Source organism: Hibiscus syriacus, unplaced genomic scaffold (assembly GCF_006381635.1).
Source record: "Hibiscus syriacus cultivar Baekdansim isolate YM2019G1 unplaced genomic scaffold, ASM638163v2 tig00111794_pilon, whole genome shotgun sequence".
In the NCBI taxonomy this organism is placed as follows: Eukaryota; Viridiplantae; Streptophyta; class Magnoliopsida; order Malvales; family Malvaceae; genus Hibiscus; species Hibiscus syriacus.
In genome coordinates, this window is record NW_024063180.1 from 717,901 (window position 1) to 789,989 (window position 72,089).

The 72,089-nt window shown below is 34.0% G+C and overlaps 3 protein-coding genes and 1 pseudogene across 3 annotated transcripts; 2 read left to right on the top strand and 2 right to left on the bottom strand.

Annotated features, from left to right (window-relative positions):
- Positions 1-19,160: 19,160 nt before the first annotated feature.
- Positions 19,161-32,622, bottom strand: LOC120170808 (annotated as a pseudogene).
- Positions 32,623-33,979: 1,357 nt separating this feature from the next.
- Positions 33,980-36,322, top strand: LOC120170800 (DNA-binding protein DDB_G0278111-like). The gene is made up of 7 exons (XM_039178669.1): positions 33,980-34,083; positions 34,320-34,385; positions 34,503-34,552; positions 34,669-34,733; positions 35,618-35,709; positions 35,845-35,916; positions 36,021-36,322. The coding sequence occupies exons 1-7, from the start codon at positions 34,081-34,083 to the stop codon at positions 36,057-36,059; spliced, it is 387 nt and encodes a 128-aa protein (XP_039034600.1). The 5' UTR covers positions 33,980-34,080; the 3' UTR covers positions 36,060-36,322.
- A 13,672-nt stretch (positions 36,323-49,994) lies between these two features.
- Positions 49,995-51,310, top strand: LOC120170804 (WRKY transcription factor 28-like). The gene is made up of 3 exons (XM_039178671.1): positions 49,995-50,475; positions 50,571-50,717; positions 50,933-51,310. Exons 1-3 carry the CDS (start codon positions 50,075-50,077, stop codon positions 51,276-51,278), a joined length of 894 nt encoding a protein of 297 aa, XP_039034602.1. The 5' UTR covers positions 49,995-50,074; the 3' UTR covers positions 51,279-51,310.
- Positions 51,311-51,853: 543 nt separating this feature from the next.
- LOC120170833 (glucan endo-1,3-beta-glucosidase-like) lies at positions 51,854-52,664 on the bottom strand. Its single transcript, XM_039178690.1, has 4 exons — positions 52,601-52,664; positions 52,427-52,455; positions 52,000-52,252; positions 51,854-51,879 (listed from the first exon to the last, which is right to left on the bottom strand). The coding sequence occupies exons 1-4, from the start codon at positions 52,662-52,664 to the stop codon at positions 51,854-51,856; spliced, it is 372 nt and encodes a 123-aa protein (XP_039034621.1).
- Positions 52,665-72,089: the final 19,425 nt, after the last annotated feature.

Below are 72,089 nucleotides of genomic sequence, written 5' to 3' on the forward strand. Positions count from 1 at the left end.
AAAGTGATAAGTTGAGTATCGTCTCCACAGGGAATTGGGGAAATCAAATAGGTTTGTCAAGGCACTTTACTTTGTCACCTAAGTAAAGTTAGTTATGGTATGTACAAATGATAATGCTGTGGCAAAATGAGATGGATGTTGTGAAATGGAATAGTGGTATGGTAGCAAATGGATATGTTGCGGCAAATTAAAATGACGCATGCAAACAAATGGAAATGTCAAGGCAAAATAAAAATGAAAATACTAGATTTAATATATATAGGACTTTAGCTTTCTCACACGACAAGCTGTTATGGGAATGAGTGGTAGGAGTCACTAGGAAAATCTAAGTATATTTCTCTGAATGGTATTTCTTCTATGCCTAACCTACTCGACAGAGTCTACAGAGGTGCCCTATGCTATCTCTAGTAAGGGACTCAACAGATTAAAGATGCCCTGGCAAATCCGATTGGCGTAAACCCCTGCAGTGATCCTATTGGTTTAGATAACAGGATATGTCTCGGCAATACCTTTTTGCGACAGCATTAACATCTAACCTATCATTTTTGTACAGCTCCTTTTAGTCGAATAAAATCCTAGTCTTATCTCTAAGGTGGATTAGACCTAGTTACTACCTAGAACCCCTGTTTATGTAATTCCTCCCTAGCATCTCTCGAAGACTAAAGATAAATTGCCAAGGCATTTTCTCGAACCCTCAAGCTCTCCTAAGAAAAGACTACTCTCGTAGCTCCTACAACCTTAAGGCATTAAGTTTCACAAACAAAATAGAATAAAGCAGAGAAAATCAACCATTCATTGCAATAAAAACTTAAACATTCAAGCGAACTCCCACCAAATAGGATTAGTTCATGGTGGGGTTCGAAATAAACAAGCACAAAGCAAGTTTCATTCGTTCCTTACAACCCAACAACAAAATATGAAAGCAAGAACTAAAGGGATGAGAAAAAGCCTTCAATGTGCACTGCCAAATGCCTTTCTCATCCACCAAGAACTGCTCCTAGCGAACTAGCTCCTCTCGGATGCTTAGAACGCCACTCTCTTCGGCTTGTCAAGGAGAAATGCCATGGCAAGTAGGATTGACGGAGAAAGATGAGACCTTCTCTCTCTAACTTTTTAAGCTCAAATCTGGGTGGAACCAAAGTCCTCTTCCATGTGACTTCATCCTCTATTTATAGGGGAAAACAAATCCTAGTACTTGATATTAACTTTCCTAAGAAACCCCAAAAACCATAGTTAAGTGCTTGGGAGTCGAGCAAGACAGGATATGATGCAACCTGGGTAGCTGGCTGATGGACCGACAAAATCCCGTTGCAGACGCCCAAGGACAGACAGGATTTGCAGGGTCAAGCGGTGTCATCAGTAGAACCGGAGAAAGTAGCACCGATCCCTCCAGGCAGATCTTCGAGGTGCATTTCTCGAGAAGAGGTCTCGGGGAGTCGGATACAGCTGGCTTCAAAAATATCATCTCGCAATGTGAGCACTTTTGAAATGCCGACTGAACTCGACAAATTCATTTTGCTCAGCCATATACTTATGTCACGGCATTTTCTTTCCTCTTTTCCTTGCTTTCAAAACCTGCACATCATCAGACAAGTACCTTTCCCATAAAACAACACCGTAGTAAAAATAAAATCTCGAAAAAAACTGAATTCCACCACATGCAACTAAATGCTTCTAAATGCATCTAAATGGCCCTAAATGAGCTATTAAACACTCAATAACTTAAGTGAAAAGGTCCCAAAATATGACCTTTTACAGAGTTATCACACCCCCAAACTTAAGCTATTGCTTGTCCTTAAGTAATGGATAGTAATAAGAAAAAAAAATATCATGACAAGTTCAGAAGCCAAATAGTTTCATGGAATAAAATTTCATCCCTCAGCACATATGGTTTCAACATGCTAGACTAGGTTTGAGAATTCAAGTATTGTCCCATAGAACAAGATTCTTTGTGTGGTGTGTGCGTGTTTGTATCCAGTCCATTCTTAACAAACTTAAAAATTTCTACACAAGCTTTCTTAAGTTGCCATGACATTTTCCAAATCAGCTCCCATCTTGTCTTTCTTTTCTTTTATTAGTTCTGCTACTAGGGGAGTCAGTCTACCACTCTACCATCCCATACTCTAGGTGAAAGGGAGCATACATTCCACCCCGAGCTACTCATGTAGAGTCATCTCGTGACATCTTTCATTAACTATATGCCGTGGCATAGCGGAGTGTCCCTCTACAGATATGCCGAGGCATTTATTCACATCTTCATTTCATAATTTTTTTAGCATAAACGGGGCTTTCAACAGTTAAAGTTTTATGCCACGACATTTTAAGAATTCTCTTATAAAAAATTTCTAAGTTTCTCAAGTATAGAAAACATACAATCATGTATTCAAGAATTTCAGAGAAACAAGTCCTAGGGTTGGTTATATCATTCTCAACCAGTCATGCACATTCTATCTTAGCCATCACATTCATCATCATCGGGCATCCTTAACTAATTCAAGAAAACTATTCAGGCAATTACTAATGTCAGGCAATTACTAATGTCATGGCATATGTATTTTACTACTACTATCATGCAGTGATACGAGAACCCTACTTCCCCCAAACTCGAGAGAAGCATTATCCCCAATGCTTACTAAAACTAAGGAAAATGAAACTACATGCTATGAATGCAATGCAGATACAAGGTACATTGGTTTTACGTGGGTGGTGGTGCAGCAGTTGCGCGACGAGTGCGCTTTCTTAGTTTTGCGGGGCTAGAATGTTAGAGTCGGACACAGGTGCGGCTGGAGGAGTGCTGGGTCCTTCTGGAACAGCTGGGAGCGGAGGCTCCCGATGCTGAGATGCCTTCCTAAGGTGACGTCAGCTCCTACGCAAAAGAGATTATTGTGGCATCTCGAATTGTGACTCTTCGGTTGACTCGTGGGTTGTGGTACCTCAGGGTGTTCTTCTTCCATTGGTGCAGCAGGTTGTGGAATATCAGGTTGCTCTGCCGCCAAGGGTTCAACAAATTGTGATGGTTTTGGGATATTAGCGAGTTGGAGGTTGGCTTCTCGGTCTGCATCAGGTGACACAACATGGACTGGATCAGGGTCAACATACTCTTCTGCTTCAGCGGTCTGGTGATTATCTCTATTGGATGAGTGCTGATAATCAGTTAGAATGGGGCGGGGTACTTCTACAGATGCCTCGACATCCTCATTTGGTGGCACCAGTGATTCAAAGAAAACAGGGATAGTAAAGTTTGTGTGTGGTAGAAACTCCATCAAGGCATTGGTGAGAAACACATCTCGACGCTTAGCATAGGCAAAATATGTCATCAGTTTATCGGACAGCTGGCCGACATGCTCTTGAGTGCGCTGGACTGCCTGCTCCAGGGCGTTTGAAGTTGCCCTGGTATGTGGAAATGGTGTAGTGCGAGATGTGGTTGCCTCTTTTTCCTTCCCTTTGGCTTCCTTCTAACCTAACAACAGAGGGATTTTCGATTTGGTAATGCCAACAATACCCAATAAAAGCTCATCAAACAATTCTTCAAGAACCTTCTTTTTACGGCATAAAGCGGTGATGAGATTTGGAAATACCAGGGAACTTGCAGGTCGCATCAGGCACAGATGAACCTGGCCAAAATAATTTTCCCTACATCGATGGCTCACCGAATATGATGGAATGTAGCAAGAGCATCCGCTGGCAGGACACAGTGGTGTTGTGGGAAGTGGGTAAGAGTTTGTGCTTCATGAAATGATTCCACAACTTCACTTGTGGAAGTAGCCTCTCCCGGTCCACGGTCTTGCGGCTCATTTGCTGACCATTCCATTGCATGTCGGGAAGATAGAGGTATTCTAGGATGCCTCAGTAAGTTTCGTTGTCAGTTTCTTGAGCGAAACTAACATGGTAGTCTTCAGTAATCTACAATTTAAAATAGCGATTAATGGCAGAAGGAGTAAAACGAATAGAAATACCGCGAACCACCACGACATGCTGATTTGGCTCGGTGATGTTTGAATAAAACTCCTTCACTATAGTTGTATTGACGGCGACATGATGCTTGACAATTTTTGCCACTTATGTTGGGTGACCACATCAAGCACTTCGCTCCCCAAATCGGCATCCTCCTCCTCGGGAAAGATAAACCCCAACTCAAAAAAGACTCATCGATTCTTGATAGTTTGGAAACGATCGCGGGCAGCATCATCAATAAAATGAGGCGGCGAGGGTGGTGGAGGGGGTCTTGATCGGACCATTGTTCAAAGAAAAAACAAAGAAAAGTTGAAAAAGTTTGGAACTTGGCGATGGTTGTGACGGTTTCGGCAAAGGAGGGGAGAAGAAGATGAAAGAAAAAGAAGAAAAATTAAAGTGAAACAAAAGAAGAAGATAAAAACAAAAGAGAGATTTTGTGGGGTATAAAAGTGGATATGGTGGGGTCTAGGCCGGAATAAAACAAAAAGAAAGAGTAGAAATTTTAAGCTTAAGTGAAAATGAAAAGTGAAAAAGTTTCTCTCCTTTTACTATTCAAGTTTTCCGCCTAAAATTTGCATAATCTTCCTCCACACACTTCACGTGCTCTCCATGTGGGTTAATCCTTACAAAAAATAAAATAAAACTAATTAATTAAAAAATAATAAAAACTAAAAGAATAGTAAAATAAAAATTATTTATGTTCAGGAGTAAATTTAAAATGTCATGGCATCCTTAAGATGTCGGACCAGTGTCGACATCGTGCAAGAGCAACGCCGACTTGTCACGCGCAAGTGGGATTCCTTGGTAAGCCTTCAGGCGCTGGCCATTGACTTTAAAAATGGATTCATCGTCCATGTTCTTGATATCAACAGCGCCATATGGGTAAACATGGTGAACTTCAAAAGGTCCCGACCATCGTGATTTTAGTTTACCAGAGAAGAGTTTGAGCCTTGAGTTGAAAAGCAACACTTTCTGGCCCACATGAAAATGCCGTAGAAAAAGATTTTTGTCATGCCGCTTTTTAGTCTTTTCGTTGGAGAGCTTGGCATTTTCATATGCTTGCACTCTAAACTCCTCCATTTCATTCAAGTCGAGCAATCGTTTCTTCCCAGCAAGTTGTGCGTCGAAGTTTAATTTCTTGATTGCCCAGTATGTCTTGTGTTCTAACTCAACTGGGAGGTGGCAGGCTTTTCTATATACCATCTTAAAAGGTGACATTCCCAGAGGCATTTTGAAAGTCGTCCTATAGGCCCATAATGCTTCATCGAGCTTGGGGAACCAATCTTTCCTTTGAGGGTTCACCACTTTCTCAAGGATTTCTTGACTTCTCGATTGGACACTTCAGCTTGCCCATTGTTGCGGGTGATATGCTGTGGCAATCTTATGTCGCACTCCATACTTCTGCAATTCCTTGGTAATTAATCTATTATCGAAGTGGGTGCCTTCATCACTGATGATGGCTCTCGGTACTCCAAATCGAGTGAATATGTTATTGTGAAGGAACTTGAGCACCGTCTTCGAATCGTTCCTCGGCGTAGCAATTGCCTAAACCCACTTCGAAACGTAATCCACAACAAGCATAATATATAAATCCCCAAAAGAAGATGAGAATGATCCTATGAAATCAATACCCCAAACATCGAAAAGTTCTATCTTCAGAATATTTTGCAGCGGTATTTCATGTCGTCTGGAAATGTTTTCAGTGCGCTGGCATCGGTCGCACGCCTTGTAAAATTTGTGGGCATCTTTAAATAGCGATGGCCAATAGAAGCCTGATTAGAGGACCTTTTCAGTAGTCCTCAAACCTCCAAAATACCCTCCACAAGTTGATGTGTGGCAATGGTATAAGATATTGCATTGCTCCTCTTCGGTGACACACCGTCTTATCATTTGACCGGCACATTGCTTGAATAAGTACGGCTCATCCCAAAAATAGAACTTGGCATCATGCAGAAACTTCTTCTTGCCCTGGCTGTTTAGTTCATAAGGAAAAACACCACTAACAAGAAAATTAACGAGGTCAGCGTACGACGGAATTGTCGTGGCATATAAAATTTTCTCGTCAGGGAATTTTTCTTTAATATAAAAAATGTCATGGCATTATGAAATGTTCTCTAGCCTAGATAAGTGGTCTCCAACCTGATTTTCACTACCTTTCCTATCAACTACCTCTAAGTCAAATTCTTGCAATAGTAATATCCATCTAATCAGTCTAGGCTTGACATCTTTCTTGTTCACTAAATATTTTATCGCTGAATGATCAGTGTGAACTATAACTTTGGTGCCTATCAAGTATGGCCTAAACTTGTCAAATGCAAATACCACGACAAGTAATTATTTCTCTGTGGTCGTGTAATTTAACTGTGCATCATTTAAGGTACGGCTAGAATAATAAATCACATGAAAAATTTTACCTCTACGTTGCCCAAGCACAGCTCCCACAACAAAATCACTTGCGTCGCACATTAACTCGAACGGTGACGTCCAGTCTGGGAGAACTACGATCGGAGTAGATATAATTCTTTGCTTCAGCTCTTTGAATGCTCCATGGCATTGTTGATCGAACACAAATGGTTGGTTCTGTTGCAGCAGGGTACACAAGGGCTTGGATATTACGGAGAAGTCCTTGATGAATCTTCGTTAAAATCCAGCATGTCCAAGGAAACTCCGAATGCCTTTGACAGAGTTTAGTGGGGGAAGTTTCTCGATCACCTCGATCTTGGCCTTATCAACCTCAATTCCCTTTGCAGAAATCTTGTGGCCTATAACAATGCCTTCTGTTACCATGAAGTGGCATTTTTCCCAATTTAGTACGAGGTCGGCCTCTTCGCATCGCTTCAGCACCTTTGCCAAATTGCCGAGGCATTTTTGAAAGTCGTCACCAGAAACAGAAAAATCATCCATGAAAATTTCAAGATAATCCTCAACCATGTTAGCGAATATGGCTTGCATGTAGCATTGAAAAGTTGTCGGGGCATTACAGAGTCCAAAAGGCATTCTTCGGAAAGCATAAGTGCCATACGGGCACGTGAACGTGGTCTTCTCTTGGTCCTCTAGTGCGATGGCAATCTGGTTATACCCCGAGTAACCATCCAAGAAACAATAAAATGCCTTGCCAGCAAGTCGATCCAGCATTTGATCGATGAATGACAAAGGGAAGTGATCCTTATTGGTGGCCTTGTTAAGCTTACGGTAGTCCATGCAAATTCGCCACCCGATGACCGTACGAGTATGTATCAACTCATTCTCTTCACTTGTCACCACGGTCATGCCTCCTTTCTTGGGCACACATTGAACAGGACTCACCCACGAACTATCCGAAATGGGGTAAATTACTCCAGCATCAAGCCATTTGAGAATCTCCTTCATCACAACTTGCTTCACGATTGGGTTCAGTCTACGTTGCAGCTCTATGGATTTGCCATGGCATTCTTCCAACAAGATTTTGTGCATGCAGATGGTTGGACTTATTCCCTTCAGATCTGCCATTGTCCACCCTAACGCTTTCTTATGCTGTTACAAAACACTTAACAAACTCGTTTCTTGGTTAGGAGTAAGAGAAGAAGAAATAATCACAGGAAAAATTTCATCACTACCCAAATAAACATATTTAAGTTGCTGTGGCAAATTCTTAAGTTCTAGGGTAGGAGCATGCTGTAATGAGGGCTTGGGAGGAACAAAATCTTCAAAGTGCAAAGGTTCAAAATGTGTACCTGGGCTAGCCTTGAGAAAGCTAGCCTGTTGTTCCTTGGATGAAACTTCATTAGGATCTTCAGCCTTTAAGTCTTCAAGTAGCCCAACATCAGGTCCCAGCTGAATGAAATTGTCCTTGCAAAATTTATCTAATGCTATTGTTATTACTGTATCTACTTCAAAAATGCTCTGGCATTCTTCAGAATCATCCATGTACTTGAGAGATTATAAGATATTCACAGTGACTTATTGATCGGTGGCTCGCATGGTTAGCTCACCCCTCTCACAATCGATGAGAATTCGATTGGTAGCTAGGAAAGGTCTCCCCAAGATGATGGGTGCTGTGGCGTCGACCTCACAGTCCAAAATCAGAAAATCGACAGAAAAAATGAACTTGTCGACCCGTACGATGACATCTTCAATTCGCCCCTCTGGCCAAACGTGCGAACGATCGACTAATTGCAGGATGACCGAGGTGGGTCTTGCATTTCCTATCCCAAGCTTGACGAATATTGACTTACGCATCAAGTTCACACTTGAACCAAGGTCACATAATATTCCCAAAAAAATTGTCTCCTATCGAACATGGGATGATGAAGCTGCCTGGATCATGTCTCTTTGGTGGCAGCTTACTTAAGGAAGAGAAAAATTCTTTTGTCGTGACAATTGTTTCATACTGCTCAACCTTTCTCTTTTTGGTAACAATCTCTTTGAGGAATTTGGCATATGTTCCATAGCCTCTAGAAAAGGAACATTGATTTGCAGTTGACTCAGAATGTCAACGAACTTCTTAAACTAGATATCTTCGTTATGCTTCTTCAGTCTTTGCAGAAAAAGGGGTGGGGGTCTGGCTTCCTGTACTGACGGGGTGCGAATCGAAGTTGCCTTGGCATTTTTATTTGCCCCCTCAGTTTCTTTACTTGACAAATCTTCAGCCTTTTCCTCTTCCACTGGTGCTTCTTCTTGCACTTCTGGATCAGCTTGCTTGGTTATAAGGGGTGAATCATTCTTCGGTCTTCCCCCAAACTTATCTTCAACATTAATTTGAGTACCACTTTGGATATTTAGCACACTGCAGTTCTCCTTTCCATGAGGTTTGGTGACTTCAGTGTCACTCGGTAATTGTCCTGGTTTGCATTCTTGTAATGCTGTGGCAATTTGACCAACTTGACTCTCCAACGCTCTCATCGACGAACTATGGATTTGAAGCAGAGCTCATTGATTTTTGATGGAGGTTGCGTGGTCTTGCAGCATTGTCTTTGTTGTCGTAATAAACTCTTGCATTGTGGCCTCCAAAGAACTTGTATTTGATAAAGATGGTCCACCCTTGTTAGAATTATGCCATGGCATATTCGATTGATAACCCTGGGAGTCATTGAAATTCTGTGATCAAGCTGGCTGATGGGTATTGTTGGATCCTTGATTTCCCCATGAAAAGTTTGGATGCTGACGCCATCTAGGATTATACGTGTTGGAATAGGGGTTATTGTTACCTCGATTAAAATTACCCACAAAGTTGATGGATTCCTGATTGGTTGAATAGTCACTCTTATTGTGATTGTCGTGGCATAATAAAAAAGCTGAATGGGTTGCCTTCACTTCTCTCACCTCACTTGGCCTTTGCAAAATTTTCAGCATGTTGGTGATAGCAGCAAGTTAGGCGGACACGTTTTCTTTAGAATCTGGCTCAAAAGCTCCGTGTGACTTGCGCCCAACTCCAAGCCTTGTGGATGAAAACTGATAATCATTAGTGGCAATCTTATCCAGAATGTCAAATGCCTCTGCTAGTGATTTGTCAAGTAACGTCCCATTTGTCGAGGCATCTAGCATCATCCTCGTGGGTGCGTTTACTCCATTATAGAACATCACCACTTGTGTCCAATCTTGAAAACCATGGTTTGAGCACTTACGAAGCAATGCCTTATATCGATGCCAACATTCATATATCGACTCGTCATCAGCCTGACGAAAGGAAGCAATGTCGTTCCTTAGTTGGGTGATCATATTTGGAGGATTATACAACAGAAATTGTTTTTGCATAGATTAGTCCACGACTCCATTGAACCCACTGGAATGCCATTCAACTACGCCCTTGCTCGATCACGCAGGGAGTACGAAAATAACTTTAATTTGAAAACATCTTCGTGCACCCCTTGTTGGCGGAAAAAATCACACACCTCTAAGAAATTACGAATATGCTGCCTGGCATCTTCATTTGGCAAACCCCCAAACTGTCCTATGAAGTTCAGCATATTGAACATGACAGGTTTGAGCTCGAAGTGGGCTGCCTGAATATATGGGGCCACAATTCCAGGATTTAAATTCTCTAAGATCAGATTTAGGTGATCACGAATGGCACGAGGTCTAGCTGCGTTTCCAACATTTAAATTTGCCCCGACATTCTAATCCTCCTCATGACTAATACCTTGATTTCCGAGTTGGTACATGTTTACACGTTGAGCGTGTCTTCGTTGCCTAAAAAACCTCTCGATTTCAGGATTAATCGGTTCTAATGGATCTTCAGGGTTGCTTCGGGTCATGTACCTAGAAAAATAAATGAAGAAAAATTAAGGACAATAACAAAAAAAATAAAGCTAACTAAAAAGAAAATATGAAAAAGTAAAATAAAAATGCTATGACAAATCAATTTAACTTCCAGTTGCCAACTCCCCGGCAACGGCGCCAAAAACTTGTCTGCTCTTTGTGAGTACTATAAATGAGTGCGGATATGTGTGCAAGTATACACAATCGAACAAGTAATAAAGTGATAAAGTGAGTATCGTCTCCACAGGGAATTGGGGAAATCAAATAGGTTTGTCAAGGCACTTTACTTTGTCACCTAAGTAAAGTTAGTTATGGTAGGTACAAATGATAATGCTGTGGCAAAATGAGATGGATGTTTTGGAAATGAAATAGTGGTATGGTAGCAAATGGATATGTTGCGGCAAATTAAATTGACGCATGCAAACAAATGGAAATGTCAAGGCAAAATAAAAATGCAAATACTAGATTTAATATATATAGGACTTTAGATTTCTCACACGACAAGCTGCTATGAGAATGAGTGGTATGAGTCACTAGGAAAATCTAAGTCTATTTCTCTGAATGATATTTCTTCTATGCCTAGCTGCCTGACAGAGTCTACAGAGGTGCCCTATACTATCTCTAGTAAGGGACTTGAAAGATTAAAGATGCCCTGGCAAATCTGATTGGCGTAAACCCCTACAGTGATCCTATTGGTTCAGATAATAGGATATGTCTAGGCAATACCTTTTTGCGGCAGTATTAACATCTAACCTATCGTTTTTGTACAGCTCCTTTTAGTCGAATGAAATCCTAGCCTTATCTCTAAGGTGGATTAGGCCTAGTTACTACCTAGAACCCCTTGTTTATGTAATTCCTCCCTAGTTTCCCTTGAAGACTAAAGATAAATTGCCAAGGCATTCTCTCGAACCCTCAGGCTCTCCTAAGGAAAGGCTACTCTTGTAGCTCCTACAACTTTAAGGCATTAAGTTTCACAAACAAAACAGAATAAAGTAGAGAAAATTAACCATTCATTGCAATAAAAACTTAAACATTCAAGTGAACTCCCACCAAATAGGATTAGTTCATGGTGGGGTTAGAAATAACAAGAACAAAGCAAGTTTCATTCGTTCCTTACAACCCAACAACAAAATATGAAAGCAATAACTAAAGGGAGGAGAAAAAGCCTTCAACGTGCACTACCAAATACCTTTCTCATCCACCAAGAACTACTCTTAGCGAACTAGCTCCTCTCGGATGCTTAGAACGCCACTCCCTTTGGCTTGTCAAGGAGAAAAGCCACGACAAGTAGGATTGACGGAGAAAGATGAGACCTTCTCTCTAACTTTTTAAGCTCAAATCTGGGTGGAACCAAAGTCTTCTTCCATGTGGCTTTATCCTCTATTTATAGGGGAAAACAAATCCTAGGACTTGATATTAACTTTCCTAGAAAACCCCAAAAACTGAATTCCATCACATGCAACTAAATACTTCTAAATGCATCTACATGGTCCTAAATGAGCTATTAAACACTCAATAACTTAAGTGAAAAGGTCCCAAAATGTGACCTTTTACGGAGTTATCACTAATACTTTAGACTTCTTAATCATTCTTATGACAAGTCAAATTTATCAATAAATTTCAAAAACCTATTCATACTAACAATTCATTTTTACACTCTTATCACAATTCCTTTACTAATTCTCTCTTTTTGTTATTTTGATCTTATATAAGCTTTCCTTAAGCTTATATAACACCAAAAAAACAAAAAAAACCAACTTAGAAATCCAAGAAATCAACAGCTACAATTCAACTTACCTTTGAAATGAGACTAACGGGAAGAAGAAAAACAATAGAGAATAGGCTTCCAGATAACTCTCCCCAAATCCACATGCTTATCCCTTAATAAAGATGACAAAAATCCTTTAAGCTAAAAATACCATAATACCCTTCATTCCTTCCATAATTTACTAATCAATCTTATTCAATTAATTTCCAAATAAATCCCTGAACTTTTCAAAATTAGACCCAAAGTTCTAAAATCTTACAATTTAGTCACTACCTGGTTTTTGGGATGTTACAAATCTCACCCCTTTTAGAAAATTCTTCCTCGAATTTTCACTTGCCAATGAGATGGAACAATCCTTTATAATACTCAACAAATTAAGATTACTCTTACTACAAACTTGATATCATATACATTCCTCATTCGAAGTTAATACATATAACATTGATAGTTGCCATTACTTGCACAAAGTCTATTTATATATTTTTCTTACTAATAACCATCTAGGCTCCTTATATCTCAGAATAATTATCATACCATATACAAATTCAACACAACTTATTCACTTGAGAACCATGCCCTACTAATTAATCTCTACAGTTCATTACCTATAGCTTCAAATCAAATCTTTCAATTCTCTTTCTGATTGCCACTAGCATATAACTATGTTGATCCCAAATCTACAAAAACCAAAACTACTTTACCACATTATTAAAATTTACCTGCAATAATCTCTGGATCCTCGAAATCTTCATCGGTCCTTAAATTATAAACTCGTGCAGTTGGATGCATATCATGTTGAGTAGATGACTCAGACTGATTTCTTCCATGACCTCTACCTCTACTTCTTTGGGATATTGTAACAGATTTCTCTCTCTGCACAGTTTCATCAGTCAAGAATGGACAATCTTGAATGAAATATCCTATATCACCACATTTAAAACAGGCTCCCGAAACCACTTGACATACTCTTGTATGATTCTTTCCACAATAACATCGCCTTGATTGACTTAGATTTGATATTTTAGCAGAAGATGTAGCTGATTCAAAAATATCCTAAATTTGAAAATCCAAATCTCTACTTTTCTTTGATGGTGATGAACTCGACGAAGTACCAATTCTCTTAGACTTCTGAACTTTTTACTCTTTAAATATCTCATTCTGAGATCTCTCTAGAGCTTTAGCTTGATTAACCACCTTTTAAAAATGACAAATTCAAATCTAGCAACACCTCTTTTAACCTAGGGCGCAAGCCCTCAATAAACCAATCACAAACATCCTTTTCAGTCAGGATAAGCTCAGCAACGAAATAGCTTAACTTATTAAATTTGCATTCATATTCATTCACCGTATAATCCCCTTGTTTCAAGCTCAGAAATTCTTGTTTCATTTGCCTAATAAACTGATCACCAATGTACTTGTGCTTGAAATCTTCTAGAAAGAATGACCATGTCACTTGATCACTTCTCAATCTCATGGTGCCTAATTTAAATCGTTTACTTATATAAAATAGAGAAAAATTCAGATTTAATTTAAACATATGAAATAATTTATATATAGCAATTCAAAGAGTTTACAAAAATTGTTCAGAGCTTATACAATTTTGTCTTTTAAATATATGCCAACGTTATATATATACAACAAAGAGACATACTAATAAATTTCTTCTGATATGATCTTCAATGATATTATGTTGTCTCCGCTACCTATCTTCTCTTTCATGCTTCTCAGATCCTACGTGTGAAACTCACATGCTAAGTCACAGACTTAGTGAGACATGTAAAAGAATAATAGAAATATACTACTTAACAAATGCATATACATATCATGCAACACAAGGCTTATACATATAGATCATCATTAGCATACTTATCATTATCTATTATTATCATTGATTCTTTTTTTCCCATATGATCTTGTACTTATCGTTTCTATATATCATAAAACACATATATCATTCACAAAGGAACATACATAACATCATACCAAGTTTATTTATTTATTCTCTTTAAAGCCCATGTATACTTCTGAGAACTAAAGATATGTGAGTACATAGAGGTTGTGCACATATGTTGTCACTACAGCTCGTATAAATTCCCACTAGGGGCACATAGAATTTGTCCCGAAGGACCGCGTAGAAATGTCCCGAAGGGCCATTCCTTAAGGATCACATATATATTCCAAAAGACCAAATATGTGTCCTGAAGAACTGTATATATGTTCCAAAGGATTACATATATATGCCGAAGGACCACGTAGAACCCTCGACTCTTGGTATGCCAACTATACCCCTAGCTCTCAATTCACATAACATAGAATTATCATTATATTTGTCACATATACACATTCATATCACATAGTCATAAACTCATAGCTTCATATCACTTATATCATATAATATTCTCGTAGATTCTTATATCCCATTATCACATATATGTCATGTCACATTTTCTTGTATTCATATAGACATGTAATCACATATATCATTTTCGCATATCTTTTGTCATATATCTTATCTCTTATGATCACATAACTTGTTATCACACATAGCTTATGGTCATATGATTTATCACACATACATGTATTCACATAAATCACATATAGAAATGCACCTATCCTCTATACATATGCACGTACTTATGTACATCTAAGCATCATATCACTACATGCTTATATTCATGTACTCATGTAACCTAATATCGGAATTAGACTCATCGTAAGTCTTAATTCACTAATATAACTTGCACTTAATATCATGTACTCACCTTGGTTTCACTAGACAATACCAATCTCTTGTTCTCTCTCAAATCTTACTTTGACAGCCTATCTGAACTTGCTTTCGATCGATATCTATATGAATATACAATCCAATAAATATTGGAATTCGTACTTGAAAAGATTCTTTCCAATACAAACTAAATAAACACCAATTTCTAATTTCCAACTTAAGTAGTATCGGTACTACAAGTACAATATCGATACCTCTATGCTTGTAGTATCGATACCCTTCCACGGTATCGATACCCAATTTGATTATATAATTTCATTTAAAAAATGGTACTGATACCTCCATAATCGTATCGATGCCCATGGTACTGATACTATCACTTCAGTATCAACTTGGTGAAGATTTCACTCTTTTCCTATGGTATCGATATTGTTCATGCAGTATCGATACCCTACATATTTATCCAAAATTTGTCTTGTAGTATAGGTACTCAATCAACCAGTACTGATACTACTAACCTAGAATATATTTCTTAAACCTGAAAATTCCAACACTTTACCCCATATTCTGCTTATTTAACTCTCTTCATGCTTTTAAACTCAACTATACATACCTAAACCATCTTTTTGCACTATAACACTCATCATCTTCAATAACTCACTATAATTCTTAAATTTAAGTATTTTACTAAACTTTCAATGTATGCTAAATTCATATATAATACTTAGACTTCTTAATCCTTCTTATGAAAGTCAAATTATCGAGAAAACTTCAAAAACCTCTTCATACCAACAATTTATTTCTATACCCTTGTCACAATTCAACAACTACAATTCAATTTATTTTGTCATCTTTTGTTTTAGTCACTGCTGACTTGTGGTTTAATGGATGTTTGGTCCTTTAGGTTTTTAACTTATTTATTTTAGTCTTGCATATTATTTATGGGTTATTACATTTCTGGTGCTTGTATTACTTGACATTTGCAATTGAGCTCTGGTTTATTTTGTAATTAATGTTTAGCCCTTTTAGTTTCTGTTAATACTATTTTAGTCCTTTAACTTTCTATTTTTACTATTTTAATCCTTTAAATGTCTATTTTTGTTATTTTAGTCCTATAAATTTTGTTTTTTGCTATTTAGTCCTTTATTTTACTAAGCATGTCTTTTTTATTTGTATTTTAGTCTGTCATGTTTGTAAATGTGCATTTTAGTACAAATTTGTAACTTTGTTTTTATTGATCGTTATAATTTCATGCATGTTGTATATAAATATGTTGTTGAAAGCTTTCTTTGTATGGAGTTTTATTTTCACTGTGTTTTTTTATAATTCATAATTGTTTAATATACGAAAATGAAATGAAAAAGTTTCAATGTGAGGGAAATCTACGAAAATGTCTCCAACTAGAGGGAATGTATCTTTTCGAGGATTTTTTGCATAAATGATGTTTTATATTCGATATTTTCTTTGTTCCACATTTAGTTATTTCGAGTATTTTTCACTGCTTTTGCACTTTTATTTTATATTATTTTATTTTATCTTGGCGAAATTTGTGAAATAATGTCTTTTGTGAGGGGAATCTATGGGAATGTCTCCTAACTGCAAAGGAAGTGTTTTCCCGAAGATTGTTCACATTTTTTAAATAAATTCGAATGAATAATTGGATCATAAAATAAATATATTTCAAGTTTGTAATTCCCAATATTTAAACACATATAATCGTTAGGTACCAAAATTTGGGCGTTGTGGGGATGCTAACCCTTCTCCACACATAACAGACTCCCGAACTCTTAAAAACGAATCTTGATAAAATATACCATTTTTATCATTTAAGGTTTCCAACCTACCTAACTTAATGGTAGGTGTTATATTTTTCTTTAAATAGCATCTTTTAATTTTATTGATTATTTTTCCCACACTAACTGATTTTGTTTCTTTTGTGTGTGTCATTTTTCATCCTTCTTGGCATTGTATTTCAGATGACCATCACTTTTTCATCTGCATTTGCATCTTCGCATTCTGAATGATCATCAAAAGAAAGGTATTGATTAACCAAGTAATCATCAGAATAGAAGAGCGACCATTAAAATAGAAAAGAGTTTTCATAACAAGGAAGAACACAATCCGACGGTCAGAGCTTGATTTGAAGAACATAAAGGGCAAAAAGGAGATAGTTTGCATGGGGATTACATATCACAAATCACATTTGTAGATGATCTCTCTTGTAAAGATGAAAACTCTTTGGATGAATGGAACTATTTCTAAGAATGGTTACTTTTGAAAATCGATACCTTTGCATTTGCATTTTGCATGTCATTTATTTAAGCATTTTCACATGCAACATTCATGAAAACATGATATTAATCTGTGGAGGATTCGATGAAGTGGTCCTAATCACGTGACATCACATTGATAATAGAAATAAGATTCGAACAAGTAAAAGAAGAAGCTGAAATCAGTATGGTGGAAGTTATTTTGCTGGTTGTAGGACTGAGCTTCCAGGATGATCTGATAAATGAGTCATCATATCCTGAGGGCTACAATGTTGATCTCGTGTACAGTTACCACATAGGAAGCTCCAGACATTCCATGAGAACGGTAAGACATTGAAGAGCAAAATCAAGAACCTGATGGATTCATGGGCGTGGACAATCGAAGAATGATGGGGCATTACATCTACCATTTGCATCCATAGATATTGTTTGTTTGAACTCTTTTTTGTTCTATCTTTAATATGCGCTTAATATTTTAATCTTAATGATTGAACTTATGTGCATTCTAAGGTGAATAATTGAACAAGTTTTTAATATTGTAGTTTTTAATATCAAATGAATTACGGATTCTCTTAATTCTTCAAGAATTATATATTTTTGACATACAAGATTAGACCTTTTTTATCCCGTCTAAAACCCAAATAAAATCTCTCAATTTTTTACCCGAAATAATTCATGGTCACTACCAAAGAACCAAATTTGACACTCCCTCTCTTTGAGACCTTGAAACATTCTTTGGACTTGAACATTGCATTTATCTTTTCGATACATAAAATTCATACACATAACTTTCTTTAGCCAATAAAGTCACACCATCATCTTTTTAGACGTAAATCGGCATTTTTCTACCAATAAAACCTAAGACATTGAGTACAAGATGTTCACTTGAACATGAACCTTCCTACTAGAATAAACAATGTGGGGCATCTCACATCAATCCAATTCCGATGACATATAAGGAATGCTCCCAACGCTAGTTGAGAAGAACCTTGTGACTCTAGTTCAATCCAAACCAATAGATGCCCCATATCCTGAAGGTCATGATATTAATGTCATATGCAGGTATCACATTGGGAGCTCAGGGCACACCATGAGAATTGTGGGGCATGAAGCACAAGGTCTAAAATTTGATTGATTTAGGGGCATTGACATTCAATATGTGATGGGGACATTCTGATTGGCAATCGGTTGTGGCATCCATTAGAAGTTTTGTTGCATTCTCATGCATATCATCTTGTTTGAACTTGTTTTCTTTTGTACTTCTTATGTTTAAATGTTTGTAAGTCACTTGACGTTATAACATTTTCAATAAATACTTCATTCTTAGGAACGAACAATGAGCAAATGTTAACCTTGAAATTCTTTGAATATCATTTAATTAAAGCTTTTTAATATTGAGGTTGTAAATCTTGACAAATGAAAGATTCAACTCCTGCAAAATAAGGACCCCTTGATCCTAATCCATGATACACCAGAATACTTTTCTCTTGCAGGGACCTAACTAGTTTTTTCTTCACGTGAAGAAACAATCAAAGGGTTTGACATTCAGGTATGTGTCAGGAGGGGACAAACTAGGGCAACTAACACATGAGATTACAAAATAATTGGTTTTTACTTTTGTTAATGATGTTCAATGATGATCATGATCTTTTGATGGAATGGTCAAGTAGATGAATGTAGTTTAGGTTATTCTTGGAAATTGAACTCTAACTTTGAGATTTTCTGACCTTCAACAAACACCAGGACTATAACATGTTCTCCTCAACAAGTTAAGAATAGAATCTGTACCTAGAATATATATATACACAATAAAGCTGAGCTATTTCGCTAAAGCAATGGTTATAGAGTAAACTCGAAAGCCCTGGCTTTATGAATAGAATCCATTCAACCATGACATTGATAGGGCAATTATAAATATATGTACAATAAAGCTGAATTGAGCTACCCAAACAATGTCAACTTCACACAAGCACTCAGAAATCTAATTTTTAGACCGAGATTCTGCACTACCTTGACTAGAGGAGTCTACAAAGCTTGAACAAATGGAAGATTTCAGAGAACTGAAATAGAAGTGTTCTGAAATAGTCTAGCAATTGACCAAGCTAATTGTGACATTTTGTCCGCCTCGATTAAAATGCCAAACCAAGAAAGAGGGGCATGCCATGATCTTCAAGGTGATCTAATCTATGAAACAAACCTTAGAGTTAAGTAGCTAACCTTGAAACCAACCTTTCGATCTTGATATTGTCAAATATTTACGCTATTAAAGATTAAAAGAGCAGTTGATTCGTTTGATATCCAATGAACTCTTGTTTATGATTTGTTTCAATTGTGAAATTAGAAGGAGGCATATTTTTTCAAAACACTTTTGATATTTTTCAAAATTTTGAAAATCCAAAGGAAAGAAAAATATTTTCAAACAAGATAAGTTCTCTGAAAGTATCTTAGAATTCAATGAATATCTCTGAAGCTCAAGATCGAAGATGGGGCAAAGGAAGCCAAGTTTTGGGACAAAATTTGATGGGGCAAGGAAACAAATTGTCTCAGGTCGAGGTTTGCAAGAGTATACTCTGGTGGAAAAAAGATTGTGCAATTGTTGTCCCTTGATAGGGTATCGCATAACCGAATGAGATCATAAGAGCTGGAGAGTCAGAGAACATTCCAATAATGAGTACAGAAACTATCTCATATCAGTGAACAACAAATAAATTAGAATACCAAACCATTGACCAAAACTAACAACTTGAAACTTTTTTTCATTTCCTTACTTAGACATACCTCAATGATAACATTAATCTTACACTTGTCAAATAGCTATAATTATTAAAGGATTAAAAGTGTAATTAATTCTTTGATATCAATGAGCTCTGTTTATGATTTGTCTCAATTGTAAAACCTAGAAAGGGGTAATATTTTCAAAATCTTTGATTAAACATTTTCAGAACTCTTTTAACTGATATTTTCAGACTATTGAAAATAAAAGAAGAAGAAAAACATTTTTCAAACAAGAAATCTCTCTGGAGTTGATCTTAGTAGTTGACATGTGGCTTTCAGACATAAAGCTCATGCTTAGAATCAGTGCTGAAGCAAGAAACGATGAATGATGGGGTATCTTGGAGATTCAAACATGAATGTTGGGCATCTTTGGGGATCAACATCCTGATGCGAACGATAAGATCTCAAGGCCTTTCCTCACCAACAAGAACAAGATTATCAGTATCCTTTGAGTGTTTATTGAAACAATTTTGTCTCTCAAGACAGTTTCTTTTAAAAACAATCTTTGAGTCTGTTTCTCTGAAAATAAATTTTGTCTCTATTGAGACAATTTCTCTCAAGACAGTTTCTTTTAAAAACAATCTTTGAGTCTGTTTCTCTGAAAATAAATTTTGTCTCTATTGAGACAATTTCTTTTGAGAAACAAAATCTTTGAGTATATTTCTTTTGAAACAAAACAATCTTTGCGTATGTTCCCTTGAAACAAAACACCTATCTTTGAGTCGTTTCCTTTGAAATGAAATTTGTCTCTCTTGAGACATCTTCTCTTGAAGCATCATCTTTGAGTCGGTTTCTCTTGAAACCATTATCCTAAAGATGGCATGTCATCCTCATCGCGTAGGAACGTGTCATCCCCGACTAGACCTCCTCATCACGTAGGAGTCATGTCAACCTCAGATAACCTACGTCCTCATCACGTAGAATCCGTGTTATCGTCCCTAAAGAAGGCATGCATTCCTTATCAGTAGGAACCGTATCATCCCCAGACCAGACCTTCATCACGTAGGAGACGTGTCACCCTGATAACGATCGTCCTCATCACGTAGGAACCGTGTTATCATTTCTTAAAGATGACCTATCGTCCTCATCACGTAGGAACCGTGTCATCCCCCGACCAGACCTCCTCATCACGTAAGAGCCGTGTCACCCCTAGATAACCAGTCCTCATCGCGTAGGAACCGTGTTTCGCCCTTCATAAAGATGGCAAGAACTCTTCATCGCGTATGAGTTGTGTCATCCCCTAACCAGATCTCCTCATCACGTAGGAGTCGTGTCACCTTTAGATGACCATACCTCTTCATCATGTATGAGTTGTGTCGTCCCCACCAACAAGCACATCAAATTTCAAAAATCAAAAAGAGAATCAAACAAAAACTTGTTTTTTTTTTGTCTTTGCCCTATTCTTGTTAAAACAAGAATGAGCAAAGAGGGGCAGTTTAGACTCACGTTTTTGTCCGGGTCTACAAAAAATATTATTTAATTATTATAATTATGTATATTAATTATTATTATTATTATTCAAATATATGTATTTTGTACAGGTCGCCTGAAGCCCAAATGCACAAGCTCAAACCAATTACAATCACCCAGCAACTCAAACAACAACACCCAGAGCCCAAACAGTAGTACAAGACCCGACCCAATAGGGTCTAATAACCCAACCCGACGACCCAATAACCCGACCCGAATCTAATATGGTCCAGATTATCAAGTGACGCAAACACATTTTCATCAATAAAGGGAGTACTCTTAACACCTTTATATTGAAGTATTATATATATGTATATACTACATGCTCTTATAATACAATTCATGATAAGAATTCTTGTTATGTAGATAAAGAATAACTTAGTATGAACACAACATGCACATTGATATTAAAGCATATTAGGATAGTTTTATAATCATTGAACATGATTCTTATACATCAAGGCAGCATCATTATAATTCGTTTTATTAGATCATGCATTCATATTAGCTCTTAAGCTTCATGCATTATCTTACACATATTATGAGATGATATATTTAGCTCATGACCTTCAATCATAGCTCACATTACCTAATTCTTACATGACAGCAAGTATTTAGCTCATAACAACTCAATACCATGGACTTGCCTTGTTTCCTTGCACATATAGGTACATTGGAGTGTGATGCACGATGAGGTAGCTTGGTGGATGATTTGGACGTCATATGCAGCTCACAAACAGCTCACAAGGTACAAGGCAACTCATGGAACACTAAGGAAAGCTCAATTCAGTTGGAGGAGCTCAAGGCTAGCTAAACTCAGCTAGTTGGACTATTTGGAGCTGAATTGCCGAAAGTGATATCAATGGTAGTTGAATGTAGCTGAACATATTGTTATGGAGCTCACAAAGACTCGACTAAGAAGCTTATTCACAAAACAACCATGCTTGCTAGCTAGCTCCACTCAAGCTAGCTTGAAGGGAACACATGACCAGCCATCATCCCATACACAAGGGTACCACAAGGTTCCCTAGAACTCCCATGTGCCTTGCATATGACCAGCCCCATGTGCCTTGTATGTGGGTTCATTTAGGCGCCAAGATGAAGAGCCATTTAACCATTCGGCCAAGCATCATCTCTTCTCCCATTTGGTGCCAATTTGAAGGGATACAAGTGTTATTCGGCCAAGGATCATTTCCCTCCATCAAGGGCCGAACATCATCTCTTTTAGCATTTAAATTATGTCTTTATAGGGAGATACATGGGTAGCTGAACCATTATGTCTTTATTCGGCCATGTCCCTCCATTTACTATAAATAGGAAAGCATATCTCAATTGTACTCAACATTTTTTGATTATATAAGTGAGATTATTCTCTTCCTTAAGTCCTGGTGACTTTTATCGACTTATCAAGTATTTTTATACTTATGACGTCAACCCCTTTCTTTTCACCTTGATACTTCTGGTTCCTAGTTCATATAACTAGTGGGTCAATGTCCTTAATACCACCCCTTGAAGAAGCAATTAAAGTCTGGGTATTGCTCTATAGCATTGGTTTCTTTGAGACTTCTTCAAGATACTATCCTCACTTCCATCCCTTTGTTTCATAACCATAACCCATAGCCATTTCAATTATCTTCCGCTTCTATCTCTCATTAAACAACCCACCTATTCACCCATACGTTACCACCCTTAACCATCTCTTTTGAGCCCATTCACTTGTGCAGGTTGTTTTGCTTCCTTCCTAGATCCATAATCAATTGTTAAGGTACAAGTGCCTTACATCAAGCGGTAACCAGAGCTTTGGTGGAAGAAAGTAACATGCAACAACAAAAAGAAAATATAAAAGAAGTGCAAAGTGAAGTGCAAAGTCAAAGAAATCAAGAAAAATCAGAAAACAAAGTGAAGCACTCAAAAGAAAGAAAAATCCAGCACTCAAAAAGAAGAAAAGAAAGAAGTTGAAGTACTCATCAACAATTATCATCACCAAGAAATTCAAGTAAGCCGTTTAAATTGATTGTGGTGATAGAAGGTTGTGAAGTGACTTGTGTAAGTAACCCCTTTGTGTCTCTTCTTTTTATTTCTAAGCCACCCTTTCATTATATTTGTTTCCCCTTCCTACTAACCCTTTTGCAGCCGACGCCAAACAAGTAAAATTTACTTGATGTAGTCTTGAGTAAATTCTCTAGAACTTGAGACAAGAGAATCGAGAGGAAAAAGTCTGGAGAGTGTGTGAGATCAGAAGAGGACAAGTAAAGCCATTAAGTCCTAGAGTTGCAAACACGAGCAGATTGAGTGACATTCAAGTTTTCTTGGAGCGACTCATGAGGCTTTGTGAGAGTACATTCTGGTAAGGTCTTTTACACATCTTACTCTTTTCTTATTTCACTAACCATGACTCGAAGTCCAGGACAAACCCCTGAAAGAGATGCCCCTAATTTGCAAACTCAAGCAATCATGCATGAAATGGCCAGATTGTTGAAATTAGATTTGGAGCCTTTGCATGATCGTATGGACCAATTTGAATCATCTTTAGGCAATCGAAGAGTAAATCGCCCTAGAATGGAAGAAGAATTCGAAGAAGAGGAGGCTGAAGTACATCAGTAGCACGAAGAGATGCTCATCGAAATCAAATGACAACTTTAGCAACATCAAAGTGATCATTTCTCCATTTCAAGGATGAACTGATCCTGAAGCCTATCTTGATTGGGTAATCAAGATTGAACACATTTTTGAATGCCAAAATTATACGGAGCAAAGAAGGTCAGGCTTGCTGCTATGGAATTCGTGGATTATGCCTTAGTTTGGTGGGACCAATTGGTGAGTTCCAGAAGACAAAATGGTGAATGTCCCATCAATACATTGGAAGAAATGAAGGCCATTATGAGGAAAAGGTTCGTGCCTACTCACTATCACCGAGATCTTTACCATAAATTACAAAATCTGAAACAAGGAAGCAAGAGCGTTGAGGATTATTTCAAAGAAATTAAAATAGCCATGATCCGAGCCAATGTTGATGAAGACAGAGAAGCAACCATGGCAAGGTTTTATCTGGCCTAAATCCTGATATTGCTAACCTGTGAACTTCAGCATTATGTAGAGATTGAAGAGATGGTACATGTGGCCATGAAAATTGAAAGACAACTCAAAAGGAAATCCTACACTAGGAACAGTCCAAGCTCGGTCACTAAATGGAAGTAAGAGCCTATTACCTTTGGAAACCAATTCCGGCACAAGCCAAGGATCATATAGAAGTTACCAAGACTAAACAAGTGGGTGAATCTAGTAGGGGTAAAGAAAAACAAACTGGTACTTTTGAGAGATCCAGAGACATCAAATGTTTCAAATGTTTTGGGAAAGGACATGTGCTAGTCAAGTCCCAACCGAAATGCCATGATGGTACTTGAAAATGGAGATATTGTATCGGATTCTGACGAGCCTATTTTTGATGAAACCTGAAACAATGCAAGACGAAGAAACTGAAGAAAATGCAGATCATGGTGAGATGCTTGTTTCGAAAAGGTACCTACAATCACAAACATCCCAAGAGGATATTCAAAGAAACAATATTTTCATACAAGATGCCATGTCAAGGACAAGGTTTGCATAATGATCATCGATGGAGGAAGTTGCACAAACATAGTCAGCACTCTTATGGTTGAAAAACTTGGATTTGCAACATCAAAGCATCCCATCCATATGAACTCCAATGGCTCAATGAAGGAGGTGAGTTAAAAGTTACAAAACAAGTTCTAATTCCTTTTTCAGTGGTAGGTACAAGGACGAGGTGCTTTGTGACATTGTCCCTATGCATGCTAGCCACATCTTACTTGGAAAACCATGGCAGTATGACAAAAGGGCCATCAGATTGTTATCACAATCAATACATTTTAAGCATGATGGACGCAAGGTAACCTTGATGCCTTTGACGCCAAAAGAGGTGCAACAAGATCAGTGCATATACAAAAGAGTATACAAGCATGGCGCAAAGATAAAACCCCAAAGAAGAATAAAGATGAATGAAACATGACACCAAACTTCTTCATAGAGAAACACGATGGTTCAAGGCTGGAAAATGAATAGGTTCCTAAGAAAATTGGTGATGATTGGAATTAAAGACACAACTTTTCACCAAGGGTTTAATCGCCAAAAGGTAAGTAAACCCTTCATTTGAAACATCTTCTCTCCTCACTTTTCAGGACCAATCACGTGAAAGGTCACTTCCAAAAGGGATATCCTAGATAAAAATCATTCCCAAAAGGTACCTGTTGGAAAATCATATTCCAAAAAAAAGACCTAAAAGGAAATCTTATGAAAGGATACCTAAAGGAAGAACACAACCGTTCAAAGGATGCTTTCTTTTAGCAAGGAGACGTGACGTTATGCAAGGACATAATGAACTCGATTTGAGGACAAATCACCCTAAAGAAGGGGGGATGATGCAAGCATATTTTCATCAATAAAGGGAGTACTCTTTAACACCTTTATATTGAAGTTACTATATATGTTAATACTACATGCTTATAATACAATTCATGATAAAAATTCTTGTTATGTAGATAAAGAATAACCTAGTATGAACACAACATGCACATGATATTTAAGCATATTAGGATAGTTTTATAATCATATTGAACATGATTAATACATCAAGGCAACATCATTATAATTCGTTTTATTAGATCATATGCATTCATATTAGCTCTTAAGCTTTATGCATTATCTTACACATATTATAAGATGATATTTAGCTATGACCTTCAATCATAGCTTATTACCTAATTCTTACATGACAACAAGTTATTTAGCTCATAACAACTCAATACCATGGACTTACCTTGTTCCTTGCACATATAGGTACATTGGAGTGTGATGCACGATGAGGTAGCTTGGTGGATGATTTGGACGTCATATGCAGCTTACAAACAGCTCACAAGGTACAAGGCAGCTCATGGAACACTAAGGAAAGATCAATTCAGCTGGAGGAGCTCAAGGCTAGCAAACTCAGCTAGTTAGACTATTTAGAGTTGAATTGCCGAAAGTGATATCAATGGTAGCTGAATGTAGCTGAACATATGTTATGGAGCTCACAAAGACTCGACTAAGAAGTTATTCACAAAACAAACCCATGCTTGCTAGCTAGCTCCACACTCAAGCTAGCTTGAGGGAAACACATGACCAACCATCATCCCATGCACAAGGCTACACCAGAAGGTTCCCTAGAACCCATGTGCCTTGCATATGACCAGCCTCATGTGCCTTGCATGTGGGTTCATTTAGGCGCCAAGATGAAGAGCCATTTAACCATTCGGCCAAGCATCATCTCCTCTCCCATTTGGCGCCAATTTGAAAGGATACAAGTTATTCAGCCAAGGATCATTTTCCTCCATCAAGGTCCAAACCATCATCTCTTTTAGCATTTAAATTATGTCTTTATAGGGAGATACATGGGCTAGCCGAACCATTATGTCTCTATTCGGCCATGTCCCTACATTTACTATAAATAGGAAAACATATCTCAATTGTACTCAGACATTTTGATTAATATAAGTGAGATTATTCTCTTCCTTAAGTCATGGTGACTTTTATCGACTTATCAAGTATTTATACTTGTGGCGTCAACCCCTTTTTTTCACCTTGATACTTCTGGTTCCTATTTCATATAACTAGTGGGTCAAAAGTCCTTAATACCACCCCTTGAAGAAGAATAAAGTCTGGGTCTTTGCTCTCTATAGCATTGGTTCTTCTTTAAGACTCTTCAAGATACTATATTCACTTCTATCCCTTGTTCATAGCCATTTCAATTATCTTTCGCTTCCATCTCTCATTTAAACAGCCCACCTATCACCAATACGTTACCACCTTAACCATATCTTTTTGAGCCATTCACTTGTGCAAGTTATTTTGCTTCCTTCTAGATCCACAATCAATTGTTAAGGTACAATTGTCTTATATCATCAAGGTCTATAGCATTGGTTCTTCTTTAAGACTTCAAGATACTATATTCACTTCTATCCCTTGTTCATAGCCATTTCAATTATCTTTCGCTTCCATCTCTCATTTAACAGCCCACCTATTCACCAATACGTTTACCACCCTTAACCATATCTTTTGAGCCATTCACTTGTGCAAGTTATTTTGCTTCCTTAGATCCACAATCAATTGTTAAGGTACAATTGTCTTATATCATCAAGGGTTAGGGTTTTAAACCCTAAAATATCAGCAGCCATATTTAGCCTCCCAGCTTCCCAATCGGCGATTGGACTCCACCGTCCATTACTGAGCCACGTGAGCCACCGTCGATTACTTCTCGAGTCGCCGCCGTCCTTGAGTCGTACCTACAATGACCACATCGATAACCAAGTCATTCAAAGAAGCATACATTAATCAAAGAAACCCCATAAAAAATTAAAAAAATAAAGTTATCCCAAAATATCCCGAGGCTATCATCCATCAGTCACAAGGACAGAAGAAAAAAATAAAAAAGAAAAGAAGACAGAGAAAAAAGCATTTGGGAGGTTGGAGAAGAAAAAAAAGGAAAAAAAAACAAAGAGGAAAGGGGAACCATTCGGTGATAAAACAAGAGTGAAAACCAAAGGAAAAAGGGAGGTTCGAAAGAAAAACAAAATAAGAGAGAAGAAAATGAGATATACATACCTCGGTTCGTCCCGTTGGAAGTTGGAAGGTCGTCAGAGTTTGGTGTTTTTCGAAAGGTATTCTTTAGATATAGGGTTATTGATTGGGTTTTAGGTGAAACCATTTAGGGATTTTGGTGGAGGGTGAGAAGAGTTTTTTTTGTCGGTAACCTTCCTCCGACCGCGGCGACCATCTTTTCTTCCCGACGTGAGGAAAATGAAAGAGTTTATAAACTCTCTTCCTCTGTTTGGAGAAGAGAGCATATGAGGAAAATTAAGAAGGAAAATCTTGTTTTGAGGTTTATATCTCATAACTAAAATGACATCATTTTGGGGGGACCTTCTGCGTGTTTCAGCGTATGGGTTAACTACACTTTAGGTCCCCCGTACTTTGTAATTTCAGTGTAAAGCCATTTAATGAATTTTATTTTCTTTTATTTGAGCTCATGTTTCCTTATTTGTATTTTGTCCTATAATTACATGTCATGTTAATATTGTTAATATTTAACTTTGATTTTGGTGGAGGGTGAGAAGAGTTTTTTTTGTCGGGTAACCTTCCTCCGACCGCGGTGACCATCTTTTTCTTCCCCGACGTGAGAAAAATGAAAGAGTTTATAAACTCTCTCTTCCTCTGTTTTTGAGAAGAAGAGCAAATGAGGAAAATTAAGAAGGAAAATCTTGTTTTGAGGTTTATATCTCATAACTAAAATGACGTCATTCTGGGAGGACCTTCTGCGTGTTTTCAGCATATGGGTTAACTACACTTTAGGTCCCCCGTACTTTGTAATCTCAGTGTAAAGCCATTTAATGAATTTTTATTTTCTTTTATTTTGAGCACTCATGTTTCCTTATTTGTATTTTAGTCCTATAATTACATGTCATGTTAATATTGTTAATATTTAACTTTGGCCACAATGTTTTTATTATTTCATTTTAGTCATTAATTTAATGTATAGTGTATGTTTGATGTTGTTTGAATTCAGGTATATTATTTTTAAATCTTTGTTTTAGTCACTACTTGACTTGAAGTTTAATGGTTGTTTGGTCCTCTAGGTTTCTAGCTTATTTTTATTTTAGTCATGTATATTATTATGGGTTATTTACATTTATGGTGCTTGTATTATTTGACATTTGCAATTTGAGCTCTGTTTATTTTGTAATTAATGTTTAGCCCTTTTAGTTTCTATTAATACTATTTAGTCCTTTAACTTTCTATTTTTATTATTTTAATCCTTTAAATTTCTATTTTTTGTTTTAGTCCTATAAATTTCTGTTTTGCTATTGTCTTTTATTTTCCTAACGTCTTTTTTATTTGTATTTTAGCCTGTCATGTTTGTAAATGTGCATTTTAGTACAAATTTGTAACTTTGTTTTTGATCGTTATAATTTCATGCATGTTTGTATATAAATTATGTAGTTGTTGAAAGCTTTCTTTGTATGAAATTTTATTTTCACTTTGTTTTTTTATAATTCATCATTGTTTAATATACGAAAATGAAAAAGTCTCAATGTGAGGGAAATCTACGAATATCTCCCAACTAGAGGGAAAGTATCTTTTCGAAGATTTTTCGCATAAATGATTGTTTTATATTCGATATTTTTATTTATTTCATGTTTAGTTATTTTGAGTATTTTTCACTGTTTTTGCACTTTTATTTTGTTTTATTTTATTTTATCTTGGCGAAATTTGTGAAATAATATCTTTTGTGAGGAGAATCTATAGGAAAGTCTCCTAAAGTGTTTTCTCGAAGATTGTTCACACTTTTTAAATAATTTCGAATAAATAATAGGATCGTAATATAAATATATTTTCAAGTTTGTAATTCTCAATATTTAAACAACATATAATTGTTTAGGTACCAAAATTTGGGCGTTGTGGGGATGATAACCCTTCCCCACACGTAACCGACTCTCAAACTCTTAAAAACGAATATTTGGTAAAACACAGACCATTTTATATCATTTAAAATTTTCAACCTGCCTAACTTAATGGTTGGTAACGTCTCAAAATCAAATTATTTTCAAAATTATATTTCGTTACCTTGCCTCGAACAATTTTTTTAAAGTTTAAATGACTCCCCCGTGAAACATTATGGCAATGATTGTTCAATAATTGAACCCACTATTGAAGTATTCATGCCATTTTGTTGGTTAACAAGAAAAAATGTGAGTAAACAACGTAGCAAGTCATTGAATTATACTTAAATAATTATTTTGATCATTGAATTTTCCAAGATTATAAAATGACCTAGTTTGGGCACTTATCCTGAAAGTTGTCAAATATAGATATCTATTTTGTAACTTTGAGTTTAATCAGCGTGACCTATATATATGTTTTTCTATTTCAACAAATTGTCATCCACTTACCAGAAAATGACCCTTCAGGACCCTCTGAAATTTGCTGCATTTCAATGCAATGTTCAAACTCACTTTCTATGTTCAAACATCCTACGACTCTGTCTCTTCTCAAAACATTTTACATGCACCGACAAAAATAGAAAGAAACAAAAACCATGGTATTAGTCCATTATCAGTGATTGTTCTAAAGATTTACTTGTAGATAACTAAATGCTGTAACAAGAAGGTTGGGGGGGGTAATTAATGAGGTCCATCGGCCATTTGCTTTAGACCATTTTTATGAGAGTTTGCGGATTATACAATATTTCTGACTTTTTCAACCACAGACGTTAAGCTTTCGACCAGCACTGGCTGGTGAAAATGTTTTCTGAATCAAAGCAAATCGTGATCTGAAATCAAATACCTGGAAAAGAAAACATTGGTTATGATCAGAATAAGAACTGATAAAATGTAAACTAGATGCAATTACATGCAGAGCTTTATCCCAAAAGCCTGTTGGGGAAATCAATGTATTCTAATCTAATTCTCTATGAGTGTGCTGATGGAATAACCGGATCACAGACTAGGTAAACATTCGACAGGACAAGCTGCTACGTTTCATCGAACAAATTTTAAAAGGTTTGGTTGGTTTTGATGGACATGAAATGCAGAAACTAGTTAAGTAAAAAAGGATTGCATAATTCAGTTCATAACTTCGTACACAACTCCATTCTCAGAAGGCATTCAAAATACCAATTACATACATACTCAACAATGCAAAAACGATCATATCATCATAATCTTAGTCGATCAGCTGTCGTTTTTTCCGTTTTTCAATAGTCTGAACAGAGCCAAAGAGACAAACGAAGAAACACCAACATCAGATCACAAATGCAGATCAAATTCATGGAAAAGGAGCCAGGGTCATTTGGGTTCAACCCTGTTTTCTTGCTCCACAAGATTCGAACCTGAGATGTTACTAGTGCTGATACATCAACAACAAATTCACTTCCAAGTCTTCAACTACTAGAGCCATGTCACTATTAGCACACAAACCCTAAATCATCAAACAACCAACTAACCCTAAAAGATGCGCACACAAAAATGCAGCAACATGAAAAGTATTTTTTTGGTTTTCATTCATGTTTCCGGTAGAAGCTTACCTAAACTTCAATGAATCTCCAATTACCATTATGACTCGGACACAGGCTTTTGCAACAAAGCAGTCAAGTAAACTTCCCCATGTTTCAAACCACTGGGATCCGTCTTGTTAGCCACTGCCCACTTCACTTTCTTATACCCAAGTTTCCCTATCAATGGCCCATAAATTTTCTCCAGATCCACCGCTTTGCTAAAGAACCGGTCCACCCACAAATACCCGCGGCTCTCAACACTCTATCCACATCATAGAACATGAACTCCATCACCGACACCGGTATCCACCGGTTCACGGCCCTCCCACACCGGACCAGATCCATCGTGCCGTCGAAAACCGGGAACCTCTGCTGCAACGGCACATGTAAAGGCACCAACCCTCGAAGAGCCACGGCCTCGTTATAAGGTGCATTGACGTTCATGGTGGTGGTCAGCATGGTGACGTTGTAGGATTTCTTCATTACGGCGGCGAAGGTTCCGGTGCCACCGCCTATGTCGATACCGAGACGAATAGCCGAGTTAGCCGACTTAGCCAATTGCACGAACTGGGAAATGGGAAGATCGAGCTCGGAAGTGTATTTCAGCAACGAAGAGCGTTGAGCGTTGAGATCGAAGCTTGTGGGGTTGTTTTGCAAAAGACAAGCAAAGGATTTACACGAGTATTTATTCCAAATGACGCCGGAATCAGGGAGGGAAGTCGGGAAAGGAGTCAAAGGCAGAGAAGAAGGCGGTTTCGAAGGGGTTTTCGAAAAGCACCGCCTCCGGGAAGCGGGTGGCAGCCGTTGAGAATAAGCGTTTCCTGGAGGTCGGGGTCGAAAGGGCAAGTCGAAAAGGGAGTGTAATTCATGTACCTATGGAGAAGGTCGGGGTGGTTATGGCAGGAAGAAGCAATGGGGCCGATCTGGGAATGGAGAGTAAGATCTAGAGGTACGACGGAACTGGGTTTCCCCGTTGTGGCGGCAGAGGATGGGTTATGGCGCGTGAGGTGGTTAATGGCGGCGCGTATGGTGTTCAGCTGCCGTATGAGGTGGTCGGGGACGGGTAGGAAGCGGGGGCTTGGGGGATTGAACGGTGGAGGAGAGGTGATAAAGGGAGAGGATGTTGGTGACCACCATGACCAATAGGAGGATGAAATTCAAGCCCATTGTGAAACCCATTGAATTCTCCCCTGTCGTCTTCCACTAAGCTTTAATTCTTTGCTTCTAAGATGCTTCGATTCTTGGGTCTTTCGTATTTATCGATCTTCGTGCAGCACCTCGCTTATTTTCAGAGGTTTGTTTTTAAGTTCAATTCAATTCTCACTGGCTCCCCTCATTTCCACGGATTTGTTTTCTTACAAGCTTTGGCCTTTAGGGGACTATTTGGGTTTTAATATAAACTTTTTGGGTGGGGCTTCAGATTCGATCTGGAAGGTTGAATATGGACCGTTAGATACGATCAACTGGGGTCATCAAATCTAGTTTCGGGAAAGAATAAACTCCAAAGGAAAATAACCTTTAGTTGCAAATTGCATTGGTCTTGGTAAGAAGAAAACAAGAAATAAAATGATTTTGATTCTTCATAATTTTTCTTAATTTATAAAGTGTTAGGAATAAAATTATTACTTTACTTAAAATATTTATAATTTTAAATATAATCTTTAAAAATAATTAAATTATTTTTTGGTATAAAATAATTAAATTGTTGTTTCCTTTAAATTTCTTTCATAATTCATGATTTTATTGTTATTTTTTTGTCTGTTGAAAACTTTAATTTTTTTATAATTCCTCTGAGTTCTATATCCTCAAGGGAGTTGCAATTCTTTAATATCATTGTAATAAACCTACGTGATATATCATTTGAGTTTATTATCCGATAATTATATATTTAACATGTCAACATGGAAATAGTCATGATAATTTCAGTCTCACACTGATATGAAAGACAGTGTATAGGTCATCATGTAAATTTGAAGGAAGAGACATACCTTTTCTTTTTCACTATTTATTCATTTACCTCGCACGTTCTTTATAAGATCCTCGAAAATAATCTTCATTCAAATATGAAAGAATGAATCGTTTAAAGTGTTACGGCCTATTTCTTTTATCAATATAAAAAATTAATTAGACAGGATTTTATACAAATGTTATAAAAATGACAAACAAAACCATTACTATAAATTAATTATTATTATTTTATAAATATTAAAAAATAATCATTAAATTTTATAAAATATTTTAAAATATATTGTTGTTAGGTGGAAAAATGATTATGTGTGAAATACTTAATTTAATTAGACATGTCTAATAAATTTATTATTAGATTGTTTACATCATCAAACAGCTTAATACATATTTTATAATAAAAATTTAATTTGATATTCATCATAGAAGTTATTTAGTAACTACTGATAAATATTATCTAGCGACTGGCATGTGAAATCAAGATCCAGTTGGTTATATTAGAGCGATTTCATGCAGATATATAATGTTTACCTATAAAATAATCATATTAGTTATAATCATATTAAAGTGATTTCATCCAGTTGGATTATTTGTCTTATAACTGGACTTAATCCATTGAAGCCCAAACCCAGAAAACTTTCATTTTGGTTGGTAATTTAAATTAAAAAAAACAATTGATTTAAAGGAAAATCCAATATAAATCGCGTACTGCTGAAGCTGAAAAGTCCGCAGGAATCACTTTCCGGTGAAGAAGCATTTTAACCTGTTCTCTTTGGTGGTGGTGTAGGAGGGAGATCCAGTAGCTCTTCAATCAATGGTATTATTTCATTTTTCCTTTTCGATTCGTACTAAATTTCTCGCCTACCAAACATCTCTTTAGTGTTTTTAACTTTTCTGTTTGTTTTTGGTTATTAGTAGTTGATGAGTTTTAGTTTAATAAGAACAAAAGAGGGATAAATTTAGGTTGCTTGGGATTATTAATTCCACTGAAAGATAATTAAGTTGCTTTTGGGAATCCAATGGATTATAAATTTTTTCTTATTAATTTTGTAGGCTGATCCTGAACTAGAAGCAATCAGACGAAGAAGGATGCAAGAGCTAATGGCTCGACAAGGGACGGTAATCTACGTCTCTTTTTTTTTTAATTTCAGTTAATTCTTCCTCTTGAAGAATTCTGAATTGGGCTTGTTTGTGCTTTTAATTTAATGTTATTAATTATAATCTATTGATAAACAGGGGAGTCAACAAAACCCTGAGCAACAGCAAGCTCAGGAAGAGGCCAAGAGGTCAGGTTTTTTTTTTTATGTATATGCGTATTGTTTATGAATCATTCATGTTGAGTAGTATTTATCTTGGGATCAAATTAATTTATTGATTTGACGAGTAAAAGCTATTAATTTAGGGAGGCCGATGAACGGAGGCAAATGATGCTTAGTCAGATTTTGTCCAGTGAAGCTCGTGAAAGACGTAAGCTTGTATCTCAATTCATTGTTTGATTCGGTTCAAGAAACCTACTTTAATTGCTTTTGCATTTTAGAATGTCCATTCTATCATCGGATTGCTTGCTATTTCCAAGTTTTTTGTTTGACTATTCGGTTTTAGTTTTGCCTTCTATGTTCATGACATATCAATGGAATGTTAAGCCTTTGGATTTAATTTACTCGTCTGGAAGTGTCTGTGTTCTTCGTCATGGCTTGGAAAAGTGAAACTTGTGCTTCTGTAAGCAAGGAGAATTGTGTTCATATAAGTATTTATTTATATTAGAAAGACCTAACTTAAGTATGGAGTTCAAAAAATTGTGTGTGTGTGTGTGGGGGGGGGGGGAGCATATGATTGAAGTTCCTACAATGGAAGATTTTACGATGGGTGTGGCTATATTTTGGTTTCCTGAATACATTGTTTGTCGAAGACCAAATTTGGTCTGTTCTCTTCTTTGGTCTAGGCTCAGCTTCGATTTGAAGTATGTATTGTGTGACTTGTAAATATAAAGAGGTTTTGAAAATCTGAATTTAGTAGGATTTAAGGGTCTCATTAGGATTGTTTGAGTGGAAGGCTTAATTGAGTTGTAAATGAAAAGCATGATTATATAGTAATAGTATGCAAAATTCTCTTTTTTTGAAATAGTCCTACCAATTATGATTATAAACGAAAGGCCCCTTATCACCTTCTTTGAAATGTTTAAACGGAATTAAAAACAAGAAGATATCATCTTTAAGAAAAAAGTGGACAACTTAATGGCAGGCATAAATGATGAATTTAGGGTTCTACTCTCGATACTCTTTCTGCTATGTTTCTTACATACATGTAATTCTTCTCATATTATGTTCTTTGCTGGTATATATCTTTTGCAGTTGCTCGAATTGCCTTGGTGAAACCTGAGAAGGCTAAGGGTGTGGAGGATGTTCTACTAAGAGCTGCTCAGACAGGTCAGATAGTTGAGAAGGTATGTCGAAATTTTTTGCAGTTCAACTACTCATTGTTGCCTGCCTAATATTAAAGTCGTGCAATTATTCAATACTACATTTGTAAGTAAGGTTTGATAAGGAACTGAAACGCATACGGTTACACCCGTGTGAAGGTTTCCGAGGAGAGGCTTATATCACTGCTGGAACAGATAAACACCCAAACTACTACACAGACGAAAGTCACGGTAAGTTAATTTACGCATCGCCAACTAGCCTTTTGTTTTTAATGTCTGCAGCCCACAGTTAGAGCTATATTTGATTTGATGCCACTGTTTATCTGGCTTTACAGATCCAGAGACGTCGGAGTGTTCTTGATGACGATGATTAGTTCAAGCTTTAAATGCGAAAACCTCTGCTTCATTTGTGATGAATATTCACATATTCATGGATTCGTACTTAGTAGGCCCATTCTCAATGGATTTATATTTCCGGACTGTATTTGCTTTGCAAGCCGTATTAATGCTATCCTGAGCAATAAAGTTGGTGCTGGGTGGCTTAGAGTTTAATGAGTGGTATGAGGATGCTTTGTAAGTTGAAATATTATCGAGGCTTGCCAAGCCATGCTTAAATATACTTAGATTCTAATTTGAATATTGATCTTTTAATTTTATCAATCAAATCATTTAACTATTTAATTCGACATTTATTATCGATGCTTGCCAAGCCATGCTTAAATATAGTTAGATTCTAATTTGAATATTGATCTTTTAATTTTATCAATCAAATCATTTAACTATTTAAATCGACATTTAAACTCTAATTCTTTAGTATTGTTAGAGTTTACAAAGGGCCAAATTGCCGAGATAATGTTGTGGGGGAAAATTCCAGTATAGGCCATATCGAAATTATTTCCCTATCTAGGGTGAAATCTACAATAATAACACAAAGACTCCATGAATGCTTGGCGTTTTCAGGCTAAATTTAAAGACTCCAGGAGTGTACGACGTTTTCAGGCCAATGGATAAAACTCCAGGAGTGCACGGCGTCTTCAGGTCAATGTATAAGACTCCAAGAGTGCACGACGTCTTTAGGCCATGCAGTATATGTAGGTTGCCTCAGACTGAAAACATATAAGTATTAATGACACCATTAATTGTCCATTAATAACCCGGGTAGTTGGTGGTTGAACGAGAAACAGGTGAGCACCATTAATATATCGTGATAGTATAAATGACGTGTTTTGGTTGAGAATTGGGATCATAGCAGAGGTGAGGGGAGAATAGGCAAAATTTTGAGAACAATTGAAAGATTGATCATCCAGGAATAATATTAAAGAAAATTTCGAAATTTTCTTTCAATATTTAATATGTAAGTATTATTCGAATAAGACTTTATTTAAAGTATTATTCGAATAATATCTTATTTTAGCTCGCATTATTTAATATTAAAATATTAATTTAATATGTTGTTGCAGGTAAAATAGAAATGAGTAAGAAATTCAAAAAGATTTTTTTTATAACATCAACTTGTCGGAATAAACTCTCAAGTGAGTGTCAATTTTTTATTTAAAATATTTAACGATTTATTGTTAATTACATATTAGTAGTATATGTTTACGATTTATGTTATGTAAATATCATTATTATAATTTTAACATTATTTTTTAGTATTTGTAGTAAAAATGTTAAGATAATTAAAAAAATATAATTATAATGACGAAAAAAATAATATTATTATAATGACAAAAATAATAACTTTAATATTTATTATAATTAATAAAATTTTAGTTTATATTTAATCATTATTATAATTTAATCGTAGTTATAAAATATTCGAAATAAAGATATAACATTATTATTTTAATTGATAAAAAATATTGTTAATATATTTACATTTTTTTGCAAGGTTTAATAAATTTCATTTTTACCTTATTATCATTAGTATAATTTGATCAACATTTGATTTAGTATTTCTAGTAAAAATGTTAAAAATGTTAAAATAGTGATTTAGTATTTCCAGTAAATGTTAAAATATTAAAATAATATTGATTTAGTATTTGTGGTAAAAATGTTAAAAACAATTATTTTAATTTTTATAATAATAATAATAATAACTTTAATCTAATATAATTTTAATCTAATATGTCACAAATTTTTTTTTGTATTTTATTTTTATTATTCTGAATCTATATTTGTATATGTAGAGAAAATGAGCAAGAATTTTTTCATGATTGTCCATTACAATGGACATATTATGGAAAATGAGGTCGGAATTATTTTTCAGTTTGAATGACCTACAATATATGATGTTTAAAAGGGACATCACATTTGTAGAAATGAAGAAGGGGATAGAATGGAAAATCCGAGCTACAGTTGATGGTTTGAGGTACAAGTTTATGATATGTCCAAATCCAATCATGTATGTTGTAATACCACTTAAAGAATATGATGATATTACAATTATGATTGAATTGCATGACTCAACAAATATTCCAATTATTGAGTTTTTGCTGAGGTGTGTAATATATCTATGTGCATGAGTAATCAAGAATATGGTTGGAGCTTCATCTCAAATGGCTTTGAAATTCAGATTGGGAACCCAACATAGGTCTATACACAGTTTCGTGGCGATGTTGGAAAGTACAAACAAAGTCGGTGGAACATCTGCAGCCGTAGAGTATGAGGAAAGAACATACATCATCCGTATTCGACTATTGATATTGACGCTAAAAATCGTTGAGGGAAAATACTTGATGATTCTAGTGAAGATGAATAAGCTGAGGAACCCATTTTGGCGGAGGACAACGATATTTTTGATGGTGATGAACTTGATATGACCATTGATGAATATCTGACACCGTTATCAGTTGGGAAACAATTTAGAGGGAAAAAAGAAGCTACATTGGCGATTAAATAGTATTGCATAAAAGGCCATGTAGATTGCAAGGTTGCAGACTCTAACCAGAAAACTTTGTACGCAAAGTGTGTTAAATATGGGCTTAAGTGTAAGTGACTGATCAGAGTGTCCAAATGCAGAGGCAAGATGCTTAGGAGATCACAAGGTATAATGGTCCACACACATGTTTGCAAAACTCTATCAAAAAAGACTGACTATTGGACTCCGATGTAATATGTCAATATGTAAAGGTGTTGGTTGAAAAAAATCCAAGGATCCCTTGCTCGGTGTTAGTCTCATCTATTCGAGACTAGTTCATATACAATGTAAATACAAATTGGTTGGCATGCGAAGGAGAATGCAAGCAAGTGTTTATATGGCGATTGAGATACATCATACAAGAGCTACCTGATTGTTACAAGCTATGAAACGATCATACCTGGAACCATCGTGAAGTCTCATATCATGCCTGCATACAACCTAGAAGGTCAACTTATTGAAGGGAAGAGAATATTTCATAGACTATTTTTGGCATTCAAGTTATGCATAGAAGGTTTTACATTTGCAAGCGTATGGTAAAGTATATGGTACATGGTTATATGGTCAAAAACTATATTATTGATACCAGTTGTGCAAGATGGTCAACGAAATATCTTTCGATTGCATTCTTCATTGTTGAAGGAGAGACGACAGAGGCTTGGGATTTCTTTTGACTAATCTACATAAGTTGTCGTCCGAAAAGATGGAGTTTGCTTGATATCCGATATAGGAACAGGCATTTTTAACATCAATTGAACGATCGAGAAGCCGTTGGACACCTCCGCACGTATCCTGCATATTGTATCCGCCATATTGGTAAGAATTATTGAGAAGTTTCATAACGGTCGTATTAGTAGTGAGATAATCAGCATGGGTAAGTTTTATTTTCAATATGTGTATCCATTTATTTAAAGTTTGTTTCTAAATTAACGTTAACACAATGTATATTATGAAACATTATATAAACTACGCCAACCAAATTTTGATAAGAGATTGAAAAATTTGAAGGTCACAGATGAGCGTGTTTAGAAGTGGGTCGAAAATCGAACGGGATGAGTGGTCGCAAGCATATGGCTCGACGATACAAACATTGATGAGACCATTAATTCGATACTAAAAGGTACACGCCATCTCCCAATAGCTAGTGTGGTGAAAGAGATGTACTTTAGGTTGGCTAAAGTTTGGTCTGGTAAAGGGAAAGAGATTGAGTGTTTGATAAATCAAGGTAAAATCTAGGCTCCGACAGTGGTGGAAGTAATGGAAGCAAATGAGCGCGTTGACAACCTCAATGTTTGTTCATGACTTCATCGAATTGGACATACTTTTTCTGTCATCGCATGCATATGTCGAACGAATGAGAACAGAGTGAAATATTTAGAGTTAATTTACGAAAAAGATAGTGTGATTGTGGCCGCTTTCAAGCATGAAGATATCTGTGTGCTCATACAGTTGCTGCATGTATGCATACTGGAATAAATTCATACACCTATGTTGATGAGTGCTTTCACCAATAGAGGATATTAAATGTCTACAACCACGAGTTCAGACTGATCCCAAATGAATCATATTGGTTGAAAAAACATCATGATGAATGGTTGCCAAATCCAATGCTTCATAGAAGTCCAACGGGTTGACCTGAGTCCACTCGTATTCATACTAGTATGGATATCCATATTAGAGAGAAAGGTCAACCGAAGAGATGTGGATTAGTATAGGTGAAGGTCATTCAAAAAAATTTCCAAACATCCTAATACAGGGCTTAATAGTAATCTTATTTCTATTTGAATGAATAATTGAATTTCTTGTCTGTTTGTTGATGTTATATTTGAATGAATGTGATTAATACCAATATTTGAATGAATGTGATTAAAATCAATATTTCTATGTGAATAATATCAATATTTTATTTAATATTAATAAAAATACAACAAATTAAGGAAGCATTTACACTCCTGTCAGTGCCGAGGTATTGTTGAATAATAATGCCGAGGTGCAGTCAGTTTTATTGTGGTCGTTGCGGTTGTTCAGGATTTTGTTCATCATAACAACCTACTCATTCACTGAGGGCATGTGATTTGTAAATACATGCCCACCACCACTTTGCTTTCCATCTAAGGACAAATATCGATTTGACATCATAGATGCCATCTTATCAAATCATATATTGCTTCAAACATAGGAGAGAACATGGGTGATGATGAGGAATATGCTGAGTAGTGTAGGCCGTAACACCAGAATCACCAAACACATGATGAAATGATTTGTACCGCCAAAAGATTATGATGGGATATTATCCATTGCCGCTTATTTGCTTCATGGTGAGATGAAATCCTACTCCCTCTCCGTTTTGGTTTCTCGACTTTACCAAAAAAATTTATATTGTATAATTGACGTCTTTCGATGTTCGTTGTTAAAAACGACTTTCCATGTTCCCAATAATAATTCAGGTAATCTGAATTCTGGAAGTCAAAGTCATTCGCTTGAGTGGGAGTGAGAGTTGACAAGTATGAAGCTTTGTTATTCCAAAGATTGATATAGTTAGCATGCCTCACATCCCAATTCTCTCACCGCGCCTACCCAGCCTATCTAATATGTGGAGCATCATTCTCTAGAATCCGCGGAATAGGTTGGTGGAAGCCGAACTGCCTCAACACTCTATCGGAAAATTGGAACTCAACAAAAGTAAAATGGATCAATGGTGTAACAACACACTAATATTGACAACCCTCCCAGACATCTTGCGACACACAATATAATTTCCCCATCATCGTACGATCTCCAAATAAACTATAAAAGAAAATTATGTAATTATTAATTAATTAAATAATAATAAAATTCAACTAAATAAATAAACAATATAAAAAACTAATTCATTTAATTATATACCTTAACTTTGCATTAATGTCCATTTTAAATCTAAACTCTTTCACATTTTTGTGCACCAACCTCGTTCTTTCTATTTTATCCTCAATCTGATATCAATCAAAATAACATTCGCTAATTATTTTTCATATAAAAAATTAATTAATTAATTTAAGATAAATATTTAAATCAAAGTATTACCTTTCGGCAAGAGAAAAGTCAATGCAATTCGACTAATCGGACACATATTATTTACAGGTAATGAAGCCTTGCAAATCTCGCTGTACAAGAATGCCAATATTGTTGATTCCTAACTATGCTGATGAGTATTCAGAAAGTTATCCAAAAACGGAAGATATTGTATATGAACAATACCGAATTTATCATGAATCAAGACTCCCCTAATCAACTGTAATACATATGCTCGAGTTGCATATATAATGTCTTTCTCAGTACTATAACGACTGAGCTTAAACATTTGTCGACCCATGATAACCTCAAACGTGACCCTTTTGTAACTGTTTTTTCTGGTACCTTCCCAAGTCAAATATGTCCCGATCATTTTTTTCCCACCACTGCCATCCTATTTGTAGGGACCCGAGTTATAAAGTCATCTTCCAAAGTGATCATACATTCACCACACGGAAGATAAAATGTATGAGTTTCTAGTCTCCACCGTTTAATTAATGCACTGATCAAACTGGGACTAACTTATATTCTCTTACAAAGTTACATCGTAAAAGCTCATCATTTGCAAATTTTGGACAATAAGATCATGCGGCTTATCACAAATGTTCACTCGACTACGAATGACTCGTGTTCGTATCATGCAATTTATTAATCCATGGAATTAAAATTAATTCATCATTCTCAAATAAAATATTATTTAATAATAATACTAGTGCTCCCAATGACTAGAAATATGTCGATCATCTAATCTTAAAAGAACATTTTGTTCTGCATGCTTCAACAAATCTATAAAAAAATTAAATATTTCAATTTATAATATAATCATAATTAAAGAAAATTTAAACAAAAAAATCTGTAAAATCAAAATAAATAGTCTAATGAATTTATATTTACAATAAAAACAAAAAACAAACAATAAAATTTAAACTAAACTTACCAATCACTCAAATACGATTTAATCTGTAAATAAAATAATTATTCTAATAATTTATATTACTCAATAAATAAAAATAAAATTTAAACTAAACTTACCAAATTACTCAAATACAACTTAATATGTAAAATCAAAATAAATAGTCTAATATATAATTTAAATTTAAAAATAAAAATTATACTAAAATTACACGAAAATTTAAATTAAACTTACAAAACCATTCAAATACAACTTAACAATCAAAATAAATAGTCTAATTAATTTATATTTACAATAAAAAAATAAAACAAAAATTTAAACTAAACTTATCAAACCACTTAAATATTATTTAATCTGTAAAATAAAATTAGTCTAATATTTATATTACTCAATAAAAATAAAAATATAATTTAAACTAAACTTACTAAACTACTCAAATACAACTTAATATGTAAAATCAAAATAAATAGTAATAATTATAATTTAAATTAAAAATAAAATTATTCTAAAAATTACACGAAAATTAAATTAAACTTACCAAACAACTCCAATACAATTTAATATGTAAATCAAAATAAATAATATAATTAATTTATATTTCAAAAAAAATTAAAAATGAAACAATAAAATTTATACTAAATTTCAAATCGCTTACCAGACCACTCAAATACGAATTCTTTCTTCATTCGTTTGAACTTTTTTCTCCCCTTTTTATTTTTTTATTCTCTCCTGCAAATGCTTTTTTTTATCGGCCTCACTCTCCTCCCCTCTTCTTACATCCCAAAATCTAACTCCCCCCCTCCCCCGATTTTATAACATATCCTGATGCTCCCATTATTGGTGTACACCATTATTGATTACTCACATTCTCCAAGCCATGCAGCAGCTTTGCTGCTTCCCACACCATGCATCTGCTTTGCTTCAGAGTCAGTGTTGCAGTAGAAGTAAAGCTGAAGTCATCGCGTATTTTCGAGGGCTTCTGCATGGACTGAAGACGTCGTACACTCCATGCGTCTCTCCCTGGCCTGAAGACGCTGTACACTCCTAGAATCTTTAAGTTTGACCTGAAGATGCCAAACAATCCTAGAGTCTATATGTTATTACTGTAAATTTCACCCTAAATAAAAATATAAATCCAAATGTGAATCCCCCCACCACCACAACATTATCTCAGCAATTTTCCCATTTACAAAGTACCTTTTGTGCTTCAACAAAATAAATTCAAGAGTTTGTATGTGACAGTTAAATAATGATGCTTTTGTTTGTAGGACCAATGATGTTGAAAATATACCTAATCCGTATACTATTCCATCGTTCAATTGGTTTTGTTTGGAACGTTTGACTTTTTATGTCATTACTTCAATTGTGAATGACAATATGACATGTCTTGTCTGCCTATTTAATAGCAGTCCAATTAATGCCCTCCAAAGTCAATTATCAATTTTTAATGGAGATTGGGTATTAAAATTTATGGTAATATGAGTTTAGTATTTAAACAATTAGTTTTTGTCTGTTTTAGAATCTAAACTTCAATTCTCTCAAAACCATACTTAGAGTTTTGTTTTGTTTCATTTTGCATATATGTTCAAAATTTAACGTTAAATTTTGAAAAAAATAAAAGTTTAGGTACTAAAACGAATCAAAACTAATAGTCTATGTATTAATGTGTTAAGTTTTTAATGATATGATATTAAAATTAAACGTAAGGTATGATTTTTGAATATGTTGGATGTTTTCTAGAGATAAAGTCGAAAAGTTTAATGAATAAAAGTAAACAATTCTTTAAATGTTGGCATGGATTGATTTTATCTAGCTGAAAGAGGTGAAAATTATTGTCGTAAAAATGAATTTATGGTTAAATTGATTAGACCATCGAAGCAAATAGTTTGATCATTTTTTTAACTATTCTTATATTTTTAAGGTCTATTCTGTTTATTCAACTAGTTTGATCATTTGGTTCAATTAATTTAACCAACTAACCTATTTATTTTATTCAAACAATTATAATGGACACTGAATAATTTAATGTGAACAATGTACTTTATTCATATATAAATTAAATGGAAAAATGACACTTATGCTATTCATATATAAAATACAAAAAGATGCATACATGACTATATGAAATTCCCAATTGTTCACACTTTACACATAATATATGTATGTATATAGGTAGGGAATTTTGAATCCAGTCTATAAATCTAGGGATATATAAAAGTTAACGACTAAATTTTTTAAGATGTCAGTATTATTAACTGTGATATCATTTCTCGTTAATATTTTAATAAAAAGATTAATTTATATTTTTATTTAATTTAAATGATCGTTTTATATTTTTCCATAATTAATGATGTAATTTTAAAAATACACTATAATCAAATGGATATTTCTTCAAATTTAGGTTGAGTTTCTTCCAAATAAATCCCCTAAGCTTATCTTTGTCCATCAGAACTGATTAGCCTGCCCTTTAATCATGATATCGAAGACTCTAATGACTGCAATTATTCACAAAATCTGGATTCTCTGAGTTTTAGCAGCAATGAAGCTCTTCTTATTTGACCGTCTTAAATGAACAAAGTTAAGCATCATTTTGTATTCATAAATAGGATTAAGACCATTGACCAAAATGAGCCTTCTCGCTTTTGGGAAACTTCAGAAACTAGCCCACCATTGTTGCTGCAAATTGTTGCTTGTAGGGCAAAATGGAGCCACATAAAAATTTCAGAAACTTTACTTACAAGTCAAGCCATTACTTTTTCTTATCATTTCTAGAATGAAGTATTTAACCCTTTCTTATTGTTTAATACACATATTATGGTTAGAAATAGTACTACTGCAAAATAAAATATAAAATTGACAAATTAATTAATATTGACTCAAACCAAAAACCCTAGATCTTTTTCCTGAAATCGTTTTAACTTTTTTCTTTTTCATCTTTACTTGTCCGGTGACTATATCAATCTTAATTGCCAATGTCGATTAGTAATTCCTTTGTTTTTATTTTATTTTTATATTATTTTTGCTTCCTCTTTGTTTTAGTTTTTAATAATTTAATCTTTATGACACATTTTTTGTATTTATAACATATTTTCCTATATTTGTTTTTACAGATTTTTTATCTTTTTATCGATCGTTTGTTTATTCTTTTCGTTTTATCTTTTTCTCAAAGATGGATTTGACGACGCATCAACTGATCAAGATGACAACTATTTATTATCTTGTCGATTTTTCCTGCTTTCAAACCTTAGATGTATTTTGATAAGTGGTTTATATTCGTTAATAGTTTTCTCAACTCACTCGACTCTGATATGCGTTTTACGATGATCTTTCAATATTTTGATATTTTTTTGTGGTTCGTTTGCAAGTGCAATCACATCTATTCGTATTCATCTTTGTTCGAATTTTTAACCTTTTTCTTATATGATCATTGTATAATCTCAGTGATTAGTTTCTTGTGTCAATAGTTAGAGAGAGAGAGATATTTTAATTTTACAGATTTAGGACTGTTGGATGAATGAAATAGATGGTTGAGATTAACCCCTTATTTTATTTTCTCATTTCCTATTGTTAATCTTAGCCATCTATTTTCCCTCATCCAAACGATCTCAAATTCATGTAAAACTAAAAGAGTTTTATATTGTTTAACCATACACACACACACATAATGTCAAACTAGTTTTACATAGATTTAGGACCAATGAATGAGTAAAAATAGATGATTGAGATTGAATCTTTTTTCCCCCATAAATATCTTCTCATTTCTTACTGTTAATCTCAACCATCTATTTTCACTAATCTAACGATCTTAAATCTATATAATACTAAAATAGTTTTACATTGTGTAACATGATCCTATCTCATATATATATATATATATATATATTTATATATATAACTTTCTTCTTATATTTAAAAGTTTGTCAGTACATTAAAGCTATAAATTCTCAAAAGCTGAACTTTTCTGATGCATATGAACATCACCCTAAAGTTTAGTTCAAAGTTAGAAAGCACACAAATATATGTGCATACCAAGATAAGACCCTTTCTTTTAGTTGTAGTTATTGAAGTAGATTGGACATATGTTCAGCAGCAGTCTTGACCATGTGACTAAGACCTTGAATTTGATTAATCTACAATTAAAATTATCACATAATTGCATAATATAATAAAAGTAGCATCACATAATTGCTAAAGTCAACTTAAGAAATTAAATTATGAGAGTTGATGACTTTTTCGAACAAATATCAATACAATATATGATGCTTTTTATAAAAAAAAAAAGTATTAATTAAAAAAGAAATAGTGAATTCTTTTAAATAAACTGATTACTAATTAATGGATCAGTCTGTTTAAAAGAATCAAGCAATGGTAAGAGCTTTCACATTACAAATTGAATGATTTGGGATGCTTTAGTGGCTTGGTCAGCCTTTGCAATTTTATTCTATTTTATTTTACAACCATTAAATAAATAAAATATTGGTTTATTACAAAAGAAAATTGATTTTATTGTATAATCATTGATATGTTATTGATTGATTAATCCAAATTAAATATTGTAGATATCATTTTCAGAGTAATCCTCTTTTATTACAATACCAAACTCGAATAATAAATTATTTAAGAGACATAATACATCATTACAGTAGACTAACTGATAGCTAAAAGAAAATTCAAGTTGATAAAATCAATTTAATTACTATTATTCACTTGATGATATGTTTGTTTAAATAATTTTTAATATTCGATTTTCGTGTAAATGATACAAATAATAAATGAAATCTCACATTATCCGCTATAATGAACCATGATACTACTTTAACCTACAAATAACAATATAAATATTTGTGGGTAAGTAATTTGTTATTATTCTTTTATGTTCTGAGTTCGAGCACCACATATATTAAAAGTATAAGTATTCACGGTCAAATGATTGAAAGTCTTTAAATAAATTCTACTTATATTATCTAATTTTTTTTTAAAATAAAGTGAATAGATTAACTTAAGATTTCAGCATAATAGAGGGATTAAAATCAGAATGAGTCCCCGAATTATTAACGAAGACGTGATAGTTTTGTTTCTAGAAAATTTGTTGGAAGAAAGGGGGCAAAAAGGGGAAAGCAGAGGGCAAAAAGGAAAGCATGGGTGACGTGGGACAGGCATCAGCAGAAGGAGCAAATGGTCTCTCCCACGTGCCGGGTGGGGTTGTCGACTTAGGTCAAATGCCGGTACCAACAACGACACGTGTACGCCAAATACTCATACATTGTCAAGACTTCTTCAAGTTTGAATGTTTGGCTGTCTTTTTGTTTGGTCTCATCTCTCGGCCTCTTTAATTTGCTTCATCTCCCACACGCTACCTTCTAGCGCGTTTCCCCCGCCATATTTTTCTCTCAGTAAATTTACACAAAAATCCAAATTATATCGTAATAAGCAGGGGTGTTCAAAAACACCATACCCGATTAACCCGAGCAGCCGACCCGGTTAAAAAAATATAGATTATTTATATTGAAAATACTTCCGACCCGCTAAATTTTTTGAGTTTTTAGGTCGGGCTTGATTCACAAAATGTTGTTTAATCGAGTACCTGCCGACCTGATACTCGATATATCTTTTATTTTTATTTTATATATATTTTTTATAATAATCAAATTATTTCACTCTAATATTCTAAATTCTTAATTTCTTAAATTTTGTCACCATAACATTCTAAAATTTTAATTTATCAAATTATTTCACTTTAAAATTTTAAATTATTTTTTAAAATATTTATTTTAACTACAAAACATTTGAATTTGAATTATAATTTTTGTTTTAATTTTTAATAATTTTTTTTTCAATTATGTAATTTGATTTTTAAAACTTTATGTCTGGATTATATATTATAGGCCTTTAAATTTTAAATTTTAGAAAATTTCTATATATATTTTAAAAAAAATATAATTTTAAAAATAATGAATCGAGTATCCGTGACCCGAAATAAAGGTACCTACGTTTTACGAGTACCCAGATATAATGAGCTAGGACACGGCCTAAAATTTTGATACCATAAAATTTCAAGTACTCAATTTTGAAAACCCCTAATAATAAGTACATATAAGTAGGTTCTACAATGGAAGATTTTAACATGCTTTTATAAGATTGATTTTTTTATTGAAAAACTAGGTTTTAATTCAGTTTTCTATACAATAAAATTGAGTCAGACTTGAGTTTACAATGAAAAATATTTAATATAATTTATGATCATAATATAATTATTTTTTATATATTTTGAGATAATTCTAATAACGTCTCTCTAATATTTTAACTAGATTTTTATTTTATTAAATTAAAATAAGAATCATTTATATATATATATATATTATTAATATAAGGTGATTACAAAATAATATATGCTCTAAATACTCTCAACCATTTGATAATAAACGTTTAATCACCCTATTGCAGTTGCTGGTGCTCGAAACCATGACCTCTAGGGACAACAACAATTCTTTTAATCACTGAGATAAGTTGGTTCAAGCGATTTTTTTTCAACACGAACCAAATCAAATTTTTATCTTAAAATTTGGATTAAATTTTTAAATCAAACGTAATCTTTCTAACTCTAATGGAGTGATAGGTGGATGATACAAAATTTAGGTAGAGTTTAGATAAGACAAAAGCTCGTCTCAACCCACGCCCATCTCCATATATAAATATATTGTAATTGTTTCTTTATTTTTTTATTTTCAATTGATTTTTTTAAAAAAAAGAAATATTACATGTAAATTTATTTATTTTTGAATTAATCATTGATATATGATCTATTGACCAATTAATCCAGATTAGGTACTACAGAGGCAAAGATGATCCTCTCGACTCAGTTTACTCTATTCGAGAACACTAAGGTTCGAACCCATGATCTTATATAAAAGATATAATTGTTAGTTTACATGGAAATTTATTAATCCGAGTGGTACAAGATAATATATTTTTCGTAATTTACTGAGTTACAACTAAAAACATGGCTTGATGCAATTAATTCCAAGTACAATGAAATATCCAGGCATTTGATTTAAAAGAGCAAACGCATCCACTACTAGTTCTATGGTTGTTGTAATTTTTTCTTCACCCACTATATATTATGTGCCAAATCCTATTCGTACATCAGAGTCTATGTCTGATTAGAAACTTGTATACAGACACATATTAAAATTTATTATTCTTTTTTCTAATTAAAAAATGAAAAAAAAATAAAATTAGATAATAAATGTTTCCATGCTAGAAGCCACCTTAGTTCTTCCCATTGGAAGGCTGTTTTTGTTAATGTCAACCCTACTTTAAAGTGGCGACATAAACCCAAAGTCACGTTCAAAGCCAAACCCTCTCTATTTCCATGTCTTCTTCTTTATTAAAAAAATATATAGCTCAAACAGCATGATGTAGAGGTGCCATGAAACCCTGAAAGTATACAAAAACCCCTCCTCATTCCTCAATAACTTTAACCTTGATTCGTTTGATCTCTCTCTATGTCGGATCAAGAATTTAGAGACTTTTATTACCATGCAAGCACTAACTTCAACAACGATCACCACGTTGAATCCGACATCGACATGCTTAGGGTTTCATCGACCGATCATCCTTCTTCAGACACGAGCTTCATTGATCGGTTACACAGTTCGGTGGACGATTACGGTCTATTCAGAAAGGCCTTTGGGTTGTCACCGTCGTCATCATCGGAAGTGTTTTCTCCGACGATAGAGCAGAAAGTTGGTGCTAAGAGTAGTGAAGTTATGATCATTACTCCTAATCCTTCCATTTCTTCTTCCTCAAGCGAGGCTGTCGGTAATTGTGAAGAAGATTCAGACAATAATAAGAACAAGCAGCCGAAAGAGTCGGATGATGGAGACAAAGAAAGCCCTAAGAATGGGTAACTTCAACTTCTATTTATCTAAGTTTCCCCCCCTTCATTTTGTCATTGATCTCTGAGATCTAGAGATTAATTAGATATTGTATCTGTGTTAGGAACAAAGCAGCTAAAAAGAAAGAAGAAAGGAAGCAGAAGGAACCACGATTTGCTTTCATGACCAGAAGTGAAGTTGATCATCTAGAAGATGGATACAGATGGAGAAAATATGGACAAAAGGCTGTGAAAAACAGCCCTTATCCAAGGTTTGGTTTCTTTTACCTGTCTTGGTTCACAACCAAACAAATCTTATCTTAAATGACAGGAAAAAAATCATGTCTGAAACCAGATTATGTGTTTGGCCTGTGCTTGGCTGCTTGCATACTATCCTTTTGCCCCTTTCTTTGACTTCCAAGATGAATCTTATATGGAACTTAAGCCGCAAGTAATTACTAATCAATGGCCTGATTTATCAATGCAGAAGCTATTATCGGTGCACTACTCAGAAGTGTACGGTCAAGAAAAGGGTCGAGAGGTCATACCAAGACCCATCGACGGTGATCACAACGTACGAAGGGCAACACAACCACCCGCTTGCGACATCGCTGAGAGGGAACACGGCGGCGCTGCTCCAGCCTCCGATGTTTCCGCTGGCGACAAGCGTCCCACACGAACTGTTCATGCAGATGACAGCGCCTCATCACATGAATAACCAAACTGGTGCAGAAAATTTTATCCCTTTGCAGCAGTACTACCAGCATCAGGTCCCTGACTATGGGCTTCTTCAAGACATGGTTCCTTCCTTGTTCCTTAAGCATGAACCATGAATCTCTTTCTTTATATATATATATATATATATATATGTGTGTGTGTGTGTGTATATGCATATTCGACTATTGTAGTATCATCTTACTTGAATTATTATTCAGTTACTGGTTTTAAAATATTTTCTCAACATATTTTAAATAATATGAAAGTTAAAAAAGGACAACTTTAATGGAATAGATGGAGTACAGGATAAGGTATGCCATTTTTTAAAAAAAATTTATATCATAACAATATCTAAATATGTGGGATGGAAGATTCAAATACATTACAAATCATAATATTTTATATTTAATTGCATTGAAGAACATTGGTGCAGAAGTACATTTTCGTTAGAATCTTGAATCATACCATAAATGTGGTGTAACTGGTGTCTGGGAAGTGAGAAAACGAAGGAAAACGCAAAGAAGTTGAAGAAAAGAAGAGAGAAAAATGAAGAACAAACAGAAATCAGTTCTCCAAAATGTAAAAAAATTCTGATAGAAAATAAAGTATAAAGAGACTTTAGCTACATTTATTACACATTAAACCCAGAAACATTCAAACAGATGCCATCATCTTCCATATGAGACCCCCCTCATGCATAAAGACAGTTACCATAGCCTGTATGAAAAAAAGAAACCCAGAATTATGAACACAACGTCAACGAATGAAACTTCAACAGCATAATAAAGAAAAAACATGTTTTAGAACACGATTAGGGTTTAACGGAGGCTTTCTTACTTGGATCGGTGACAGTGACGAGAGCAGAGTTTGTAAAGTAACATGTATGTTCCTGACGGCCATAGGCTTGGTAGTAAGAATTCAAGACAAAAGATGCATGGTTGATGAGATTGTTGAGCTCGTAGAAGGCTCCACCAGGCTGTATCAAGCTGCAGTTCGACGCCATGAATCCGAGATAGTTACAGGCACAGTTAATATTGGAAACCAGTGCTTCACCATCGGTAGATGGCTTTGCCACACACCAGGTTTTTCCCTGTTTAATATTAAAATCACGAGAAAATTGTCGTAACGTTACTTAAACTCCAATTGATTTACAATCAGCTTTTAGATTAGATAGAGCCAAACACCTAAAAATTATATTTTGAAAATTTGTTTAAAAAATGAGACAAAATCATAGTAACATCAAAGTTAAACATTGGTTTTTTACCTGCCCATTGGCCAACTTTAGCAATAGCCCTGCACAAATGGGTGTAAGAACTTTGATAATTCATAGTATAGGGTCCAAAAACGAAATTTTGCCATTTTTAAGCAATAAACGTATTTTTTTTTTCCTTCTGAAAAATAAGCAATAAACATAAGGAGGAGGAGAAAGGGTGCATACCAGAGCCAAATGAAAAGAGGAGCAGAAGAGACAAAACTGGGAGAGAGACAATATATTTAGCCATTGCTCTTTGTAGTATGCAATGAAGATGGAAACTCATATATATATATATATATAATTTCACGCCAAAATTTTCTGCTTCCACTATTTTTCCCCTTATAATTAACTACCGAAACATTCCTGGCACTAGAAAACATCTTGCAGTGGAGTTTCGTAATGGTTTTAACGTCAAAAAAGAGCCTTAAATGGACAGTTTTAACAGAGAAGTCGTAAGAACAAAAGACGAAACAACACTGTAAATGACTTGTAAATTTGCCATAAAAGGGTCTCTTTTAAGTAATGATTAATGGAAATATGTTTTAACCCATGATTAATTTTGGATTTATTATCTTCACTAACCCAGAAACATATAAACCCAAAAGAGCTAAACAGGTTTATGACATGGTCAAATTAAATAGGGATAGACGCATGATTTTATATTTGGGACGGACGCATGATTTTATATTAAGAGAGATGATCTTAAACTTAAGGATGATAAATTAAAATTCTAGGGGGAAAAATTAATTTTCAATAGGAAATATATAGAAAAAATTTACAATATATGATAATTTTAAATTTTTAGAGGGCGACAAACAAATTTTCAATAAAAAATATATAAAAAAATTAAAATCTATAATAATTTTTAAATTTTCAGGAACAACTGTCTCCACCTCTCGATCATTCCCTGAATTGTAAGTAAATGGTCAGTGCAGACATTAGTCAAACATTATCTCTGCCAAATTCCAATGCTTAAAAATGACGAGATATGAAGAATCAATTCACCAGGGGTTTGGTGAGAATGATGACGAGCTGCAGAGATTGGTGTAAAAATTTGGACTAAAGAAGATTCCGTCTGTTTTATAGGCATTGTTTTGGGTTTGATATTATAAGTAGGGTGTTCAAATTTGAGTACCCGATTCTCGGGTTATCTGGATTTTGCATCTACCCGTAATTTGGGTAATCGAGTACCCATTTTTTTTTCAATTTTCAAATTATTAATTTAAAAAAAAAATATCAAATTGATGATTTGAATCTCATATTTCTGGACTGGTTACGTGAAATCTAATGTTTTCTTCTTGAGAGCTTTATGTGAATATCATAGTATAGACAGTAGTTGGAACTTTGATTCTTGAATCTACTTTGTTGCATGTTCTTCGATGATATGTTTTAGTGCATCACATTGCCTTTGAAGCTATGTTATTTGGACTCCAGTTTGTGTATTCCTTGTGGATATGCATTCGACACAAGTATCTTTAATGTTTTCTAAGATTTTTAATGTATTTGGAGGGTTATATTCTTATACCCATGTCTGAAAATGTGCCGAAAAATGGATATGGAACATAAATACTTAAAAGAAAACTGAAGAGATGAGGCCGCAATATAGCTTTGAAGGCACCTTGGAGAACATAAGAAATTGTGTATTTAAGTTGATCTATTGATGCTTGCTAGGTCGCTGCTCTCCTAATAAAAAGTCGAGAATGAGAATTAACGCCGGAAACACCGGCAACAAGGGATGTTGATCTATCTAAAGCTGCAACCGGATACTCCGGTAATAGGGTACCTGAAAAAAAATCTAATTTTGTGATCCGGACCCGACCCGAGAAATGTCGGGCGGGTACCCGACTTGGAACTAGAAATATTTTTAAGAAAATACCCGGATTTTTTTGATCAAGTCGGCGGGTCGAATCATTCGAATCGTGTATTTTTAAACACCCCTAATTATAAGTTGTAAATCACAGTTAATTATGTAACATTTTAGAACAAATTCTCTACTAGTGTAAATGAGTATTAATATTTTATATGAATATCACAATTTTGATCCAATCTAATCTTATAAACTCGATTTTTTTTAAATAAATTGTGTTTGACTTGAATTAGGTTTTCTGAAGGGTAAGGTAATGTCTGATCTTTAGGAACAAATACATTAGAGTATGCCAAAGATCAATCATAAAATTATTGTAATGACGTATTTATTTTACCTTATTTATTAATATAAGACATTGCTATTATTATATAAGTTATTTTTTGGTGTATATAAATAGGTTGAACTATAATAGTCATAAGAATAATATAAAAATTCTTAAAAGTTCTTACTCAATTATGATCGTTGTCTTGGACGATAATAAATACATTAAGAATAACGTGTAGTTGATTGATGACAATGATTTGTAATTGACATAGAGATGCTAGAATCAATACATAAGTGTTAGAGAACAACATATTGAATTGACCCATTATAAGTATGTTTCTTAGATCATTATGGGATACTCACGATATTATTCCTAGTGATAACTATATGTATGATCCTTAAACTTGAGATCATCATTATTCTAACATTGTGAGTAATATAATTGAAAGAGATACAAAGATAATATAAAATTCATTTAAATAAAATAACAATAATATCAAATTTAAATCATAGCACATTTATTCTAATAATTTATATTACTCAATAAAAAATAAAAATAAAATTTAAACTAAACTTACCAAACTACTCAAATACAACTTAATATGTAAAATCAAAATAAATAGTCTAATAATTATAATTTATATTTAAAAATAAAAATTATACTAAAAATTACACGAAAAATTAAATTAAACTTACAAAACCATTCAAATACAACTTAACAATCAAAATAAATAGTCTAATAAATTTATATTTACAATAAAAAATAAAACAATAAAATTTAAACTAAACTTATCAAACCACTTAAATACTATTTAATCTGTAAAATAAAAATAATTAGTCTAATATTTTATATTACTTAATAAAAATAAAAATATAATTTAAACTAAACTTACTAAACTACTCAAATACAACTTAATATGTAAAATCAAAAATAAATAGTATTTTTATATTGATATGATGATGTAAGCATGGTGATTAAAGCATGGAAAAATGGTAGATATCTTGATTCATTAACGGTAAAAATGACTTTTTGGACTAAAATAAATTTTAAATTCATGTAAATGGGTTTTAAAGATTTTTATAAGGAGATTTTTGTTTAAAAAAGTCAAGAATTTTCTTCATTTTCTTCCTAACCGTGAGTGTCATAGCTAAGGTGAGCCAAGTTTTATTTATCATTTTTGAGCCATTTTATTAAGATTTTGGACTAAGTTGTGAAATAGAAAAATATTATACACTAAATTCTCTTTCATTTGATATTAATATTTCATTGAATTCTTGATTGAATGGTTGAATTGGTGTTTATGTTTGATGAAGGGAAAGTAGGAATTCAATGAAATAAGGTTAGTATTTGATGCTAGGAGTATCGTAGAGCTATAATCAAGCATGAAAGTTGATTAAAAATCATTGAGGGACTTGTTTGAAACATTCAGTCATTATAGGGGTTTATGGAGAAATTTTGAATTTGATTGTTTTTTATATCAAATTGATTGAGAATGATTGGAATTGAATGGAAATGAATTTTAGGTGATGATTTCAAGCTTGAAACAAATTAGAGATCATTATACAAGGATCCCTAAACTTTCGACCATAAAGGGAAATTATAGGAAAATTATACAAAAAATTCTTAAGAGCTTAGAATGGATATTAGAATGATATTGTGTGCTTGGAATTATGTTTCGGATCAAATTGGAACTTTGTTGAACTTAAAGGACCATTTTGTATTCTTTGAGAAATTGGGAGGTTAAAGTGAAAATGTTGGAAAGTTAAAGTATTATGCTGAAAATTTATTGTTGGAATGTTGAATTGGGTTGATTTGGAAAGTTGAATAATTTTTGGGGACTAATTTGCAAGTCTTTGAAAAGTTAGTGGTGAAATTGCAAAAGTGCAATGTTAATATACTAGTTTGGAAGTATTGTGTAAATGGTGGAAAATGATTATTGATATGGATTAAAGTAAATATTAAGGGACTACTTTGGAACAATTTCGAAAATGTTGGGTTTAATTTGAAAGAAAAGTTTGTTGGTGGCTAATTGTGAAAAGTTGAAGGGTTAAGTGGATTGTTGCGATGAATGATTATATGAAGGACTTGAAAGGCTATTTTAATGGATTTAAAGCTAGTTTCAATTAAATGAAGGAAAATTAATATTGAATATGAATTGATGACAATTTCAGAATTTTTATATGAATTCGAGTTTATTATATTAGTTAAAGTACTAATTCATGTTTGAAATTTTATATATAAGGAAATGGATGATCGTGCAGATCGTGATCGTAATCAAAATCAAAGCGAATCAAATATGAGAGATATAGTACAAAAGTGGAAGTAATACTAGTAGTAAAACATTAGTGAGGCATCAGGTGAGTGTGTCTTACTTATTTTATATACGATATGAGGACAATTTACGAGAAGCCAACCTCGAACATTTTGAAAAGAAATGAATTTTTATATCGTATTTACATTATTTTTGTTGAGTCATCTAAGAGGATGAAATAACGAAGAGGGGGTGAATTGACAATTAAACATTTTGGTGGAAGTTTGAAAGAAAAATAGGAGATTAAACATGAGAATTTTAGAGTGGTTCAACTTTCTAAACCAAAGTTTACATCTACTACTTTAGCTATCCACACTAAAGATTTTCACAAATTCACTAATTTGTATCAACCTTTGAGGACAAGGTGTAACCTTATAATTCCCTCAAGAATTATACCCCAAATTCTTGAGAACACTCTCTCAAAGAGAAAATTACAATTGTGCAAACTTTGAAAAACCTCTCAAGGAAATTGTTTGCACAATTCAAGAACAAATAAGAACACTAAACAAATAAAACAAATGAGTAGTGTTCTTTGAAAGCAAAAAGAATATTCAAAAACGATGACTTGATTTTGGTTCAATGTGATTGCTTTGACTTTCTTTTTGGTTTCTTGTCATCACATATGGCTTGAAATCTTGTTTTTATACCATCTCATTCAATTCTAGTCGTTTGGGTAGTTGTGGGAGTTAATAGAGCCGTTGAGATGAAATTTCCCGCAATAAATGCTGCCCAGACACCTTGAGTATCGATACTCGGGCTTGTAGCATCGATATTGCCTGTATTAATTACAGAAATCTAGCTGGTGGTGAGAGAGTAGTATCAGTACCCTTATGCGAGCATCGATATTGGTATCGATACTCTGAGAGTATCGGTATGAAAAAGGTATATTGGGATCCGTTTTTGTCAAAACCACAAAGGAGTATCAATACTCCCATCCAGAGTATCGATACTATTCTTGCAGTATCGATACTGTAGGGTTTAAAATCGATTTTTGAATCGATTAAATTTTTTTGAAAATATTTTGATGTTTCGATATAACAAATAAAGTACAATTGAATTTTAAGATTTTATATTCGATTTCAAAATTAATATTCAAGTAAATTATTCGAATATAAAAAATATTACTCCAAGTTTTCAAATGTCAATTTTAATCCTTACTTAAGTGTAAAATTGTGTTTTAGTCTTAAAATATTTTTGAAACAATTTTACAAAGTATTTCGAACCATAATCGGGCCAAAAATAATTTTTACAAAGGGATGTACCGATACACTCTTGTATGTACCGATACACCCCCTACATCGAATGTAATTAGTGTACCGATACACAGTCGATGTATCAATACACTCCAGGCTCCTAGAAACATCGAATGTAATTAGTGTACCGATACACCTGGGATGTACCGATACACTAGGTCAACTAACGGTCGAAATATTTGAATTTTACACTGAGTGTATCGATACACCCTTGAGAGTGTACCGATACACCTACGCTCCCAACAGATTTTTTAAATGGTATTCACACCATAACGACTCTATTGACTTCACCAATGATCCCCAACGTTCATAAGTGATCCAAGGTGTATTTAAAAAAGCTCAGGAGCCATTGATCAATAACAAGAAACAAGAATCAAGAGAGAATCAAAGAGAAAACATCAAACCTTATTGTTTGAGCATTTCAAGCCAATTTTCCTTCAATATTCATTTTGCTTTCATGAACACATTTTGTGCTCAATTGTATTCATATTTGAGTGTTCTTTCTTTGTTCTAGAATTGTGCAAACAATCTACCTTGTGAGGTTTTTCTGTAAGTTTGCGAAATTTGTAATCTTCTCTTTGGGAGAGAGTGTTCTCAAGAATTTGGGGTATAATTATTAAGGGAGTTGTAAGGTTACTCTTTGTCCTCAAAAGAAAGAACAAATTAACGAATTTGTTGGAAAATCCTAGTGTGGATAGCTAAGGTAGTGGACGTAGACTTTGGTTGAGAAAGTCGAACCACTCTAAATCACTGTGCAAATATTTTCAATTTTATGCAAAAGCTTCCACCGAAATTTTTATTACCAATTCACCCCCTCGTGGCCGATTCATCGATCAATTAACTCAACAATTGGTACCAGAGCTATACTCATTTGAAGGTTTAACCACCTCTTGAGTCGATTCGAGAAAAGTTATATCGATATTCAAGTCATCAATGGCCTCCACTTCAAACTTCGAGTTCGTTCTTGATTCTCAGCCTGTCAACAAGCCTCATTCTTCAATGGAGATAATTACGCTTATTGGAAGAATAGAATGAGGTACTTCATTCAAGCAAGTGACATGGGATGGAAAATAATGGAGAACAGATACATCGAACCATTTACTCATTCAAATTTGTGGAGTGAAGAAGAGACGAGAATGTTCCAGCTCAACTCAAAAGCTATCCATATTCTATTTTATGCTATTGGACCAGCTGAATACGAGAGAGTTTCATCTTGAACAACCGCCAAGGAGATATGGGATAAACTACAAGTCACTCATAAAGGCACAAACGAGGTAAAAGAATCTAAAATTAGTCTTTTAACTCATAGCTATGAAAATTTCAGGATGAAACCAGATGAAGATATCAAAGCTATGACGAATAGATTTTCCGTGATTGTCAATGGTCTCAAGTCATATGGAGAGATCATTCCAAATGAGAAGCTTGTAAGGAAGTTAATATATTCTCTTCCAAAAGCTTGGCAATCTAAGAAGACGGTGATCATCGAAGCTAAAAGCCTAAAGTCTTTAACTCTTGATGAACTCATCGGTTCTCTCCTCACGCATGAAATGATGATTCAAGATGAGGTAGACCTCTAGAAAAAGAACGAGACAAAGAAGGATACGGAGAAGAAAAAAAACATTAGAGCTGCTCTCAAATCCAAAAAAGATGAGAGTGATTCTGATGATGATGACGATGATGTAGAAATGGCATTATTTGCCAAAAGGTTCAGAAAATTAATGAAGCCCAACAGAGGAAGAAAATTCAAAAGAAATGAAGGCTTCAAAAATGAATTGAAGGAGAAAGACCCTATTATTTGCTATGAATGCAAAAAGCCCAAGCATGTCAAATACGATTGCCCGCAATTAAAGAAAAAGGGTCAATCCAAGAAGAAGAACAAGGCACACTTGGCTACTTGGAGTGATGATGATGAATACAAATGAAGAGGAACAAGAAGTAGTGAACCTATGCTGGATGGCCATCGGGGGAGATTCTCAGGTAACCTCTAACTCATTCGATTTTGAAGATTATTCTTTTGATGAGTTGTTAGAGGAATATACTGGGTTGGCTTCAGATTATGAGAAATTATTTTTGAAATACAAGAATGATATTTCAAAATTGAAAAACGAAAATGATCTCATATCCAAGACCAACATTGATCTTAAGAGTAAGATTAAAAATTTTCAAATCAAACTAGATGAGTTTGAAAAGAAAAATACTGATTTGCATAACTTACTTTCAAGAGTCAACGATGATCATCAAAAAGAAATTGATGATCTTAAAGCTTCTTTTGATAAAGTTGGAACAAAATGTTTTGAAAATGGAGAAAGTTCAAAATCCTACTTTGTTAGAAAAAGTTTTAAAAATTACAATCATAGAGGTCCCCAAAGAACCTCAAATGGTAAAATCATTAGAAGTATATGGGTTCCTAAAGAACTCAGGCTAGGATTTTAGAAACCAATGGATATGGACCTAAAATAATTTGGGTACCAAAAATAAAAAAATTAATCTATGTTTGTAGGAAAAGGAGCATTGCTACAAGGCGTAAAATACAAGTTCAAATTCATGGTTCCTTGATAGTGGATGCTCAAGACACATGATCGAAGACAAGAGCCGGTTTATAGAGCTCATTTACAAAAATGGAAGAGTGGTAACCTTTGGTGACAACTCAAAAGGTTACATTGAAGGTATAGGTACTATAGGTAATACCTCTTCCATACAAATAGAAAAAGTTTTACATGTGAATGGGTTAAAGCATAATCTAATGAGTATTAGTCAATTATGTGATAAAGTGTTAGGATTTTCAGAAGCTCGAATCGACAACCGGAACGGTTTGTAAAGAGGGGTCGGAACGGTTTTGTGTTTAGGGAGTAAGGAGATTGAAAGATAGAGAATTAAACAGCGATTTATAGTGGTTCAAATTTCTCAACCAAAGTCTACGTCCACTACCTTAGCTCCTCACCAAGGATTTTCCAATAAATTCACTAATTTGTTCTTTTTTTTAGGATAAAGAGTAACCTTACAAACTCCCTAGTTTTTCCGGGATAAACTAGAACCTTTCCCTAGCTTTTACACGGGCTAAGCTAGAACATTTCCCCTTTACAAAAGGATAAAAGATGTAAACAAGAAAACCTCTCTAAGGTAGGTTTTTACAAGATTTAAGCTCACAAGAACAAAATATATATACAAGAGAAAGATGAAATAAGAATGAAAAACTCTTCTCTTGTGCTTGATTGCTTGGATAGTTGTTCTCTTACTTCTTCAAGTGTCCTTAGCTTGTATTTATAGATTGGAATGTGTTTGAAGTCGTATATAGTTGTTGGGGATGTTTTGGAGTCGTTTGGGGGATAAGAATCCATTAATAAAACAACTTGGAGCGTGGGGGAAATCGGTACCCCCTCATAGGGAATCGGTTCCCTAAGTGTAAAATTCAAATATTTCAACCGTTGATCAGGGGGAATCGGTTCCCTCCGATCATTCTATTTTTCTCAGAGCCAAACCATTCAGGGGGAATCGGTACCCCCTTGGGGGGGAATCTGTTCCCTCTGAGCAAACTGGAATTTTTGGCTTTGGAATGGGTTGAAATACTTTGTAAAATTGTTTTGAAATTATTTTAAGATTAAAACTTAATTTTACACTTGAGTAAGGATTAAAAATGACATTTGAAAGCTTTGGAGTAATATTTTGATATTCGAATAATTATATCGAATATACTTAGAAAGTCTTTTTGTAAAATCTTAAAATTCATTTAACTTAATTTGTTATATCAAAACATCAAAATGTTTTCAACAATCTCCCCATTTTTGATATAACAAAACATTTGAGTATTTTTAAGATTTTGAAATCAAGTTTGAAATTACTCCCCCTTACTCTAACACTTCTCCCCCTTAACACCTTAACACTTCTCCCCCTTTTTGTTAAATAAAAAAGAATTCAATCTTTGAAGTTCAATATAACTTTGGAGAGTAAATAGTAAATTTGACTTTTATTTTAAAAAATCATTTGAAAAATCAAAGCTCCCCCTCAATAAATGCATCCCAATCAAAATTTATCTTTAAGAACTTGACACTTAAAAAAAATTGAATTTCTACAAAGAATAACAAACATGTTAGTAACACATGAAATTCAATATATCCAAGACTAAAATACTTTATGCAATACCAATTGTTGAAATTAAGTGCATATGCATAAAGTTTTCCAAAAATGTTTTGCATTTGAAAATTTTGATATCAATTGTTAGAGAGATATCATTTCCATTTAAATCAAATGCATAAACATTTAAATTTATGTCAAAAATTTGAAATTTGTAAAATCAAAGCTTTTGAAAAATTGATATCAATTGTTAGAGAGATATCATTTGCATTAAAACCAATTTTGACCAAAATTTTATTATGATGAACTAAACAAATCATTAAAAAATTAAAATGTTCATCATAACCAAAAATTTTTTAACATACATGAGATTAAAAACAATTCATAATCATTTAAAATCAAAACTCATGCATGCATAAATCCTATGAGCAACCAAATAACTAAAATAAAAAACATTAAGCTTAGAGGTTACTCATTCTTTTTCATGTGTGGCTAGAGCATCTTGAATATCATCATTTTCATCACCATTGCTCCTACACACCTACAAGAGACATTTAAGTAGATTTTGGTATCCAAATTGCTTTGGATCCTTGAACGTTAGTTTCAATGCCCCTTGTTCATTTCGGAACCCATACTTGTCTAATTTTAAAACGATTGCCTTTCTTCAAAGGACAAGTATGTTCCATATGACCATGATAATGACAATGTGAGCATTTTGGCATATTTAAACATAATAGGTTGTTTTTAGAAATTAATTCCTTTTCTTTTATTAAGCTTTCAAGCTTAACTCCTAACTCAAAAATTTTCTTTTTCTAAATCATTTATTTTGATTTTTGAAAGCTCTAAATTATTTTTTCAAAATTTCATTTTGATTTTCAAAATCAACTTTTGCTTTCAAAATCAAATTATTTTTAATTTTGAGTTTTGAAATTAATTTCGTATATTTGGAATTCATGATCCCAAATCCCAAATACAACCTATTATAAGCATCTTGTAACTCATCAAAAGTAAATGAATTAAATTCATTTGAGTTAGAAGATACCTCGAATTCTTCTTGAGTGGCCATGAGGCATAGGTTGACTCCTTCATCTTCATCATTGGAATCATCTTCATCGTTCCAATATGAAACAAATGTCTTCTTCCCCTTTTTCTTTAGAAGAGGACATTCATACTTGACATGCCCCTTTCTTTGACAATCGAAATATACCGGGGGACTTTTCTTCTTGGTTGATTCATGTTTCACTTCCTTGGAAATCATGAATCTCTTGAGTTCCTTCAAGAGCTTGACCATCTCTTCTTCTTGTTCATCATCGTCTTCATCCACCTCATCACTTGAATCTTGATAGCTTTTATTGGTGGATTTGAAGGCAATGCCTACCTCCTCTTTCTCTTCCCTTTCTTCATCTTCATTCATCATCATCTCATGAGTGAGAAGGGAACCAATTAGCTCGTTGAGAGTGAGAGACTTTAGGTTTCTTGCTTCGATAATGGACGTCTTCTTTGATTGCCACTCCTTTGGAAGAGAGTAGATCATCTTCCTCACAAGCTTCTCATTTGGGATTACTTCTCCATATCCCTTGAGATCGTTGATAATCACGAAAAATCTATTTTTCGTAGCTTTGATGTCTTCATCGGGTTTTATCTTGAAGTTCTCGTAGCTATGATTGAGAAGATTTTTCTTTGATTCTCTCACTTCGTCGGTTCCTTCATGAGTGACTTGGAGCTTATCCCAAATCTCTTTGGCACTGGAACAAGATTTCTTCCATATTCATTTGGGCCTAAAGCACATAATAGAATATGTATAGCCTTAGAATTAAGCTGGAAATATTTCTGCTCTTCTCTATTCCAGTCGTTGTACTTGCCGGGTAGAGAGGAGTAACCATCCATGATTGAGTTCCAAGCTCCTAGATTGTAGGATTGAATAAAGTACATCATCTTATTCTTACAATGTGCATAATTTGCTCCATTGAAGAAATGTGGCTTGTTGACCGGTTGTGAATCCATAATAGGATATTCTTCAAGATAATAAGCACCGGAGGAAAAAGTCATTTATTTGTCGGTTACATCGAGAATTGGTAGAGCTTCTAAAAGATGAAAATTGGATTATGGCTATGCAAGAAGAGTTAAATCAATTTGAGAGAAGTAAAGTATGGACATTAGTTGAAAGGCCTAGTAATAAATCTACAGTAGGTACTAAATGGGTATTTAGGAATAAGCTTGATGAAAGTGATAATATAGTGAGAAATAAGGCTAGACTTGTTACTCAAGGCTATACTCAAGAAGATGGCATAGACTATGATGAAACATATGCTCCCGTAGCTAGGATGGAAGCAATTAGAATATTAATAGCATTTGCATGTTTCAATGAATTTAAACTGTATCAAATGGATGTTAAAAGTGCATTTTTAAATGGTTTTATAAAACAAGAAGTGTATATGGAACAACCTCCTGGTTTTGAAGATTCAAAATTTCCAAATCATGTTTTTAAATTGACAAAAGCTTTATATGGTTTAAAACAAGTTCCTAGAGCTTGGCATGAAAGATTGTCAAACTTTTTAATTGAAAAAGGTTTTTCAAAAGGGAAAGTTGACACTACATTGTTTTTAAAACGAAAAGGTAATTATTTATTAGTAGTTCAAATTTATGTTGATGATATAATATTTGGTTCTAATAATGATGCTCATTGCCAAGAATTTTCTAAGCTAATGTAGAGTGAATTCGAGATGAGCATGATGGGGGAGCTCTCAATTTTCTTAGGACTCCAAATCAAGCAAAGAAAAGATGGCATTTTCATCAATCAAGCAAAATACGTCAAGGATATGCTAAAAATGTTTGGATTGGAAAATGGAAAACCTCAAGCCACTCCAATGAGATCATCTACAAGCTTGACAAAGATGAAGGAGGTAAATGTGTAGATGTTAAATTGTATAGGTCTATGATTGGATCTTTGCTTTATCTAACCGCAAGTAGATTGAACATTTTATTTAGTGTCCTTAAGGACACTAAAAGCTATTAAGAGAATCTTTAGATACCTTAAGGACATTATATTTGCTTATGTGCTAGATTTCAATCATGTCCTAAAGAATCACATCTAAAAGCTATTAAGAGAATCTTTAGATACCTTAAGGACACTCCTAGTTTAGGACTTTGGTATCCTATAGACTCTAGCTTTAGCTTGCATGCCTTCTCTGATGCAGATTATGGAGGATGCAAAATAGATAGGAAAAGCACCTCCGATACTTGTCAATTCCTAGGAAACATGATGATTTCTTGGTTTTCAAAGAAACAAAATTGTGTTGCATTATCTTTCACTGAAGAAGAATACATTTCAACCGGTAGTTGTTGCGCACAAGGTTTATGGATAAAACAACAACTTTTAGATTATGGAATTGAAGTAGGTACTATTCCTATCAAGTGTGACAATACTAGTGCTATTTGTCTCACTAAAAATCCCATCCAACACTCTAGAACTAAACACATTGAAATTAGACATCATTTCATTAGAGATCATGTCATAAAAGGAGATATAGTTCTAGAATATGTTGATACTTTGCATCAAATAGCTGACATTTTTACAAAACCTTTAGATAAAGAAAGCTTTTGGACACTTAGGAGAGAATTAGGTTTAACTAACCTACCTTGACTTAGTGTTTAAAATAATTTTAGCACTTTTAATTAAAATTGAAAAATGCTTATAAAAACAACACTATTGATTGCATTCTTTGCTAATAGTTAGGGGGAGTTTATGATCTTTAGTGAAAATTAATTATATGTTCAAATAAAATTTAATAGTATATTTGTTGATTGAATATAGTTAATTTTTGAAATATGAGTTGCCAATACCACTAGAGCTGATTAATTTAGCATTCTAAGTGCTTAAAAAACAGATTTTGACATTTTTTTTGCACAATGTATCGATACCTATGTATCAATACCTCATTTCTATGTATCGATACACTATGAATGTGTACTGATACATTTCTTGAATGTGTATCGATACACTCACATGTGTACCATACACTCGTCGGGTTTTTTTGGCTTTAAATCCTTAAAATAGCACTTTTAGCAAAACTCCCAAAACTAAAACACTCTCAAACCGTTTACTCTTTTATCACCCAAATCTCCACTTTGCTTCAAATTAAAAAATACAAGTCGGAATCCTTTCATTAATCAACTCATAATCCTGCTACACTCGTCAAATTCGTGCAAATATCACTACATTCCACTCAATCCCAATTTTTCAAGGTAATTTTTCTAAAACCTCTATTTTATTAAATTTTAAACTTAGGACTAGTTTTAATTAGTTCTAGCTTGAATTAGATATCGGGAATTGTTCATATTATGATTTAGAACTAGATTCTACAACTAATTTCATTAAAAACACAATATTTTACAAAATTTTCGAAATAAAAAAATTTGTTTATAAAATTGTTGTTTTTGATTTAATTATGTTAGTTTTATGAAAACTATATGTATTATGATTTTTCAAACAATGTTTTCAAAATTTCCCATTATGATTAATTTTAGAGAACCTTGAAATATTGCGGACTCATATTGAGTTTTGGGATTGATATTATTGCATACATGTGTTTTCAAATTGCAGGTATTTATATCCATTCCGATTAAAAACCATGTCTCATTCTAAACGCCCTAGGACTTCGTCTAGTCGATCGTCAAACCAACCACCAAACCTTGTATTTATTTCATATTACTTTCAAGTTCATTATTGGTCTTAGATAATAAATCATTTTCATTTTTGAAATATTTTTCTTATTCTTTGAATACATGATATCAAATTCTAAGGCCAATTCTTCATAGGCCTCTTGTAGTTCATCAAAGGAATATTCATTTAAATTGGATGATCTAGAGGTTACCTTAGTTTCTCCCTTGATGACCATAAGACACGAGTCAACTACTTCTTGTTCTTATTCATCACTCCATTTTCCTTTTGTTCCTTCTTGAATGACACATTCTTCTTCAATTGAGGACACTCAAACTTGATATGTCCCAATTTTTTGTACTCATAACAAATGATAGGGTCTTTCTCCTTAGATTCACTCTTGAAGTCCTCTTTTCTTTGAAATCTTCTTCATTTGTTGGACTTCATGAATCTTCTAAATCTTTTGGAAAACATTATCATTTCCTCATCCTCTTCCTCTCTAGAATCACCCTATTCCTTAGTGGACTTTAGGGTAATTCCAACTTTCTTTTTCTTTACCTTATTCTTCTCTTCTTCTTCATTTTTCTTTTGGAGTTTCATTTCGTGACTATGTAATGATCCGATGAGCTCATCAAGGGTGTACAACTCCAAGTCACTAGCCTCTTCGATAGCGGTTACTTTGTCTTCCCATGAGGTAGGAAAAGAGGCAAGCTTTTTCCTTACCACTTGTTCATTGGGATATACCTTCCCAAATTCTTTAAACCGTTGATGATGGTGGTAAAGCAATCCGACATGGTTTTAATGTCCTCATCATCCTTCATTTTGAAATTCTCATAATTGAGAGTGAGAATTCCAATCTTTGATTTATTCACTTGAGATGTACCCTCATATGTGACTTCTAGCTTGTCCTATATTTCTTTTGAATTTGAGTATGAAGACACCCTACTATATTCACCAGGGCTTAATGCATAAATATGACGTGCATGGACTTGGCGTTGAGTTGAACGAGTCATCGGTCCATTCCGACTTAACCTTCGGTACCACAAGCTCTCATTGCATCTTGGAAGGAATAGATGCTCCATCGATAATGACATCCAAAACTGAATAATTTGTAGCTTGAATGAACAACGTTATTCTATTCCAATAAGAATAGTTAGTACCATTAAAATATAAAGGCTTTGAAATGGATTGAGAATCACCAAAAATTATTGAAGTAGATGGAGTGGACATTGAAGATGATGAGTCAATCAAAAGGATGAAATAGCCAAGAGGGGTGAATTGGTAATTAAAAATTTTGGTGGAAGCTTAAAAGAAAAATAGGAGATTGAATACAAGAATTTTAGAGTGGTTCAACTTTCTAAACCAAAGTCTACATCCATTACCATAGCTATCCACACTAAGGATTTTCGCAAATTCACTACTTTGTATCAACCTTTGAAGACAAGGTGTAACCTTACAACTCTCTCAAGAATTATACCCCAAATTCTTAGGAGCACTCTTTCAAAGAGAAAATTACAAATTTGCAAACTTTGAAAAACTTCTCAAGGAAATTGTTTGCACAATTCAAAAATAAATAAGAACACTAAAAAAAAAATTAGTACAATAGTGTTCTTTGAAATAAAAAAGAATATTCAATAATGTTGACTTGATTTTGGCTCAATGCGACTGCTTTGAATTTCTCTTCACATATGACTTGAAATCTTATTTTTATACCATCTCATTCAATTCTAGTTGTTGGGATGAAGTTTCCCACAATAAATGATGTCCAGACGCCTTGAGTACTGATACTCAGGCTTAGAGTATTGATATTTCTTGCAGTAATTACAAAAATCTAGCTGTTGGTGAGAGAGGAGTATCGGTACTGATATCAATACTCTGAGAGTATCAGTACAAAAATGGTGTATTAAAATCCATTTTTTTCAAAACCACAAAGGGAGTATTGGTACTCCCATCCAGAGTATCGGTACAACAAGGTTTAAAATCAATTTTTGACTAGACTAAAATGTGAAACCCTTTGTAAAATTGTTTGAAAATTATTTCTAGTATATGACTTAAATTTTCAAAAAGAGTAAGGAGTAAAAATGGAGTTTTTGACCTTGATAAGAATTTCAATATTCGAATAATTTAATTTAATATAAACTTAAAAATCGAATCGAAAATAATCTTAAAATTTCTTTAAAAATATTTATTTTTGGTATATCAAAATACAAAGCATGGTTCAACAATTTATATATTGTTTATAAAAATGATTTACAAATGAAATTTTGGGTATATATTACCCAATATATTTTTATATGATATTGTATTACACAATAAATGAGTGTTTGGGTATGAACTGCCTAATACAAATTTTAATTATGAGATTTTGATATTTTTTATACGAATGATTTTTTATGGTAAATTATTTATTTTATATAGATGTTTTTAATAAGTGAAAAATGATATATGATTTTAAATAAAAGCACAATGTATGTGACTTGAGAGTTAGTGGTACAACTAGCATACCATGCGGTGGAGTGATATTTGATATCTAATTACTGATTTGGTATATTCGTGTACATCTATCTGGAACTATATGTGCATTACGAAATTCATGATGTTTTGACATCTTGAATTATCATATCTGATTATGATTTAATATAGTGATGTTGTGTTCTACAGTACATATACTTTTGTCTGGTACTAAAAGTGCTATCTGTTACTGACAGTAAAACTACATATAGCATGCTCACTTGTTTTCTGACTCTCATACCATACATTCTCATGCTTATACAATAGGTTATAAAATGAAAAAAAGGATCAATACATAAAAAGGAATATTACTAGAAAAGAAACAATACAAGTATAAGAAACTGGAATAGTACATATTTGATTTTTATGTTTTACAGTAAAGTTTTATTTGCAAAGTTTTTGTAACACCCCAAATTTTAGGCTAATAGTTTTGGGTTTGTCCAAGAGACTTGTGGACCTCGTAAATTTTATAATTCAAGTCATTGAGCTTAATTGGGATGGACTTGGGCCTAATTAGCCATAAAGAGGGATTTTTTTAATAGTAGTGAGATGAGGAATGACAAGTTGCAAAGATGAGGGATTTTATAACTCATTTCCAACTCATTCTCTTCATTTTTCTTCCTTTTTTCTTATCCCCTTTCTCTCATCTTTCCTCTTCAAGTTCCATAGCTCCAATGTAAGTTTTTTTAGCCTTTTTCATATTTTAAATCTATCCATAATCCCTACAGTAGCATTATTTAAGGATTTAAATCTTAGAGTTTTTTATTTTTGCAAGAAAAAAGGGTTTTATCATCCAAGCCTAGAGGACAACATTTACTAGCTAAAAGAGCTTCATTTTGGATCCTTTAATCAAGGTAGTGTATTTCTAATCCTTTGGAGTGTTAAGCATTCAAAATTTTCAAGAATTTGCTAAGAATTGGTAGTTGAGCATTTTAGGGTTTCACGTTTGATTCATGCCATAGATGATGAATTCGTTGTAAAGTATGTACTTTATGACACTTTAAGACCCTAAATAACTACTCACAGTATCAATACATGATTTAGAATCAAATGATGGTTTTTAGAGTAATTTCATGTGCTTTCTCGAGCCTAAAATAACCATTTCAGGGTTTGAGTATCGATACTGGGATGAACAATATCGATATTAGATGAATTAGGGCAAAAATTAGGGATTTCAGGCAAGGAGTATCGATACTACCAAGATAGTATCGATACTACCCCTACAATATCGATACTCAGGGTGACAATATCAATATTAAGCCCCTATTTCAGCAATAAAATATATTTTTGGTACCGATACTCATAAGAGTATCAATACTTGACCTTGGGGTATTGATACTATAAGTAGAGTATTGATACTACCCACCTTGGATGATCAGATTCAACCTAGCTAGGGTTTATAAGAGCTAGGGATGGTCCGTAAGGATATAACTTTGTCCGTGAGCGACGTAAATGGCCAAAGGGGCTCAGCGACACTCGTAAGAGTGGGTTACAACCAGTGTAACCATAACAGGCGTAACATGTCCAAGTATCTTCAGTTGAACATGTAATAGATATCTATAGATGGAGGATAATTACGTAGAGTGTACCGACAAATGGTATGATCGAATAAGCAAATTATGAAACAATAGAGTTGTTTACTATAAGAACGACTCAGAGTGTTGAATATACAATTATCCCTTTAATTCGAGGGCAAATTGAGGGAAAACATAATAATAGAGAATAGAGTATCGCTACTCATAAATGAACATGAGTCAAATATCGGGCTAACCAGTATCACAACCAGTAATCGGCAAACACAATAATCATCGTGAAGTCACGAAACACGTAGAGACTTCTCTAGAGTAAGAGAATGACTAAAATGCGCTTAAGTAGTAAACAACCAGATCAGTGTAGATTATCAGTATTAATAGACTAATAAACCCTTGCACCACGTTCTAGATTAGAGAACAAGCGAGATAACAACTAAGAGGAACAATAAATGAGAACAGAAATAGCTTAAAACATTTAAATAAATAATTATCATAAAACTAGCCTTTGTGTGACACTTAGGAAACAACCACAACACCCGAGTTACTTAAGCAATAGGACGATTGTATTTTTTTTTAGAATGTTCAGGTATAAATGTAACACCTAGAAAATCAGGTTAGTAGATTTATGTATTATCGTGGGCTTAGAAAGCTTATAAGGTTAATTTAAATCTTTTGGGCCAAAAATAAAAAGGTTTGGGCTTGTAAGAAAGCCCACAAGTTGATAAAAATAACATTTTTGAATTGGGCTTGAAAGATAAAGGACTAAAGGGGAAATTAGATTATTGTTTGAAAATATGGCTGGTTTTCATTTAAGGTTGATGGTGTAAACATGGGAAAAGCTGAAAACATTTTTATCTCATTTTCCTCACCATTTATCTTTTTCTTCCTCTTGTGAGCTTCAAAGGTGGAAGATTTAGTGTCTTGTAGATCTATTTTGAGAAATTTGATGTAAGAAAGGCAATCTTCATCTTTCGGGCTTTATTTCTAGCTAAAAACCTTGAGTTTTGGCCATGGTGACCATAGTATGGGTTTTAGAGAGGTTTTGTTTTAGGCTTAAAAGTGGTTCTAAATTGTTTCTAAGTGTTTAGAAATATGTTTCTAATCACTTTGAGCTTTAAAACGTGATATTAATTCCTTTCTTTGCTTGGTTAGTAAAAGAAGCGAGGGAAAGCTCCAAGAGTAAGAACAAGGAGAAACTTGTG

Bases quoted from the DNA above. Each gene is read 5' to 3' on its own strand.
- LOC120170833 (XM_039178690.1), bottom strand. From the start codon at position 52,664: ATGGCTAAATATATTGTCTCTCTCCCAGTTTTGTCTCTTCTGCTCCTC. The intron at 52,456-52,600 runs GTATGCACCCTT...CCATTTGTGCAG, and splicing joins CCTCTTTTCATTTGGCTCTG to GGCTATTGCTAAAGTTGGCC. The intron at 52,253-52,426 runs GTAAAAAACCAA...AATATTAAACAG, and splicing joins TAAAGTTGGCCAATGGGCAG to GGAAAAACCTGGTGTGTGGC.
- LOC120170800 (XM_039178669.1), top strand. The intron at 34,734-35,617 runs GTAAGCTTGTAT...TATCTTTTGCAG, and splicing joins CAGTGAAGCTCGTGAAAGAC to TTGCTCGAATTGCCTTGGTG. The intron at 35,917-36,020 runs GTAAGTTAATTT...CTGGCTTTACAG, and splicing joins CTACACAGACGAAAGTCACG to ATCCAGAGACGTCGGAGTGT.
- LOC120170804 (XM_039178671.1), top strand. From the start codon at position 50,075: ATGTCGGATCAAGAATTTAGAGACTTTTATTACCATGCAAGCACTAAC. The intron at 50,476-50,570 runs GTAACTTCAACT...TATCTGTGTTAG, and splicing joins AAAGAAAGCCCTAAGAATGG to GAACAAAGCAGCTAAAAAGA. The intron at 50,718-50,932 runs GTTTGGTTTCTT...TTATCAATGCAG, and splicing joins AAAAACAGCCCTTATCCAAG to AAGCTATTATCGGTGCACTA.